The sequence below is a fragment of the Bidens hawaiensis genome, unplaced genomic scaffold (genome assembly GCF_021521415.1).
Source record: "Bidens hawaiensis isolate Kalapana, Puna unplaced genomic scaffold, B.hawaiensis_p1.1 tig00021362_1, whole genome shotgun sequence".
Lineage (NCBI taxonomy): Eukaryota > Viridiplantae > Streptophyta > Magnoliopsida > Asterales > Asteraceae > Bidens > Bidens hawaiensis.
Window position 1 is genome coordinate 368,451 of NW_027493313.1, and position 66,847 is coordinate 435,297.

The 66,847-nt window shown below is 38.6% G+C and overlaps 3 protein-coding genes and 1 pseudogene across 4 annotated transcripts; all 4 read right to left on the reverse strand.

Moving 5' to 3' along the window:
• Positions 1–31,693: 31,693 nt before the first annotated feature.
• On the reverse strand, positions 31,694–35,024 carry LOC143563333 (putative amino acid permease 7). Its single transcript, XM_077050898.1, has 6 exons — positions 34,786–35,024; positions 33,850–33,943; positions 33,548–33,762; positions 32,540–32,673; positions 32,231–32,458; positions 31,694–32,092 (listed from the first exon to the last, which is right to left on the reverse strand). The coding sequence occupies exons 1-6, from the start codon at positions 34,961–34,963 to the stop codon at positions 31,700–31,702; spliced, it is 1,242 nt and encodes a 413-aa protein (XP_076907013.1). The 5' UTR covers positions 34,964–35,024; the 3' UTR covers positions 31,694–31,699.
• A 4,188-nt stretch (positions 35,025–39,212) lies between these two features.
• On the reverse strand, positions 39,213–41,170 carry LOC143563335 (putative amino acid permease 7). Its single transcript, XM_077050899.1, has 7 exons — positions 41,053–41,170; positions 40,716–40,955; positions 40,538–40,631; positions 40,229–40,443; positions 40,020–40,153; positions 39,701–39,928; positions 39,213–39,629 (listed from the first exon to the last, which is right to left on the reverse strand). Exons 1-7 carry the CDS (start codon positions 41,123–41,125, stop codon positions 39,222–39,224), a joined length of 1,392 nt encoding a protein of 463 aa, XP_076907014.1. The 5' UTR covers positions 41,126–41,170; the 3' UTR covers positions 39,213–39,221.
• A 2,697-nt stretch (positions 41,171–43,867) lies between these two features.
• LOC143563340 (putative amino acid permease 7) lies at positions 43,868–56,947 on the reverse strand (annotated as a pseudogene). Its single transcript, XR_013140650.1, has 7 exons — positions 56,908–56,947; positions 56,588–56,848; positions 46,418–46,511; positions 46,129–46,343; positions 44,657–44,790; positions 44,339–44,566; positions 43,868–44,267 (listed from the first exon to the last, which is right to left on the reverse strand). The product of XR_013140650.1 is annotated as a putative amino acid permease 7 (transcript).
• A 929-nt stretch (positions 56,948–57,876) lies between these two features.
• Positions 57,877–60,731, reverse strand: LOC143563332 (putative amino acid permease 7). Its single transcript, XM_077050897.1, has 7 exons — positions 60,626–60,731; positions 59,798–60,037; positions 59,633–59,726; positions 59,343–59,557; positions 59,135–59,268; positions 58,820–59,047; positions 57,877–58,404 (listed from the first exon to the last, which is right to left on the reverse strand). Exons 1-7 carry the CDS (start codon positions 60,711–60,713, stop codon positions 58,003–58,005), a joined length of 1,401 nt encoding a protein of 466 aa, XP_076907012.1. The 5' UTR covers positions 60,714–60,731; the 3' UTR covers positions 57,877–58,002.
• Between the last annotated feature and the right edge of the window lie 6,116 nt (positions 60,732–66,847).

Below are 66,847 nucleotides of genomic sequence, written 5' to 3' on the forward strand. Positions count from 1 at the left end.
CGAGATACCTGAGGGAAGCCACAAGTTATCCAGATTTTCTCCACCTATCTATGATCCTAAAATCCCAAAGCAATTCCAAACCCCCAACATGAAGACTTATGTTGGAACCACTGATCCTGAAGAACATGTGGCACAATACAGAGAAAGGATGGAGATCAACCCCATTCCTGAGAGACTCAAGGAAGCCTGCTTTTGTAAAGGCTTTGGACACACTGACAGGATCAGCATTAAAATGGCTGCTAAGTCTTCCTCCCTTTTCAATTACTTCTTTTTCACATTTAGTTAACTTGTTCAACAGTCAATTTTTCTGTAGCATGAAATTTTAGAAGTTAACTAGTGATTTATACCGAGTTGTCCAACCAAGTGATGAATCCCTTAGGGATTTCGTTACGAGGTTCGGCAGGAAAGCTCTGGAAATCCCTAATCTTGACATGGCTACTGCTGTTGAAGCCTTCAAGATGGGACTTCAGAGGGGATCCCCCTTTTATGATGATCTTGTGATGACACCTTGCTGGTCTCTAGATGAAGTAAGGAACAGAGCACTAAGATTTATAGGGCTGGAAGATGACAAAAGGATCCAAGAAAGATTGGGGGCTCAAACAAAACAGGAATCCCCTGACAAGAATAAAGGATCCTCACACAGGAACAACAACTCAAAGCCGTACACCAAGTTCAACAATCAAAACGTACGAGCAGTCGAAGAAGGAGATGATGATGAAGACTATCCCTGCATCTCTGAGTATTGTTTCTCCGTAGATACCCATGGCTTGATCTGTGCCATGAAGGATCTAGGGGAGAAAACAAGGTGGCCCCGTAAGAATGAGAAGACGACCACTCAAAGCCATACACCAAGTTCAACAATCAAAACGTACGAGCAGTCGAAGAAGGAGATGATGATGAAGACTATCCCTGCATCTCCGAGTATTGTTTCTCCGTAGATACCCATGGCTTGATCTGTGCCATGAAGGATCTAGGGGAGAAAGCAAGGTGGCCTCGTAAGAATGAGAAGACGACCACCTTCAAAGACAAGTCCAGGTGGTGTGCCTTCCACGAAGATTTTGGCCACATGACAGACGAATGCATTGGCTTAAGGAGGGAAATTGGATACCTCCTGAGCAAGGGCCACTTCAAAGAGCTCTTGGGTAGGAAGAAATCCAAGATCCATGATCCTGAAGATCTTCCGCAAAAAGCAACACCACCACCACCAGATGCTCACATGATCAACTTCGTCTCCAGAGAATACGACATATTTCAAACTTCTTGTCCCGCAGAAGAATTCGAGTTGGACGATGAAAGAATACCACTCATCCCCACAACTCGAGTGACTAATGAAAGAATCTTCTTCGACTCGAGTATCCAAGTACCTCACCAGGATGAGCTAAATGTGCGGACGGTCAATTTCATCTCTGGAGGTTCAGACATATGTGGAACTTCTTTCTCTGCAGCAAAAAGATTTGCCAAAGAGATCAAAGTGGAAAACGAAGACTGACCAATAGTATCCACCACTTTAACAACAGACAAAAGGATCTTCTTCGATGAGGAAGACAAACTAAACATCCAGGATCCTCATCATGACGGTTTGATTATTACTTTATTTATCGCTAACCATTATGTACGCAAGATCCTAGTTGACGGTGGGAGTTCGGTCAACATCATCCAACACGATGTACTTAAGAAGATGAACATACCAGATTTAGAGATCATCCCTAGAACATTAGTGCTAGTCGGTTTCAGTGGAGAAACCAAAAAGACATTGGGGGATATCAACCTACCAATTTATATTGAAGGGTTAAAGTCATATAAAAAATTTTGCGTTATTGATAACCTTTCTTGTTGTAATGTTATTTTAGGTAGGCCCTGGTTGCATGGAATGAAGGTGGTGGCCTCGACTTACCGCCAATGTATCAAAATACCTACCCCATGGGGAGTTGTGAAGATATTTGGTGATCAAGAGGAGGCCAAGAACTATTATTCTTCATCAATGAAGCCAACAGCCAAACAAACTATAGCATAGCAACCACAGCAACATCGGACCACGAGGATCCAGAGTTAAAGGTGTTCCTAGGATCTAGTATCCCCGGCAAGATTGAGGAGGATTTGGTATCCTTCTTAAGGCGAAGAAAATCTACCTTTGGCTTCAAGCACTCAGACATGACATGTATTTCAAAGGAGGTAATCACTCATAAATTAGGCCTTGATTTATCTATTTGTAGGTTCCCAGCCGGATCTACACGAGATATCTCGTTCTACGTAGGTACGGAATCCCTACGTAAGACGTTACGAGCGTAGAAGACAAAACGATTAAACATGTTACAATAAACACAAACACGTTATATTGCAACCGTAAACACGTGATACAAAGATCACCAAATACAGACTCTCTCTAACTCGTTCTCTGAATAATGAACTCGTTGAATTAACAAAACTTAAGCCGTAACCTAAGTTTATATAATCACGACAACTTCTCCTGGCATGTTCAGGCGAAGTTGTCACTAACTTCGCTTGTCTAACAAGTTCTCCTATATCAGCGAACTTGTTAGCAACTTCGCTTACATACAAACTCAAATCCAAACGACTCGATTACAGACACCAGACACTGAACTACTGACATCATGTACCAACAGACTCCCCCTTGGCAGTAGCTTCAACTCTTTATCTTCATACACGTGTCTTGTAATCTTCAACGACCTTGCATATTCATCTTCAAGCATGAACTCCTTCGCGTACACAAACTGATACAATTCTTTGATATTTCTTCGCTTCGTCTTTCCAAGCAGGAATATAAAAGATTTTCTTCTCATTCAACACCTGCAGATCAGCTTGCGACAAGTTCACTAGATGCATCGGATCATAAACTCTTAGCAGCTCTTGTTCATCTTCGTCTTCCATCACTGCTTCAGCTGTTTCACAATCAACATACCACCACTTTAGATCTTTGAGCACATCCTTGGGCATCTGTTTCATCGGCACTTCTTTAAGGCACCGGATCGGCTTATACTTCATAATCATCCAAGGTTTACCATCTGCTCTCAATCCACGATCTTTGTCTTCGATAAGTTTTCCCTTTTGTGGTTTCAACAGCTCAAACTTCTTCTCTTTTATACTTTCCTTCCAAACAACCTTCCCAATAACTCTAGCCATATTATCATCACTTCGGTTTATCAATCCCAATCTGGCTAAGTCTTTCACCTCACATTCTGGCAATGTATTCAATGATCTCAACAATCTTTTGAAGTACTGAACGCCATCATATCTCTTAATCACGAAGAGCCTCAACTGCTCATTGTATATCCAGCAAATAATCCCTTTTCTCGCTTCAGCATAGCCTCTAATGTTGTAACTCTTCTTGAACATTGTAGGGACCGCCGGTTTCTTCGTTTTTACAAACCATTGAGCATAGCCTTCTTTCCATCTAGGCTGCTCTTCCCATTCCGTCTCATCACTTCCAATCTGTTGACTCATATCTGCCTTATCTACTTCTGGTATCTCATGCTCCACATTCTCTTATACTATCTCTCCCTCTTCTATATCATTATCAATCACTATCTCTGCACCAATCTACTCTATCTCATCCACCGGTAATACATCATCATCACCTATATAGTCATCATCCATCTCCTCAACCTCCACAACCACTACATCATCACCACCAGCTGAACTTGTCGACTCCCCCTGAGTTGTGGAAGTTCCAAGAGCTTGATCAGTTCTTGGCAACTCACCACCTGCATCTTTCGACGCATTGGGATCATCGTCTCTATCATTTCGTCTCTTGGTCCTCAACTCATCACCTTTACAGCTCGTCTCCCCCTGAGATGCCAAGAACTCCTTCAAAGCATCTATGATTTTGCCATGTTCTACCAGCAGGGACGACTGCATCTGATTCTCTGCAACTAGGCGTTGAATAGCCTGGGTCTGGATAATATTTATCCTTGATTGTTCTGCCACGACCCGTTCAAGTGCTGCTATTCGTTCTGGGTCTGATAAGGTTGCATCGAAATCAAAACTCAGATGTGATATATCTTGAGTGTACTGAGGAGGGATTTCCGATGTCACCGGGACCTCAGAAGTAGACGTAACCGCAGGTGGTATCGTCACCGATAACCCTGCAGTGGCCACAACAGTCGACTCAATAAAACGTGCCACGACCTCCGTTGGAGTAAGAGTTGGAGGCGGCAACGGGACAATCTAAGGAGCCGATAGTTGAAAAGTAGTGGGTGGGAGGCCAAATGTAGATGAGGTAGCCACCACGGGAACATCCGTAGCGCTTGGCCTTGTAACCTGTAATGTTGAGGGAACCATTGTCATACTGGATAGTGCGGGTGGGGTGAAACGTACCACCGTCGAGCTCTCACCAGCTCCAGAACCTGCACCTGTCCGTTCCCTTCTTGATCTCCGAATCAACTATTGTACCTCTTCCTCGTAATCTGACTCGCTATCATCATCAGTTCTCTTTCTTTTCCCATGAGTCCGTTCATGTGTTACCAAAATCCTTCTTGCCTCATCAGAACCAGCCACCGTAGCAGCTGTCCTAGTAACATTCACAGTCGACACCCTCTCAACCGAGACTTGCACATACTCTCCAGGGTCCACCCGTTCCATATCAAAGTAACCTTGACCTCCAAACTCAGCATCAAGGTCCACGTTTTCCTCCGGTGACACAACAGGTGCAGCATGTATAACTTGAGGTGCTCCTGCCTGTTGTGGTGCCGGGTCCCGAAACTCGTCCCCACGAGCAGGCACATACCCTGGGTTGATTAAGTACCCAAACAGTGGAGTATGGCGAGGACGGAGCTCAGGTTTGCTCCTCGCACTCGAAGATCTACATTGGGCGAAGATCCGTTTATTCACACTTTCAACGTATCTTATCGGACGGCGCTGAGGTAGCGTTGGAGCAACATGATTCAAGATCATTTGTAGGAATCTTGGATACATGATGAATCTCTCACGCGCCATCGCCCTTCTCTGACGATCAATCTCATAGAAGACCGCCTGACTAAAGCTGTATCGCTTGTTGTAAGTCAGAGCAGTCATCGCCGACTGCATGGTCGCGCCCATGCCATCAGTTCCAGCCTTTCTTCCTGACATGCATGAGAAAGCGCCACTGGTCAAGCAAAAACCCTTTCCTTCTCTGCATATCCCCCAAGGGACCAGAGTATCCCATCCTCAAAAACGCTCCATCACGGAAAGGAGCCACAAAATCTGTCGGGTCATCCCTCGTCTCATCTCCAAATCGTAAAGCCGCCCGGATCTGTTCAGAAGAGAACTGAACAATCTGATTGTTGACTGTTGCGCGCATCACCGGGGGCTCGACTCTACAGTCATATTCCACGGTCTGCCAAAAATCCTCAATGTTGGGCAAGGATATCGGCAGTGTTGTAGTGATCGCGTGGAATATACGCGAGCGTAGTAAGAATGTGATGATTTCGCGGAAATCATCAACTCCGCTCGCCTCCGGGTCTAATGTTATATACATGTTGTGACCCGGGAAGAACTGTCTCTGGTTATCACCACCGTCATCTCCGCCTGCACCACCTACAGCAGCCATATCTGCATCAAACAGACTAAGTTAGATACACGTCAACGCAAATCACAAGTTCGCCTGTTACCATGAGCGAAGTTGTGATTTATTCTGTATAGGCGAAGTTAGAGGTGGGGCGAAGTTGGGAACAACTTCGCCTCAACTTGAACTTCGTCTGTTAACTGTTAAGTAAAAAGGTCCAGGCGAAGTTAATGATAACTTCGCCTAACCACAACATCGCCTCATATACTGTAACCTAATTAATTGTCAGGCGAAGTTAAACCTCAGGCGAAGTTATGGATAACTTCGCCTAAACTGTAAGTTCGCCTGAATATGAATCGGCAACAGATAGACGAATCAATCGACGTGTAGTTGGTGAAATTGGAGATTAAGGCCGCCGTAAAACATGTTTTTATGAAGTTCTAGATGACCAAATTGATTACGACCACGTAATAACAAGTTTGAAATCGGGTGTTTAATGTTTCGAAAGACGAGGTTGAGAATCGGGTCAATACGACCTATGATTAACACCCTATGACAAAGATTATACGATATATAGAACCCTACACACCTTTAATCGGATTAGAATCGAAAAAGAATGAACACAGATGATTGAGATCGATAATACGATAAGTTCGCTTAGGTTTCGGAGATAAGTTCGCTGGTTTTGAAATAATGAACATGTCTGACCTTAAAACTTCTTTATATAGGGTCAAAATTTGACAGGCGAAGTTATGGATAACTTCGCCTATTGCAGGCGAAGTTATGGATAAGTTCGCCTATATATGAAAATTTTCAAAACAAACCCCTACAATTTGCAATTAAGTTTTAAAACAACCTTTAAAGAATTAAATGATACGATTAAGACCAAGTAACCAGGTATAAAATCAAACAACTACATAAGCAGAAAAATTTTAAAAATAAAATACACGGGATCAAATTTCAGTCTCGATAGGGACTACCATGTTTTAGAAAAGATCCGAACAGGAATCATACTAACTACGTGACTGTCACAAAGATCCGTGTTTAGCTGTATTATGACATAAAGAAACAGGTTGTAAGCAGGTAAATAACTTAGAATGGTTTTCATCGTTTCTGTGATACGGGTTAGGTTCAATTAAGCTCAAAATATTTAAATGGGCAACAACTCAGAGATTATGATGCCTCCTATCTATTCTCAAAGCGTATTTGGCTTTCCCCAAGTCACCCCGAGTTGACCTCGACCCGTAGTGTCTGATTAAATAGTAAGTACTCTTCGATCTTTAGATTTTGCTTCCCGTTCTCTTTCCTACACCTTGATTGAGAAGTATAAATATTATGAACTCTAGAATGTCTCAAATTTTTCTTTCTTTTTTTTTTTTTTTAAGTATTTACACAACTTCAGATAAACTACTGCATGTCCCGAATCTGGATCACTGCAGTTTCTTGACACGCTATCTTCACGAGAATCAGAACACTCACGGGCTCGTGTATGACTGGGTAATCGCTTTTCTGCCTATCATTCGGAAAGATATATATGGAGACATGCACAACTCATAAGAAGTTTCCACATAAAATCGAGTAGATTTAGTTAGTATCACTTCTACTTTTACGCACCATAAAAAGCTATCATGACATACAATGACTGTTCTAAAGTCTTTTAGGCCTTATAACTTCACTAGTTAAGCACACAGAATCAGTATATCTATCACTTTCCAAGGTTGGATCAATTTCTTGTTAAACATAGTAAAGGTACTTCTTACGAAGTAGTAGACTTGAAAAATAATTTCATCTCCCAGAAAGAAAAAAAATTTTAACTTCAATCGCCCCGATCAAATTGAAGTTTTCAGGTAAACGGCTGTCCCAAAGATCCAATGGATCAGCTGGACCAACCACATACAAGTATGTGTCCTTCTAACTAAGTATGATCGACTAATTTTCAGCGAAAGAATGAAAACACATCATAAACCGCCCCGGTCACTTTCAGTCATCTGGTTAATGGCTATCCTCATATTCTACAAGTAGAAATGAGGACCAAACATATCCGAAGACATGTCCTTCAAACTGAGGCAACCGACATACTTCTAAGCGATAGTTACGTTTTTTTTTTTTTTTTTAAAAAAAAAAAAAACGAAAACATAAAGCATGGTTACTCGGAATTGATCATCTCATTCAGCTCAACAAGGTTTTGAAATCTAGTTTTGTCAAACGCTTTCGTAAACAAGTCAGCGAAATTATCTAGCGTATCAACCTTTTCGAGCTCAATCAGTTTCTTCTCAGCACAATCCCGTATAAAATGATGACGTATGTCAATGTGTTTAGTTTTACTGTGCTTAACAGGATTGTTAGTTACTGAGATAGCAGCAGTGTTATCAATGCAAATAGGAGTAAGAGTAAAATTCAGACCATAATCGCGCAACTGTTGTTGAATCCAAAGAACCTGGGAGCAGCACTTAGATGCTGCCATGTATTCTGCTTCACAGGTTGAAATGGCGACTGAGGTCTGCTTCTTGCATTGCCATGACACTAATCTACCACCAAGAAACTGACATCCACCTGTTGTTGACTTCCGACTCTGATTGCACCCTCCATAATCAGAATCTGTGTAGGCGACCAACTCCAAGTCTCCTCCTCTCGTGTACCACAACCCCAGCTTAGGCTTGCTTTTGAGATACCTCAATATTCTCTTCGCACCCTTCAAGTGAGATTCCTTTGGGTTTGCCTGAAATCGAGCACAAAGACAAACAGCAAACATTATATCAGGCCTAGAAGCAGTTAAGTACATTAAAGAACCTATTATAGCCCGATATTGGGTTGGGTCCACGTCTGCATCGTTGTCTGACTCAGCACCCAATTTGTGGTTGACGCAGACTGGAGTATCGTATGGAGTGCTGTCCTCCATCTTGAAACGTTTGAGAACATCATGGACATACTTCGTCTGATGAATGAACATACCATCTTTCTTCTGATCAACCTGCAGTCCTAAAAAGAAAGTTAGTTCACCCATAGCACTCATTTCAAATCTCTTCATGACGGCCTCAAACTCCTGACACATGGCGACCTTTGATGCAGCAAAGATAATGTCGTCCACGTAGACTTGAACCAGTAGAAAGTCGCTCCCTTTTCTCTTGAAGAACAATGTGCTATCAATCTTACCTCTTTCAAACTCATTCTCAAGCAAGTAGTCGGATAACGTTGAGTACCATGCACGAGGTGCCTGATGTAGTCCATACAGTGCTTTACTTAGCTTGTACACGTGATCGGGAAAGTCAGGGTCAGGAAAACCGGAGGTTGCTCAACGTACACAACCTCATCGACTTTACCATTTAGGAACGCACTCTTCACATCTAACTGAAAAACCTTCATCTCCTTATGAGCAGCAAATGCCAAAAACAAACGAATGGCCTCCAATCTTGCCACAGGAGCAAACAACTCATTGTAATCAATCCCCTCTTGCTGATTAAAGCCTTTAACAACCAGCCTCGCCTTGTTCCCGATAACAATCCCTTTCTCATCTCTCTTGCATTTGAAGACCCATTTTGTGCCAATCGCATGCACATTCCTTGGTTTTGCAACCAAGTTCCATACCTCCATCTTCTTAAACTGGGCTAATTCTTCTTGCATGGCTTCGACCCACGAGCTGTCCTTGAGAGCCATTTGATAGTTCTTTGGTTCAATCTGGCTGATAAAGCAGGTGTACAAGCATTCGTTGATTATGCCTGATTCTTTAATGCTTGTGTAAAAACAGGTGTGCTCATTCAAGCTTTGTCTTGTTTGTACACCATCGGACAGATCACCTATCACATTTTCCAGAGGATGATTTTTGTGAATTCTCGTAGTCGGAACCGAACTGACATTCAGATTATCTTCCAAGTTCGAAGATAGCTCATCAATGGGTGATTGATGTTGAGAGTGAAACGGATTGATGAATTCCTCTTCAGTAGAGGCAGCAGGGGTATTGACAGCATTTGACGAGGAAGGCTGACATTCATCATACTGTGCTCGTTGCACCAAAGTGTCTTCCTCATCGCATATCATCTTCGTAGCAATTCTTTCCTCAACTTCTGCAAAATCCAAATAAGGCATGTTAAAAGATTTAAAAAGTCTATCATAGTCGAAAACCGCGGCGGGTCCCGTGCTTGGTTTTGGTGATTTGTAACTTGTGATATCAGTGTTACACACCACCTCAACCTTGCTGGTCGATGTATTAAAGACCCGTCTGTTGGGAGTCCCAACAACGTATCCGACTAAGATTCCTTCATCGGCTACTTCACCAAATTTAGAATTGGTCTTTAATATCGAACACGGTGACCCGAATGGTTCAAGACCACTCAAGTTGGGCTTTCTCCCATGCATAAGTTCATAACAGGTTTTATTTAATCTTTTAACAGTTAACACTCTATTAAGGATATAACAGGCTGTTGCAACAGCTTCAGCCCAGAACACCACAGGAAGTTTCAAATCAGCCAGCATGGTTCTGGCTCCTTCAATTAAAGTTCTGTTCTTCCTCTCAGCCACTCCATTTTGTTGCGGTGTATACGGAGCGTTGTACTGGTGTTCAATCCCCTTCTGTAAGCAGAAGATCTCCATCTCATAGTTCTTGAACTCAGTCCCATTGTCACTTCTGATGTACTTAACCCTTTTTCCCATGATATTCTCAACCTTGGTAATCAAATTCTTTACCATCTGAACAGTTTCATCCTTTGACTTCAGGAAATATACCCAGGAATATCGAGAGAAATCATCAGTGATCACCAAGCAGTAAGATGTTCCTCCTAGACTTTTTACATTCACTGGACCGAAGAGATCCATGTGAAGTAGTTCTAGGGAACTGACTATAGAATTAATCTTCTTGGTGTGATGGGATTTCTTGTGTTGCTTTCCCTTCTTGCATGATAAGCATTGGTCTTCGAAGTTGAAATTCATCAAGGGAACACCCAACACCAACCCATTCTTGACAATGTAGTTCATCTTCCGAAGATGAATATGCCCCATTCTCCTATGCCATAATTCGGACTCCGATTCAGTCGCTTTCGACAAAAGACACAATTTTTCTGTGGCCATTTCAGTCGACCTCATGTCCATGATATACGTATTCTTCTCTCTTGGAGCCCTCATAACAATCCAATCCTCGGGTATCTTAAAACCAGGATGCAATACAATCGCCTCATTCTTGGTAAAATGCATGGTGTAATCCTTGTCACAGATCTGCGAAACACTCAGCAGATTGTGCTTCAATTCTTCAACAAAGTTCACTTTCTCTAAAGTCATCTTTCCATTCGTCACAGTCCCAATTCCTGTGATCCTTCCACCGCTCTCTCCAGTGAAACTCACTCTTCCTCCTTGAACAGGTTTCCATTCGTGTAACAAATTCTTGTTACCCGTCATGTGCCGGGAACAGCCGCTATCCACAACCCATAGATTGTTTGCAGCCCTGTTCAACTGTTCCTGCACGATTAAAGCAGAGGGTTAAAATCTGGGTACCCAAGGCCTCTTGGTCTTGGGTCGATACATCCCGTACCTTGGCTGTCCAAAGTTATCATCAGAATAATTTCTGTAAGTCCTGAGCGGATACCTTCTTGGAGATTGACTATGAGGCCATCCAAACCGTCGTGAATTAAATGAATTATTACTTATGGTTTGGTTGTTAGCAGTGAAAAACTGAGATCTATTTCTTTGAAAACCTGAATTAGACCAATTTTTGAACTTTGATGAGTTTTCAGTTTTACCACTATTGTAATTACAGTTAGTTCTGTTTTCAGTTTTTGAAGGCCTCACACCTCTGAATTTCTGCTTCAGAGGGCAATCAGCAATTAGGTGTCCTAATTGATTACATCTGAAACAACTCCTGTGTTCAATTTTCTTTTCCATAGTTGTTTTAGATGTTGAGGCTGTATTACTGCCCGTTTGTCTCACATAAGGTGGGACATACGGGTTTAGTGGAGATTTCTTTTCAGTTGTTTTATGTTTCTCCCCACTTTTTGGTAACACTGCCTCTTGTTTTGTCTCACTCGACTTGGAAGACTTGTCCGAGTTAGATGAGACAGGACTAGGCACAGAAATTTTCACACTAGACACAGGCTTACTCGTTTCGCCTTTACTAACTTCTGGTTCTTTACTAGTTACCTTAACCGGAACTGTCTGACTATAATCAACATCAACAGATTTCTGATTACTAGGATCATAAGTGTAATTATGATTGTAAGGTGGTGGAACTTCATGATAACCAATTCCTCCCCTTTTAACTGGGGAACCTTGATCACTAACGAGGTGATCAAGTATAGCGGTGGAATTTCTGAATTTCTCAAGTTTCCTGTTTAGTTCCACCACTCTCACCCGGTGATCAGCTATCTGTTTATCCCTTTCAGCTATTAGTTTGGTTTTTTCTTCTAACACTTCATAGCTCAGATCAATTACTTTAATTTTTTCAGCTAGATTTGCTTTTAGACTTCTAATATCTTTTTCACTAGCTTTTATTTTTACTTTATAACTATTTTCTCTAGCTTTAGTGAAATGATGTTCTTCTTTTAAGGTTTTAAATTGAGCATCCAAACTAACATACTAATCAGTTATAGTTGTCAATTGTTCAGACATATTTTCACACTTAGTGCAAGGGAGTTTAGTACTTACCTCGGTGAGCTGATCTTTCACATCTGCCATACAAGCTTCATTTTGATCCTCTGCCATGTAAGCTTCACTTTCACCGGTCACTTCCTCAGTATCTGCAGTTTCGATGTTCGCCATATTGGCCTGTTCAAACACTTCTTCAACATGCAGATTCCAGTTATATTCCCCATTCTGTCTGGAAATCATGGCTCTATTATCATTACCACCCCCATTCTGGTGTGTCAACCTGTTCTGACTACGTTCAACTCTCTCATTCGTGCACTCCTTCGCAAAGTGGCCATTCTGTTGACAGTTGTAACAGCGCACCTTTGACTTGTCAAAACCCGGTCTCTCACCAACAAACTTCCTTCCTGTCTTCTTCATGAACCTCTTAACCCTTCTCACAATCATCGCCATCTGCCACTGCAGATCCATCTCTTCCAGATCATCAGCATCGATCTGATCATAATCTTCATCCAAAGTTGCTGGATCAACAATTTTACCCTTGATGTAATTTTCATACGAAGCAATGAAAGATGCGTAGAGAGCAAACTGCTGTTCAGCAGATTTAACACTCATGGGCATCTTCGAGTAGTTGTTGTTTGAAACACCTGGGGAAAAACTACTCTTGGTTGCTTGAGGGCTAGAAGCATTAGATCCACCAGCTACAAAGCACACATCACCATTCATGTTGAGAGATACATGACCGTCATGTGTTGAGTTAGCGCCCGACTCTCCCTTTGAGTAGTAAGCAGACGAATCAGACTTCGAACTTGAACTTGAGTTAACCTTTGCACCATACATTCCTGGATCTTGAACCTGATTAGTATGTGTCTCTTTTCGAACCATATTTAGTTCAAAAGTTCGTAGCTTGTTAACTGCTGTTTCCAGGTCATAGTCAGCAAAGTCTTTGTCTTCTCTCATCAACACGGTGTACATCTCCCATTTCGGTGGGAGAGCATCAAGAAGCTTTTCAACGATCTCATCTTCTTTGTATGTAATGGAATAGTTATTGAGTTCGGTCATCAGATGATAATATCTAGTGATGATATCATCAAGTGATTCATTCTTCAAATACTTGAAGACCGAGAACTGGGTTTTAAGTAGTTTAATCTTTGAAGCACGGATTCCCACATTACCCTCAAAACGGTTTTCAAGCGCTTCCCAAAGCTCTCTGGCAGTTTTGTATTTTCTGAAAGTGTGCAGAATCTCTTGTGGAAGAGCCATTGTAATTGCTGCATGAGCTTTGCTTTCGGCCTCATACATTTTCTTCTCTTCTTCTTCCATCTCTTTGTATTTCTTTATCTTATCACGACCCTCATACTCAGCAGTAGGTGGAATGTAACCATCTTGTATGCATACCCACATCTTAGCATCTTGGTACTTGACATATTGTTCAAAACGATCTTTCCACGCTACATAATCGGTTTTCTTAAGCATCTTCGGTGCCTTTGTAGCCGAACCCGCTTCCACTTCCATCTTAACTAGTTCTGTAATGTTGATTGAAGACATCTTTCACGAAACACACAGAAACCCGAAAAATAAAAATTTTATTTTTAATAGTACTGTAGGCGAAGTTGTGGATAACTTCGCTTAAGTCTGAACTTCGCTGATTCTGAACTTCGCTTCCTTTTTAAATTCGCCTGATTCGGCGAAGTTGTAGATAACTTCGCTTAAGGTAAGCGAACTTGTGAAGTAGGCGAAGTTGTGGGTAACTTCGCTGGTAAAGGCGAACTTGAGAAGGTAGGCGAAGTTGTGGCTAACTTCGCTTAACCTTATATCTTCTCTGAAACCCTACGAACAGTGACGGCAACTTCGCCTGATGAACACGATGAATATGCAGGTTTGATTTCTGGATTTTACGAGGTTTGTGAAGTTGTTATGGGTTGTTTATGATTGTAGGAGGTGATTAGGACACAGAAACTCAGAAAACTCATCCCGCGAATAGTCGAACGGAACGATTTCTACACCCGCGTGATAATCCCGAACCACACAATCGAGCAAAAGCTCTGATACCAATTGTAGGTTCCCAGTCGGATCTACACGAGATATCTCGTTCTACGTAGGTGCGGAATCCCTACGTAAGACGTTACGAGCGTAGAAGACAAAACGATTAAACACGTTACAATAAACACAAACACGTTATATTGCAACCGTAAACACGTGATACAAAGATCACCAAATACAGACTCTCTCTAACTCGTTCTCTGAATAATGAACTCGTTGAATTAACAAAACTTAAGCCGTAACCTAAGTTTATATAATCACGACAACTTCGCCTGGCATGTTCAGGCGAAGTTGTCACTAACTTCGCTTGTCTAACAAGTTCGCCTATATCAGCGAACTTGTTAGCAACTTCGCTTACATACAAACTCAAATCCAAACGACTCGATTACAGACACTAGACACTGAACTACTGACATCATGTACCAACACTATTAAACCCGTCCATCATAAGCGAAGAAAATTCGCTTCTGAGAGGAACAAGATCATACAAGAAGAAGTTGAAAAACTTCTTAAGGCCGGTATGATCAGAGAGGTTCAATATCCTCGATGGCTAGCTAATGTGGTCGTTGTTTCAAAAAAGAATGAAAAATGGAGGGTGTGTGTCGATTTTACCGATTTAAACAAGGCATGCCCCAAGTATCCTTTCCCATTACCACATATAGACTCCATGGTGGATGAAACGGCAGGACATGAAATGCTTACCTTTATGGATGCTTCCTCTGGATTTCAACAAATTCAGATGGAACCATCTGATCAAGAGGATACAGCCTTTATGACTCCTACCGGCATATATTGTTATATTGCTATGCCGTTTGGACTAAGAAATGCAGGGGCAACATACCAAAGACTAGTCAACATGATGTTCAAGGATCAGTTGGGCAAGACTATGGAGGTATACATAGACGATATGGTGGTAAAGTCGAAGAAAGCTGAGGATCACCTTAGAGACCTCGAGGAAGCATTCAATATCCTTGACCAATATAACATGAAATTGAATCCGTCAAAATGCCACTATGGCGTTAAGGCTGGTAAATTTCTGGGATATATGGTAACTAAAAGAGGAATTGTAGCAAGCCCCGAGCAGATTGAAGCCATCCTCAATTTGAAGTCTCTTGCAAATGCCAAGGATGTCCAAAGGCTCACGGGAAGAATAGCCGCTCTCAACAGGTTCATCTCAAGATCCTCCGAGAAGTGCAAAGACTTCTATGACATTCTGAGAAAGAATAAGAAGTTTGAGTGGACGGAAAAGCATGAAGCTACGCTTACAGCCTTGAAGGATTACTTATCCTCAGCTCCAGCTCTAATGAACCCTGTGGATGGAGAATCCTTATATCTTTACTTAGCTGTCTCAGGAAATGCAGTAAGTGTCGTCTTGGTAAAGGATCATGAAGGTGAACAACACCCAGTATACTATGTAAGTAAGAGTCTTTTAGACGCAGAAGCCAGGTATTCTCATTTAGAAAATTTAATCCTTTCTTTAATTATGGCTTCTACTAAATTAAGGCATTATTTTGAGACTCATACTATTATTTTGAGAACTAATTATCCTGTTAAGAATGTTCTTAGAAAGCCATAATTATCAGGTAGGATGGCTAAGTGGGCTGTAAAGCTGAGTGCGTACGACATTCAGTATGAGCCTAGAACAACTATCAAATCGCAGGCACTCGCAGACTTTGTGGCTGATTTCAGTAGTGACATGCAGAAAGAAGCCGACTTGGAGGTTCAGCAACTAGATGCAACCAAGGATCCTTGGATCCTCTTCACAGATGGAGCATCCAACGTAAGAGGAACGGGATTAGGCATACTACTAAAATCGTCACAGGGGGACATAATACCCCAGTTCATTGCATGTACGTTTCAAGCTACCAACAATGAGGCAGAGTATGAAGCACTCGTCGCAGGTTTACTTTTAGCCATAAGCATGAGGATTAGGTATCTTCAAGTTTATATAGATTCTTTACTTATAACTAACCACTTTAACAGTTCTTATACCGTAAAAAGGTGAGAATATGATCAAGTATTTAGAAATTGTGAAGGAATTGGCAAGATCCTTCGAAATGTTTAGTATAGTACAGGTACCAAGAGAGGAAAATGCTGGGGCAGACGCCTTAGAGAATTTAGCCTCATCCTTGAAAATTCCAGAAGATACGAAGATCCCAATTATCCACATACTCTCGCCAGCAATAGGAGAGCAAGAAGTTGGGGAAATAACAAGTGATAAACATATTGTACTTTGGGATCCATTATCCTCAGACAGCCAAGGATCCTGGATCCTCCCAATCAAGAATTACATTCAGACTGGAGAGATCCCAGCTACGGAGAATCCGAAATCCTTCAATCTCAAGGTATCACAATATATTTTATTAAATGATATGCTATATAGGAAATCGCTTGCAAGTCCATACTTAAGGTGCATAGAGGATCCTGAAATCCAAGAAGTACTTAAAGATTTTCACGAAGGAGATTGTGGCAACCACACAGGGGGGAGAGCATTATTCTCCAGGATACTTAGGACTGGGTACTTCTGGCCAACAATGAAGAAGGATGCAATAGAGTATTCGAAGAAGTGTGATGCCTACCAAAGGCATGCAAATATCCTTCATCAACCAGCAGAACCAATGTATCCTATATCCTCTTCATGGCCTTTCATGAAATGGGGAATGGACATTGTTGGTAAGCTACCAAAGGCACCAGGTGGAAAGGTCTTTATGCTTGCCATGAAGGACTACTTCTCTAAATGGATTGAAGCAGAAGCATTTGTACAAGTCCGAGAAAGGGAAGTTATATCTTTTATTAAAAGGAATATTATAACTAGATTTGGTATTCCTTCTGAGATTATATGTGATAATGGTTCTCGATTTATTAGGAAAAGAACAACTAACTTTTGTGACAGCTGGGGCATAAAGATGATTACTTCAACTCCAGTGCATCCTCAAGCTAATGGTCAAGCGGAGTCTAGCAGCAAAATCATCATCAACAATTTAAAGAAGAAGCTAGGATCCAAGAAGGGAAAGTGGGCCGAGGAACTACCATATGTTCTTTGGGCCAATAGGACAACACCCAAGAATGCAACAGGCCAAACACCCTTTTCGTTGGTATTTGGATCAGAAGCAGTAATCCCAACAGAGATGGTGGTTCCTACAGCAAGAACGAGCATCCGTGATCCTGAAGCCAACAAAGAAATCCTTCTCGAAGACTTGGATACTGTTGAAGAACTCAGAGACCTGGCCAAGATCAGAATGGCAGCTTATCAACAAAGGGCAGCTGGGGCATACAACAAGAATATAAGGATCAGAAGATTTCAAGAATGAGATTTAGTTTTGAGGAAACCCTTCCAAAATACTACCAATCCGGCTGATGGAAAGTTAGCACCCAAATGGGAAGGACCTTATCAGATCGAGTCGGAGGCAGGAAAGGGGGCATATCATTTGCTCAGAATGGAAGGCAACATGTTACCAAGAGCATGGAATGCTATACACCTTGAGGATCCATTATCCTTAGAGGATCCAGGATCCCGAAGTCGGTAATATCTATCTGATTACTTATTCTTTACAATTTCCTATTATTAATTCCAGGATAACATATTCTTAATAGTTATTTCTTCCAAGTTTTAAGTATCAATGCAAGATGTTAATAAGATGTGTAATAACCAAGAGGTTGGCCACCTCAATACTATTTCCCTTAACCTAGCCCACGTTTGGGTATGACCCCCGATGGTCATATCCTCTAAGGTTTAAAGGTTTTCACATTTCATATAAATAGAGTTTCTACACTCTCGCCTGGAGCGCACGCTATCCAACGTATAGTGCGGGGCAGCAGGACCAGTACGCTTAGTGGCTGACAATTTCGTTGTCTTCGGCTATATGGAGGATCCTACGATTTATGGTAGACATACCATACCACCGGTTTATAACGTTTTCACATTATCTTCGTTTGGGCTAAATCCCGGGTTGGGCGAGTCCCCAGTTAACATTCGTATTTGGGCTTGACCCTAGTTTTGGGCTTGTCCCCAGTTCACGGGCTTGTCCCCAGTTGCATGGGCTTGTCCCCAGTTTAATGGGTTTGATCCCAGTTAATATTATAAGTTGTTTGCAACAGATTTTCTAAGTTCATCATGAAGACAAAGTCCTATTGATTCAATATCCTAAGGTTATTTCATCAAGGATCATTGACGGTTCAATACTTATGGTAACTTAAGGTCTACCTAGACCTTCTGGTATAATCTCTATTAATAAATTTATACTGTCTTAGTTGCGATAATTTTAAATGTTTTGATTTAAAGGATTATTCCTTTAAGGATATTCCATTATAAAAACTTTTGTCAATTTTTAAGGATACTTTATCTTACTACTTGTTCTTTAAGGATATTCTATCCTAAATATTTTTCATAAGGATCTTATATCCTTTTACTCAAAATTATTATTCCCAAACTTTCAATAAAGCTAAAGCTATAATTAAACGAACTTTCAAAATAACAATAACAAGCAAACAGTTAAAAGTTTTATATTATTTAATATAAGCCACGTGGACTTATCCAAAATTCTTAACCCGGATTTCACAATACCAAAGATGGACCATCCACCCGGGTTAAGTAAAAGTTATTAACTGTTATTAAGATGCAGGAAAATAAAAGTCAGAGGCACTAAAGGTTTCATCCCCATAAACAGAGGATCCATCCACCTTCAGTACCCTGAGAATTGTCTTGAGGATCAGTGATCCTTAATCCTACCTACGATTGTTCATTACAGACCAGAATATCCTTAAAAACATCAACATAAATAAAAAAAGTGGGCTCGGGCCTTGTCTTCTGTATCCTTCATCGCCCACCTAAGCTGCGTCATCACCCTCTGCAGCACCTTCTCCTTCACCAGTTTCGGCCACCTCCTTAACACCACTAGTCCTAGCCTCATTTTCTTCAACCATCTCCCCATCCTCTTCGCCACCAAGAGCTTCCAAGGCAGACTTCCATTTGTTCACGTCCCAAGTTGCCTTATCGAAAGCAGAGTCGCTGGCCTCCTTCGCCATCTTGATCCGTGCTTGGAAGACAGACCTAGCGGCCCACATCTTGGCCTCCTCTGTAGCCTGCTTCACCGCTTCTTGGTGTTGGGTCTCCGTTAAGGATAGCTGATCCTCCAATTGTTTTTTGTCTTTGGAAAGTTGGATCATGGCCTTATACTTGGAAACCACGGCCTTCCTTAGTCCTGATAGCTTCTCACTCATCTGACTGATAATCTTTTCGTAATGCTCTTTGAAAGCATTCATAGCCTACAATCAGTAGGAAGTATAAGTTATAAGGATATTGGATCCTTGAAAGCGATGTTATAGGATACAGGATACTTACATTCAGGACCGTGTCATAGTAAGTTTCAGGATCAGAGGACCTCTTCCTATTAGATGCGGCAGACTTGGCTCTGGTCGTTGCAGTCCTAGGCTCGGAACTGGTTGCTTCTTTCAAGGCTTCTTTCTTGATGTCCGGAGAGGTGACCATACAATCAATGTCTTCCAAGGAAAACCTGCTGGCTAACTTCTGAGATTTCTTAGCGCCTACAAAGGATAAGTAAACATATAAGTATTTCTTCTAATTCTATTTACTTTAAAATTATTATAGTAAACTTACTTGACATGCTGGAACCCGAGGAGATTTCACAGAAAGCTTCAACAAAATGAGCTTGAAAGGTTCAACCTCGGTATCTAGTTCTAGGAACCGTTTTGTTTTTTCTTCTGTACCAGGAAACTTGCCCAAAGAAACAAAATTCTCAACTACAGACAAAAAGAAAGAATCAGAATTAAAGTTAAAGCATTAAGGATCCTACTATTTCTTAAGGATCCAAGATCCTACCCTTTCTAACCAACTTTGAAGGAAGATTGATTCCCCCAGGTATGGAGTCACGTTTTACTAAGAAAAACTGATTCCTCCATAAGGAATCATTTAAAGTAACTTTTAAGATCGGGTGAGGTTGTCGAGGCTTGGATTTGAAGATGAATCGGGCAGGACCGTGGGTAGTAAGGGTGTACAAGTGTGATAGCTCCGGAAGACCAAAGTCGATCTTTTGCTCCTCCATAATCCTTTCGATAGTGCAAAGGACTCGCCACACCATAGGCATAGCCTGGATGTAAGATATGCCCGTGGAGTCGAAGAAGCTCTGGGAAAAGCTAGAAAAGGATAACGATAGCCGATCAAAAACGGGAAAGTCGGCATACAAACCCAGATCCAAGAATAGACGTCGCATCGGATTCCGGCGTCATATTGATGGAACTCCGTTCCCGATGGAAATATCGGACGAAATTCATCTACCTCAGGATCTGTTAACTTGCAGATTTCGATAGAGGGATTGACAATAAGATTTTGCGGTTGCATCTCAGACAACCCAGACCCATCGGATGCCTGGTCAGAATGTTGTGAAGAAGAAGACAAGACAGTGGACATCGTTAAAGAGAATAAGAAAAGAAAGAGAAGGATACCTGATACGTCGCTTGAATATGTGATTATAAGATAGATATAGGACGGCATATATAGACGGTTATCATTAACACAAGGGCCAAATGGTAAATATTTCTGGAAAAACCGTCCCATCATCCAGTTTTCGCAGAAGTTCAAAATTCAAAATGACAGTTGTGTTCCACTATCACCCGCCATTTTGGGGGCAATTGTTAGGACTGATATTTTCTCTGCTGAGGATCTGTTATCCTTGAAGATTTGTCTGGATCCATTATCCTCTCAAAGAGTTCCAGAACCATGTAGACGATCAAGGATCCTCACAGGTTAGTATTGTTAACAATTGTTTCGTATGTGTAGGGTAATGTTCAATAGAAGCAACGGCTATGTGACATAGTCCACCTTAAATATCGCGACTTGGAAGCTATCTGCACGTGGTCAATGGACGTTGGAAGACTAGTGGGATAGTGGCGAATAGATAGGACATGTTGTTGTATTTATTTTTGATATATACCGAGATAAGATCGATTAGAAAAACACATTGTATGACACACACTCAGAGCAGAACTCATTATTCTCTCTATACATGTTAGCAATCATTGTAACATCGATCTAGTCTCCAGAACACTTGTAACCCATTTTTTGATATTAATAAACCGGTGATCGACGAGTTGTCATCACCCGGGGTTTTTTTCTTTTGATCTGAACAAGGTCAAAAGGTTTTTCCTCGCAACAGATCACCGTGTTCACTTCATTTTCATTCATATAATCGTTATTATTAGCATAGCACTATACCTCACTTTAACAGATTTGGATACATTATCCTTAGCAGATTTTTGTCCAAAACAATTAGTATCCTGCATTGTTATTTAAAACTTGGAAAAGACAAACGTCAAGAATATGTTATCCTGAAATTAATAAGAATTTGAAATGAATAAGCGGTCAGATAGATATTACCAGTTTTAGGATCCTTGATCATTTAAGGATACTTAATCCTCTAAGGATACTAGATCCTGATCAGAAAAAATACTTCTTGAGATGGATAGCATTCCATGCTCTTGGTAACCGGTTGCCTTCCATAGTAAGAAAATGATATGCTCCCTTTCCTGCCTCTGATTCGATCAGATAGGGGCCTTCCCACTTGGGTGCTAACTTTCCATCTGCCGGATTAGTTGTATTTTGGAAGGCTTTCCTCAAGACTAGATCTCCTTCTTGGAATCTTCTAATCCTTATACTCTTGTTGTATGCCCGGGCTACCCTTTGTTGATACTCAGCCATTCTGATCTTGGCTAGGTCTCTAAGTTCTTCAACAGTATCTAGGTCTTCAAGAAGGATTTCATTATTGGCCTCAGGATCATGGATGCTTGTTCTAGTAGTAGAAACCACTATTTCTGTAGGGATTACAGCTTCTGATCCAAACACCAATGAGAAGGGTGTTTGACCTATTGCATTCTTTGGTGTTGTTCTATCAGCCCAAAGAACATAAGGAAGTTCCTCAGCCCACTTGCCTTTCTTGGATCCTAGTTTCTTCTTCAAGTTGTTGATGATAATCTTGTTACTTGATTCTGCTTGGCCATTGGCTTGAGGGTGAACTGGTGTAGAAGTAATCATCTTGATGCCCCAACTGTCACAAAAGTTAGTGGTTCTTTTCCTGATAAACTGGGAACCCCTGTCATAAATAATTTCTGAAGGGATACCAAATCTAGTAATAATATTTCTTTTAATTAAAGATATCACCTCTTTTTCGCGGACTTGAACAAAAGCTTCTGCTTCTATCCACTTTGAAAAGTAATAAGTCATTGCAAGCATTAATACTTTTCCTCCTGGCGCTTTAGGTAGTTTACCCATGATATCCATGCCCCACTTCATGAAAGGCCATGATGAGGATATAGGATACATAGGTTCCGATGGCTGATGTAGTATGTTGCCATGTCTTTTATAAGCATCACACTTCTTTGATTATTCCATAGCATCTCTCTTCATGGTTGGCCAGAAGTACCCTGTTCTTAGAATCCTAGAGAATAGGGCTTTGCCTCCAGTGTGATTACCACAATCTCCTTCGTGAAAGTCTTTAAGCACCTCTTGAATTTCATGATCTTCAATACACCTCAAGTATGGACCTGCAAGAGATTTCCTGAATAGAACATCATGTAATAAGATGTATTGTGATACCTTAAGTTTGACGGATTTAGGATTCTCTGTCGTGGGAATCTCTCCATCTTGAATGAACTTTTTGATTGGGAGGATCCTTGATTATTTGAGGATAATGGATCCTAAAGCACAATCTCTTTGTTATTTGTTATCTCCCCAACTTCTTGTTCTCCTATTAATGGCGAGAGTATATGGATAATTGGAATCTTTGTGGCTTCCGGAACCTTCAAGGATGAAGCTAGATTTGCCAAAGCATCTGCCCCAGCATTTTCTTTCCCTTGGTACCTGTATAATACTAAAAGAATCGATGAACTTTGACAGTTCTTTCACAATATCTAGATATTTGATTAGTTTTTCACCTATAACAGCATATGAGCCATTAAAGTGGTTAGCTATTAATAACGAATCTATATACACCTGAAGATACTTTATCCTCATGTGTTTAGCTAGTTGCACACCTGCAATTAGAGCCTCATATTCTGCTTCATTATTAGTAGCTTGAAACTCACAGGCTATAGACTGGGGTATTATGTCCCCCTGTGGAGATTTTAGTACGATACCTAATCTTGTTCCTCTTACATTGGATGCTCCATCTGTGAACAAGATCCAAGGATCCTTGGTTTCTTCCAACTGTTGGACCTCCAAGTCGGCTTCCTTTTGTAAATCACAACTGAAATCAGCCACAAAGTCAGCTAATGCTTGAGACTTTATAGCAATCCTTGGCTCGTACTGGATATCATATGCACTTAGCTTCATAGCCCATTTAGCCATTCTACCTGACATCTCTGGCATTCTAAGAACATTCTTAATAGGATAGTTAGTTTTCACAATTATAGTATGAGTTTCAAAGTAATACCTTAATTTAGTAGAAGCCATAATAAGTGCAAGAATTAACTTTTCTAAATAAGAATACCTGGCTTCAGCATCTAGAAGACTTTTACTTACATAATAAACAGGATGTTGTTCACCTTCATGATCCTTTACCATGACAGCACTTACAGCATTACCCGAGACAACTAGGTACAAGGATAAGGGTTCCCCATCTACTGGCTTCATTAATGATGGTGCTGAGGATAAGTAATCCTTCAAGTCTTTGAGTGCAGTCTCATGCTTCTCCGTCCACTCGAACTTCTTTTTCTTTCTAAGGATATCATAGAAATCCTTACATTTTTCCGAAGACCGGGAGATGAATCTATTCAAGGCTGCAATTCTTCCAGTCAACCTTTGTACATCCTTTGCATTCACAGGTGATTCAGGTTGATGATGGCTTGTATTTGCTCCGGGCTAGCCTCTATACCCCTTTTAGATGGATTTATTCAAGGAACTTTCCCGCCTTAACACCAAAGTGGCATTTAGATGGATTAAGTTTCATGTTATACTGATCAAGGATATTGAAGGCTTTTTCCAAGTCTCTAAGATGATCCTCAGCCTTCTTGGTTTTGACCACCATTTCGTCTATATAGACTTCCATGGCCTTCCCTAGTTGGTCTTTAAACATCATGTTGACTAAGCGTTGATAAGTTGCACCTGCATTTCTTAGTCCAAAAGGCATGGAAATATAGCAATATATTCCGGTATGAGTCATGAATGTTGCGTCTTCCTGATCAGATGGTTCCATATGAATTTGTTGAAATCCAGAGGAAGCATCCATAAAGGTAAGCATCTCATGTCGTGCTGTTGCATCCACCATTGAGTCTATATGTGGTAATGGGAAAGGATTCTTGGGGCATGCCTTGTTTAAAGCTGTGAAATCGCACACACCCTCCACTTTCCATCCTTTTTTGAAACACCAACCACATTAGCCAACAATCGAGGATACTTAACTTCTCTGATCATACCGGCCTTAAGAAGTTTTTCAACTTCTTCTTGTATGATCGTGTTCCTCTCAAGAGCTAATTTCCTTCGCTTATGATGGACGGGTTTAATGGAATTATCAAGGCCTGACTTATGAGTAATTACCTCTTTTGAAATACCTGTCATGTCTTAGTGCTTGAAGACAAATGTGGATTTTCGTCGCTTGAGGAAGGATACTATATCCTCTTCAATCTCATTAGGGATACTGGATCCTAGGAAAACTTTTACGTCTGGTTCCTCGGGATTCAAGGATACTTCTTTTAGGTCCTACTCTCGAGCTTCCAGCACATTCCTAGGATGTTGTTGTAGTTGCTATGCTATCGTTGGCTTAGCTGTCGGCTTCATGGACGAAAAATAATAATTTTTAGCTTCCACTTGGTCACCATCTATCCTTACTACTCCCCCAAGGAGTTGGTAGTTTGATGCACTGATGATAAGTAGAGGCTACAACCTTCATTTCATGTAGCCATGGCCTGCCAAGAATAACATTGCAACAAGACAAATTATCAATAACACAAAATTTTTGGTAGGAGTTTAACCCTTCAATGTATATTGGGAGTTTGATGTCCCCTATTGTTTTCTTTGTTTCGCCACTGAAGCCAACTAGCATGGATGTTCGCGGGATGATCTCCGAGTCAGGGATATTCATCTTCTGGAGTACATCGTGTTGAATGATGTTGACTAAACTTCCACCATCTACTAGGATCCTGCGCACATAATGGTTAGCAATAAATAAAGTTGCAATAAAACCGTCGTGATGAGGATCTTGGATGCTTGTTTTATCCTCTTCATCAAAGAACATTCTTTTATCAGTCATCAAGGTAGTGGATATGACAGATTTCTCCCCGTTCTTCAGCTTCATCTCTTTATCATGTCTCTTGGCCGAAGAGAAGGAAGTTCCACATATATTCGAGCCACTAGAGATGAAATTGATGACTTGAGCATCTGGTGGGGATGGAGTTGCTTTCTGTGGGACATCTTCAGGATCCTGGATCCCAATAGCTACTTGAAATGACCCTTGCGTAGGAGGTATCCGATTCCCTCCTTAAACCAATACAATCATCGATCTGATGGCCAAAATCCTCATGGAATGCATACCATTTGGATTTTTCTTTGAAGGGTGTTGTTTTCTCGTTTTTCCGAGGCCACCTTGCTTTCTCTCCAAGATCCTTCATGGCACAAACCAAACCATGAGTATCTACAGAGAAGCAATACTCAGCAATACTTGGATAATCTTCATTGTCATCATCGCCTTCTTCGACTGCTCGGACATTTTGATTGTTGAATTTGGAACAATGCTTCGAGTTGTTGTTCCTGAATGAGGATCCTTGTTTCTTGTCAGGAGATTCTTGCTTTTTTGGAGCCCCGAACCGTTCTTGGATCCTCTTGTCATCCTCTAGCCTTACAAATGTGAGTGCCATTTCCTGACTTCATCTAAAGTCCTGCAAGGATTCATCGAGCCCCTATGTAGCCCCATCTTGAAAGCTTCCACAGCCGTAGCCATATCAATATTAGGGATCTCTAGGGCCTCCCTGCCAAACCTTGTAACAAAATCCCTTATGGATTCATTATAAGGCTGGACAACTCTGTATAAGTCACTAGTTAACTTTTCAAATTTCCTACTACAAGAAAACTGGTTGTTGAACAAGTTAACTAAATGTGAAAAAGAAGTAACATAAAATGGAGGAAGACATAGTAGCCATTTAAGTGCAGATCATGTTAGTGTGGATCCAAAACCCTTGCATAGACAAGTTTCCTTGAGTTTTTCAGGGATTGGATTGATCTCCATCCATTCCCTATGCTGAGCCAGATGCTCTTCCGGATCAGTTGTTCCATCATACACCTTCATGTTGGGGGTCTGAAATCATTTTGGGATTTCAGCATCACAAATAGGTGGAGCAAATCTGGATAACTTATGGCTCCCTTCTGGTATTTTAGGGATCGGTCAGACCACCCCTGGTAGACTGGATATCATATCCTTAAGCTTCTGCAGTTCCTTAGCCATAGCCTGGTTGATACCTGCATCCTGCATGGAACCAAGATTAGCATATAAGGATATAGAATTATATATGTTACCTCTCTGTTGAGTGAATGTTGGCATCCTAGAAGAATAGCTGAGGTAAGAAGCGTCTGCCACGGTAGTTGGTCCACGGGAGGAAATAGTCTGCATGGGGATAATGTCTCCTTCATGGACTTCTGAGGATCTTTGATGCTGAAGTCCTGAGGATCCTTGATTCTGGAGGAAGGATCCTTGAGGCTGGGAGTTGTAGGATCCTTGATTATACAACCCGGAGGATCCTGGATGAAGAATTGAGGATCCTTGAGCTTATAGACCCATGAACCCCGGATTAAGGATAGATGGTCCTTGTTGGAAAACTGAGGATCCCTGAGCTTCTTGACCCATGGACCCCAGGTGAAGGATAGATGATTCTTAAGTAAGTTGAGCCAAGGATCCTGGACTGGTAAAATCCAACATCCTAGGCATCAGAGGAGTCTGATCCTCTGTTGGTCTCTTAGTCCTCTTGAGGTCTTCTATCTCACGAAGGATCCTCTGGTTAGTCTTGTTTTGTTGCTCCATATATGCTTTAACCTGCGAAAACATAGCTGAAACATCATTGTTAGAATTAACCACCGAAGTGGTAGTGGTGGTTTTCGAGATCTGGAAGACTGGTAGTTGTGTCTTGTTTCCAGCAGCAGTAGTCCTAGGTGCTCCTGTTAATGGAAGAGGCATCGATGGTAAAATTCTTGATGGGTGAGAAACTGATGAAGGTACGGTTGATGAAGCAGAATATTGTTGAGAGGCCATTGATGGTGGTATTGATTGAAAATGTTGATTATTGATAGGGTATTTTCTGGATTATAATACCAATTGCCCCACGGTGGGCGCCAAATTGTTTTGGTCAAAAATCAACTAAGGATAATATAACCAAATTCGTTAGGTGAGGTTTAGTGCTAAGTTGATTATAACGATTATGATTTGGTTGCTAACACAAACACAAGGATTTATACGAGGAAAAGCCCTTGATCTTTAGAGGATCGCCGACATAAAAACCTTGGGTGATGACAATTGTCTATCACCACTATATTAATATCAAAAAATGAGAATACAAGGTTTGGAGAATATGATCAGTATTACAACGAAAGCTATGTGTGTGTTGCTTAGAGAGAGATCTCAATGTATCGGTATGTGCGAAGTGATAAGAATATGCCCTAGCTAATCATAAACTCGGTTATAAATTAAAAAAGATAAATAACAACTAGTCCTATTTTCTCGCCATTCTTCCACTAGCCACTCCCACTCTTTGACCACGTGTTGAAAGAGTCTTGTAGCGAAAGATTAGGCAGACCATGTCCTATAGACATTATATCTATCAATCACAACACCATTCAAACACAATCATTAGTAAACAAATAATACTGAGGATCCTTGATCCTTCGTAACCTGGAATATATCTCAAGGATAAATGATCCAGAACTCACACAAGGATAGAGGATCCTCAGCATAAAGTCTATGCCCTAACAATTATAGTGATTATAAAAAAAAGAATATCATATGAAAAAGTTACAGGCGTTTTAAACTGATGGAGAATTAACATGTGACTTGCATGTGGATTGATAAAATATGTACTATTACTTTTATACCTTTTTTTCATTTGGACCTCACTTGACACATGTCAATTAGTTATAGTTCTCACACTTCTCATTTTTGTTGGCATTTGTAGGATAGCTTAACTTTATTTAAAATAAGATAGTGATTTACATATTTAAAATCCAGATGTGTAATTCTTAAGAAAGTGATACCCGATAAGAGATTATCTAAGGGTCATGCTAGGGACACCCAAGCAAAATTAAAAACACCCAACTTATCCGTCGGGGATAGGTCTATCCGCCAGGATATGCCTCAAAAGTCGTTCTTATTTGTCTTATTTTTTTTTGTCTTTTTGTTGTCTTTTGTGTTTTTATTTTGTTTGTTTTGCTTTTGTATTAGTAATTTTAAAAAAAAATGCATTTTTTTAATATTTTTCGTTTTCAACAATTGGTTATACTTAATTGGCTCGATTTTAAAATTGCAACGAAACAACATAAATAAAATGATATTTATATATACCAATTATTAAATCTGCAGAAAATGATGATGAAATTACTCACTTAGAAGAAGTGACGTTGATGATGAAAGACTTAGAGTAATCCTCAAATAAGCGAGCCCGGCGATTCGGTTTGACGTGCGTATCATAGATTGAAAGATATTGAGTTAATATTGAGTCTTGTAGATGGAATATAAATGGTATAATAGTTCATAAGTTAAGACTAGGTTTTCGGGATTTTAAGTTAGATTTTACATAAAGTGGTTAAATAAAGTAAGTATAAAATGATACGAGATTTACATGAAACCGAGTCTTTGGTGTTTAGTTTTACCCAACCTTTGTTAAATTTTACATAGGGGAGTTGGTTTAGTGTAAGTGTGCGCGATTCCTCTAACGTAAGCATCAAGATTTGACTTTTAAAGATTTGTTCATTTTAGGTGGTTCGAACTTGATAAAGTACTAAATTCAAACCCAACTTACCATAATATTTAAATATATGAATTACTTCAACAAAATCAATAGCTTAAACAAGTTTGAGAATTTTTATTAATTAAAGTCCCAAACTCGGGTTTAAGCGAGTGTAAATCGGCCCGATCTTGGTATTAAACCAAGTTTGGTTCCAGTACACCATAAACTTAGAAATATAAATAATATAAAATGATACATAAGTTAATAAGGTTAGAAAATATTTTTGATGATTTGAACAGTGACTAGCTCGTTAAAACGAGAAGTTCGACTTTTACTCGGTTTTTACCCAAACTTGGTTTAAAGTTGAAAAATATTTAAAAGTGTATTAAAAAAAATACTAATACAAAAGCAAAACAAACAAAATAAAAAAAATAAAAAAGAAAAGACAACAAAAAGACAAAAACAAAAAAAATTAAAATAACAAATAAGACCCCGACTTTTAAGGCATATCCATGACGGAAAGACCTATCCCCAACAGATAGGTTGGGTGTTTTGAAAAAACTTCGGATGTCTCTAGCAAACCCCTTATCAAACACATGTCGGTATAAGTAACGGCGTACCTACCTTTGGATGATAAGGTGTGAGCGTGTGACTGTATCCCATAATTTTTTATTTATTTTAATTTAGCATATATGCATGTGAATCCAGATCGGACCCCTCAATAATTTTATCTCCAACCATATGAAATTTTGAAACCCATCCTATGAAATATAACCCTGACCCTCAAAAAAAAGTTTATTTTATTTTTAATATATTATATGAATATAATTTTATAAACATATTATAAACTGATTAACAAATATGTCCATTTTAAATCAAACTAATTAACCACTAAATCCAAATACCTAATAATTATTTTATACAATTAAGACCAAACACCATTTAACTCACCATTTTTAATTTTTTTTTTTTTTTTTGAAATAAAACTTGAGGTCAATTATTAAAATAAGGGATCCAATTACAATAAAGAGGCAGGTAAGCGGGCAACAAGCTGCGCCGCCACCCCCCTTTTGAATGGCAAAACCGATCCTACTGAAAACAAAGTTATCGTTCTTCGGTGTCGATGAGTTACTGTGCACGACCCGCTGAACTCATTTTAGAAACGCAGCAGCATCGGGGGCAAGAGACCCAAATGTGTCAAAAGCAAAAGGAATGAAGGCGTGTTGATTCTCTACACACGCCTTCTCGTGCTTAGCAATTTTTCCTGCTTCTGCCTTTAGCACAGCATGCCTAGCAACAAACCCGGTGTCCCTAAGCCCGACAAGAGGGGACACCCCAGTAAGGTCCACACAAGCATCCTTCCCCCCGCCCATCCAAACACAAGAATATTCGCTGGTCGGAGAGTAGACCTTCCTTCACGTGGAAATGAGAGATTAACATTTTTTACTAACAGCCACACACACATAAGTCCATTTTTCAAACAAAAAATTCGGTTACAACGGCCTGTTGTAGAGTAGGCGTGAGTGGGTTCTTGCTCAACACAAACCGAAAATCCGGTCTTTTGGGTTTTAAAAACTGTTCGGAAATATTTATTTGCAATAAAAAAACAATTGGTTCTGTCTTAATACTGATTCAATTATTTTTTATATTTATTGGTTGATTTGATTTTGTAATTTAAAAAATATGAATGTGATGGAACGATTTCTCAAAATAAAGTTGAACCGAAAAATTTGATTTAATCTTTTTATTGCATGACCCGATTTGACTATAACAATGGTATAAACTTTAGTCAATATTAATGTTTTGATAATGAATCTAATGTGGCATGAAAAAATATTAGTTCATTATTGATGTTATGTCACATACATGTGCGTTAACACTTTGATTGATCGTCATTACTCACAATTAGTATGTATGAACACTTAATAAAGACTACACACTCAAGATCTATGGTGGAATTATCAAGTTATAACCCACAAAGTGTTACATGAAGATCTTTACCTCAACATTGAAGATGAAGAAATCTTATAATTAATCCATTAAAGATTAATAAAACAACTTAATAAAAGTAAGTTGTTTTTTATAAACTCGGAGAAAATTTATAAAAAAATATATTAAACAATTTATTTTAAATATGAATTAGTTGAAAATCAAATAATACTTTTTTAAATAATATTTGAAAAAATCATTCTTCTTTGAGAAAATCTTTCACTTAAACCCTGCATTAATGACTTAACCATCATCAAAATGGCAAGTCAAAACTCTTAGAAGGAAAGGTTTGAAGCATCAAATGAACAAACCAAATAACCCATTAAATAAAATACTTGAGTTTAGCTATAAGGATAACTAGGAAATGATAGGGACACTCCCACATATGAAGAACCAACAAATGAAGATGAAAAACAAGATAAAGACTTCACATGATGTCCATAATGAAAAGAAGTTCAAGACTGAAATCAAATCACCAAAGTTTGAAATATCCATTTGAGCCACTCGATTTTTCATTCATCCTTGCATTTAATATTTCCAACATACACCTAAAATGATATGTTTTTAAATACACAATATTTATAACTATTTTTCTGCATAATAAATAATTAAGGATGGAATCAATCAATAAAATTAAGGAAAAAATTGTACAACTATGATCAAGAATTAGCCAAATCTTTTGGCAATAAGCCCTTGAAGGGAACCAACCAAGGTAAAAACTGTTACAACCAAGCAAAAAGTGCTATACAAACGAAGTACAATCCATTTGCTAGTCCAAGGTACAACCTTCTTATGCACAAAGTACATTTCAACAGGGAAGTATATGGTCAAAGGCCAAAAGAAGATTGAGCCCATGAACGCGAGGACCTCATTGAAGTAAGGGAATAACATCCCAACTGCCATTGTCAAAACCACATATGCTGTTCTAAAACATAACCGAAGCGGATTTAATCTAAACTCGGACACCTTAAAATTCGAAATGTCCCTCGTCAATATGCCTTCGGGGTGCTTTTCTGTATACCATCTTTCCACAAGTGCAAACAAAGTCTGACTGTATATCTGTATTAGAAACACAATTAAGTAATCATAATCATATACTTAGTTTAAACATAATTACTTTATAAATACATGACTTGAAAACGCAATGTCAAACACCCGTTTATATTAACTGACTAATATGCTAAGGTCATGTGATACCTGATACCCTCCAACTAAGTGGAGAACAATGCATGCATTACCAAAGTCAACGAGCCAATACGGTTCATAAAACCCGAACCCGGTCAACAGATTCCCAGGAGTCTTATCTCCAAAGGCAGCATATCCAGAAGCACCACAACACAAGTAAAAGGAAGCAGTTATAAATACTGCAATAGTGGAAGTCTTGTTCATGGTCACTTTTTGAGATGGAGGTGACTTTAAAGTACTCTACATGTTACAAAAATAACATAATTGTTTAGGGAAACTAATTTTGGAGGTGTTAGAGCAGATTAAAAGTTAACTTTGTACCTGTATTTCAAGAAGGATTAACGAAAATGAATTCGAAAACGCAACGTCTCCAATAGCTTGAGCAACCAACCATACCTTTTGAGTCGGATTTGTAGTTGAGATTCCATTGATGCTACCTTTAATCTCCCCTTGTTCTGTAATCCCATATTCAACAAGCAAACTGAAGCAAGTCGCCAATCTCACATTTATACGGTTCGGTTTTGCCAGGCTGGCGGTTTAACTGTCTGTTTGGAACTTGGAACCAGCCATATAAACCAAACCGAACCGGCCCTTTTACCCTTTTTCATATTTAGAATATGCAGTTATGACTTATGTATATGTATTGTATTCATGAAACATCTTTGTTATTTTTAGATACTGAACACCAATTAGCAATTTTGAAAAAATAAATCAGTTCAAATTGCCAAAACCAAATCGCTAAAAACTGGCTGTTTTAGTTTTTCGGTTCCCAAAACCGGTGGGCATGGTCAGGTTTGAGTCGGTTTTGGGATCAAACCAAAACTTCGATTTTTGAAAACCGTTTGTTTCAGTTTTTTCAGCTTTTCCAGCTATCGATTCACGTTCGATTTTTTTCAGTTTTACCATATGGGCTTAAGATGTTTAGGCAAAAATATGGCCCAAAATAATGAATTTGGGCCTACATCTTATAGTTAAATAATGGTTAATCAATTATTTGGGCTTAAAATATTTAGGTTATGCTATTTGTTTAAATTATTAATAATTACTTTTATTTGAAAATGAAAAATAAAAATCCATAAATTCGGTTGGGGTTTCTCGTTATTCATTACATGCAAAACCAAAACCGAACCTAAAATTTGGTTTTTACCAAAACATAAAACCAAACCACTGGTTTTTGTTTGGGTTTGGTTTTTTCAGTTTCATGCACATTCATACCGTAGTTAGCAGTTTGGTCCAGAATTTTTGCCATAACTAGTTAAACTGTGAACGCCTACTTTGTGGTACAGCAGCAAGATCAAAGATCAGTATTTTGAATATAGATATTATTACCTATTACTTGGGCTAATCCGAGTCCTATTCCGATAAAGGAATAGGTGAATGACATAATTGCAGCAATAATCGAGAGCCATTTCGTGTGAAAAATGTTGGGTATTTGAGAAGCTACTGTTTGAATGATTCCAAACATAAGCATATAATACCAATTCTCAAATTCACAAGCAGCATCATGCCCTTCTTTGTGGTAACAATTTGATTGCCTAATTGTTCTGTAATCCAGACAAATATTTCAAAGTTTTTAGAGTTGCTAACACAATATTCAGACAGAAATTATTAGAATAGGTTAGAATATATACCTCATGCAGATTGCTGATGTGATTACATATACAACAGCTGTTTTGAACAAACTGAAATACACCAAGCATCCACATACCATTCCATTTTTATATCCTGAAATCAAATCACAGAAGAAAATTTAATCCAGACGCAGAGCGAAAGCACAAAATAAACAGTACACGAATGTCCCTTTTATAGAATTTTCTATATTTGACTGACATTGCCAAATTTTCAAAATATAAACCGTACTAATTAATAAATACTAAAACTAAGGACTTAAATAAACGTGTAAATTAATGATATGAAACGAGGCGTGGATGGGAGCTACTACGAAGAAGTTCTGGGAGTTACAAAGGAAGCTTCGAGCTCATATTGGATTTACGCATTTTAGACTAAAACTGAAATAAATGGATTAGCTAAAACTTATAGGAAGTATCCAATAAACCACCTATGGGCTCTGCAACTCCACTTGTAGCCCAAATTATACTAATTTTATATTGGCCCCCTTTCTGTCCTGTCCAATTTAGAGGTGCACAAATTGGTTGTTAGGCCACATCTCTATCTCATTGGATAGAGGTACGGTGTGCCTACATCCCACTCTCCCCAGACCCTACTTATAGCTTTGCTATTGGTGGGACTCCACTGGGTATGATTGATCATTGATCTTGAAATTGGTTCTTAGGTCCAAACTGGTTCAGTTTGGAACTGGTCTGGTCTGGGTCAAAAAAAGTCAAAAACTGTTTTATGCCTAAACTGGTTCAGTTTGAAACTAGTTTATAAGGGGAAAAGGATCGGTCCATTCATAACCAGTTTCATTGAGTTGTCAAAGCGATTACAACCCCGTTCTTTTGGCCAACTCTAGTCAAACTAGGAGTCCACTAACTCTTTAATAAAGTAAAATTATGGAAGCTTATTGATTAGCATCAAGTAAGATAATAACACTGACAAAAGCTGACCTAAAAAGTTGTTCACAGCCTGCAAAAAGGAGTGGCTTATGGTGGTGGTGCCACTGCTTGGGTTTGTATGAAGCTGGATGTTGCTGATGAGAAACGCAGACACGAGCGCAAAGAACGCAATGGTTACAACACACAATGGTCCGGCAATCCATCCGAGCTGAGCGAAGCTCCAAGGCATTGATAAAACACCTGATCCGATCACTCCGGCTATAAAATGTGCTAGTGCTGTCCATACAGTTCCTTCATCAACAACACCGAGTTAAATGATTAAAAACAGTAAAACTCAGCATCAGGAATGAATTGGAAGTAAAATAAAGTCATGAACAACTTATCCTAATCAGATCAAATATTAATTTGGTTTTGATTTAGTAATGTACGTTTGATTTGTAATGATAAATAGAGAGTGAAGAAGAGCAGACCTGTAAGGTTAGGAATATGATGTGAGCTCTGCAACAATGGCTGCGGTTCTTCTTCTTCTTCATCATAGTTTGCTCCAGCCATTAGTCAACGACACCAACTTCTGCTTTATCAGCATCCACTCATCCAGGGGAAAAAAAATATTAAACGTTTAAGTTGTTAAAATACAACATCCGGGCCTCCTGCTTTTATTACATTCATTTTGTTTTCTTCGATTTATATTTGTGTTACATATAATCTCATTGGAGATATTTTAATGTTTTTTTCACGTTACCATAAAATCCTACGTGTTATTCTCATGTTGTTCCTCATTCTCTAGAGCCACAACATTGTTTGATTTTTAAATTAAGGTTTTTTATGCATTTAACCCGAATTCGTGGGTAGTCTCACCAAACTCATATATTATAACATCTCATTTATTTGTGAAACTATTTCATAATAAAACAATAATTTTCGCGTGTCATGGGTTTCACCAAACCCGGGTAACCCTTAAATGGCCTATAAAATCTCATTTATATGTTAAATAATTCCTTAATCATCAAAGAATAACATCTCATTTAATGGTAAACACTTTCATCATCAAACCCAAATTTTATTTATCTCCTTTACATGTTCCCCGTTGATGGTTTATCAACTTTATCGTCGGTGTTAACTTTCGATACTACCCACCATCATCAACCGCTCCTTTTTCATTAGACAAATATTTGTTTTATGTTTTTTCATTTAAAAAATCAACATGCCCGTGTTCGTTTATGTTTGTTCGTTAAAAATCTAAAAAACTTACACATCTCAATTAAAAAAACTCAAAACACAAAAAATATAGTGAACGTAACAAACTAATATATATTGCATTAAATTAAAACAAGACTACGTTAAAAAAATAAAATAAATCATCATAAAATAGCTAAACGAAAAAACAAAAACTTAAATAAACCCCCGTAACATGGGATGATCAAACTAGTATATAATATACATAAACGAAACCTTCTTACATTCTCTCAAGCTACCAAATTGCTTTATTTGTAAATGGAGGTTTCTTATGCATTTGACTTAAATTCACAAATATGGGTTTCACCAAACCAGATAGCCCTTTAACGGGTTATAACATCTCATTAAATTAAAAATTAATCTCACCAAATATTTGATATTAAAATCCTATAAAATAGGGATATACTAAAACTTAGTATCCGATTTTTTTTTTTAAAAAAATATTATTTATAATTAAGAGACAATTTTATAGTAACAAAATAAGCGAGTCTGTGTCTCACCAAACCCAAATAGCTTTTAAACCGGGTTATAACATCTCATTTATTTGTGAAACCCTTTCATCATCAAATCCGAAGTATATTATTAACTTCTTTACATAACAAAATTTAAAATCAATAAATATTATAAACGAATAATGTATAACAACCCATAATACGGAGGATAAAAGCTAGTAAGTAAATAAATGATAAAATTCTTCATGAAATATCTATAATATATATAAACGAAACTATAAAAATCATATGTGTCGCGATGTGGTTGCTCCCATTTTTTTGGAGTCACCAGATTTGCTTGATTTTTAAATGAAGACTTCTCATGCATTTAACCCGAATTCACATGTATGGGTCTAATCAAACCCAAATATTTCTTAAACGGGTTATAACATCTCATTAAATTAAAAACTAACATCACCAAATATTTGATATAAAAATCCTATAAAGTAGGGATATACTAAAAATTAATGTCTGATTTATTTAAAAAAGATATATACTATTTATAGTTAAAAACCAATTTTATAGTAAAAAAATAAATGGGTCTTGGGTCTCATCAAACCCATATAGATTTTAAACCGGGTTATAACATTTCATTTATTAGTAAAATAATTTATCAATAAAACAAAAGGATATTACTGACTTTCATACAATAAAAAAATAAAAATTCAAAAAATAAATAAATATTAGATACAAATAATATAAAACACCCCCATAATACGGTGGATAAACACTAATATATATATATATATATATATATATATATATATATATATAAACGAAACATTTAAAAGCTCTCTGGTTGTTCCCAACTGTTTTCTCAAGCCACCAGATTGCTTTATTTGTAAATAAATGTTTCCCATGCATTTGACTCGAATTCCCGGTTTGGGTCTCACCAAACGCAGATAGCCTTAAATGGGTTATAACGTCTGATTAAATTAAAAGTTAATCTCACCAAATATTTGATATAAAAATTTTATAAAGTAGAGACATACTAAAATTAATATATGTTTTTTTTAAAATATTATTTATAAGTAAAACAATTTTATAGTAAAAAAAAGTGGGTTATGGGTCTCACCAAATCTAGATAGCTTTTAAACCGTCATCAAATCTTAAGAATATTATTAATTTTTTTACATTAAATAAAATTAAAATCCTAAAAAATATATAAATATTGGAAACAAATAATGTAAAACAACTCGATTTTTTTTTAAAAAAAGATATTATTCATACTTAAGAAACTATTTTATAGTAAAAAAATTAAAAAAAAAAAACGGTCCATGAGTATCATCAAACCCTAATAACTTTTAAACAGGTTATAATATCTCATTTATTTGTGAAATTCTTTTATTATTAAACCTTAAGTATATTATTAATAATCTTACACTAAGTGGAATTAAAATCTATAAAATATATAATTATTAAAACAAATAATATAAAATAAGCCTCCGTAATACGGAGGATAAAAACTATATTATATATACATAATTACAAATTTAAAAGTTATAAATAAAAAAAAATAAAAAGAATGCTAATATGTCATGTTCAACACTTTAATTCATAAACTAACCGATTGTTTATGCATTAGCATGACATATTTGAAAGTTATGAAAAAATAAAATAAAAAATGCTAATATGTCATTATCATAAACTAACGTCACAATATCTTTCCTTTTCTTATTATTTTTATTTTTATATGCATATTTTCTAGAAGAAAAAAAATCTAATCACGCAACTGATTGTTTAGGCAATAAACCCTATTGATATATTTGGACTACTAACTTACCTTGTAATGGTCGTTAGAGCCTAGAACAGATTACAAATTTACCTTTTTTATATGTTTTAAACAGCCAATTATTCTTTAAACAGAAACAAAGACATAGTTAGCTAAATGCCATTACCAAAAGGAAGAGTGAGTACTGCTGGTATTAAAAAATGTGGCAAAAAGTTTTAAAAAATCTTCTTGATTTAGACAATACATTTTAACCTTTTGTATTGCCAAAGCAAATTTTAAATTTAGGGCCCTTTTTGCAAAAAAAAAAAAAAAAAAAAAAAGCCTTATATAATCATGAAAACCAACATCCATCACAAGCTATCATGATTATATAGCATGACCTATCCTTTAGACAAAACAAGAAGAGAACATGGATCAATCTAACATTCATATTTTATGATTTTGAGTAGTGAAAACATGTAGAACATGAATACCATCCCAGACTACGTTTATAGGAACTCGATGTTGATCATACAAGCATACGATCTAGAGCCGATAAGTTAAGTTGCCTTAACCCATAACTTAGTAATTTCTTTTTTAAATTATAATTTATCCATATAATTCGTATATTGAACAAAATTATTCAATTACAATAGAGAGGTGGGTAAGCGGGCAACAAGCTGCGCCGCCACCCCCTTTTGAACGACAAACCCGATCCTACTGAAAACAAAGTTATAGTTCTTTGGCGTCGATAAGCTACTATGCACGACCTGCTGAACTCTTTTCAGAAACGTAATAGCTTCGGGGGCAAGGAACCCAAATGTATCAAAAGCAAAAGGAATGAAGACATGTTGATTCTCGACTTAAAAATTACAAACAAGCTAACTTTGTGATATAAGAAACAACATGCAGGTTAACAGTAAGAGTAAATGTGAATCCAACAATATGTAGCTAAATAACATGCTAAAATGGACTCAGCTCAAATAACATTACTCACTAACATTCTAAAATTGATATAACCCTGTTACTAGCTTTATAGAGAATACTATTTACTTACCAAATCTTTTGGCAATGAGTCCTTCAATTGAACCAACCAAAGTAAAAATGGTTACAAGTAGGCAAATAATAGTATAGATACGAAGTATAATCCATTTTCCAGACCAAGGTACGACTTTCCTCTGCACAAAGTGCATCTCAACAGGGAAATATATGGTCAAAGGCCAAAAGATGATGGAGCCTGCGAACGCGAGGACCTCATTGAAGTAAGGGAATAACATCCCAACTGACATTGTCAAAATCACATATGTTGTTCTAAAACATAATCGAAGTGGATTTAATCTAAACTCAGGCAATAACGACGACGCCTTCATGCTTCGAGTGTCTTTCGCGAATGCACTTTCTGGGAATTTTTCCGCGTACCATCTTTCCACTATTGCGAACAGTGTCTGACTGTATACCTGATAACACACAACATAAGTCAAACATATTAATGTAAGGAAACACAAATTATTCCAAAGTCATGTGATACCTGATACCCTCCAACTAAATGGAGAACAATGCACGCATTACCAAAGTCCACGAGCCAATACGGTTCATAAAACCCAAACCCAGTCAACAGATTCCCGGGAGTCAGATCTCCAAATGCAGCATAACCGGAAGCACCACAACATAGGTAGAATATAGTACTTGTAAAGATTGCAATAGTGGAAGCCTTCTTCATGGTAACCTTTTGTGATGGAGGTGACTTCAAAGTGCTCTACATGTTATAAACATCACATAATTGTTTAGAGAAATTGATTCAATATCAAATAGAAGATTTATTACGACGGACTAGATGTTATATATACCTGTATTTCAAGAAGGATTAACGAGAAGTTAAACGAAAATGCAATGTCTCCAATAGCTTGACCAACCAACCATACTTTTTGTGTGGGATTAGTAGTTGAGATACCATAGATGTTACCTTCAATTTTCCCATTTCCTATAATTTCATTTTCAAATAAGCAAAAATGATTAATAGTTAGATTATGATTCGTTTGAAGATACAGATTTTTACCTATTACTTGGGCTAATCCAAGTCCAATTCCGATAAAAGAATAGGTGAATGACATGATTGCAGCAATAATCGAGAGCCATTTGGTATGAAAAATGTTGGGTATTTGAGAAGCTACTGTTTGAATGATTCCAAACATAAGCATATAATATTTATTTTCGAATTCACAAGCAGCATCATGCCCTTCTTTGTGGTAACAATTTGATCGCCTAATTGCTCTGTCGCCGAGCCAAAAAGATTCAAACCAAACTTATGTTATTAAACTTATTATTTTACAATCAAAATTTCACCAAATATGTAGTGTACTTATACCTCATGCTGATGGCAGATGTGATTGTATACACAACTCCAGTTTTAAATATACTGAAATAAAACAAGCATCCGCACGCCAAACCCCTCTTATACCCTGAAGTTCAATGTACATAATTAGCTGTAAGCAAAGTGCAAGTAAATGGTTACGAGTCTTTAAGTTTAGATCAAACAAACTCGCCTAAAACGGTGTGAACGGCCTGCAAGTAGGACTGGTTCATGATGGTGTTGCCATTTTTAGGGTCAAAATAAAGATGAATGTCACAAATAAAGTATGCGGAAACAAGAGTAAAGAATCCAAAGAGTAGCAAAGACACTGGGCCTGCAATCCATCCGACTTGAGCTATGCTCCAAGCGAGCGATAAGACCCCTGATCCTATGACTGCTGTTATAATATGTGCTACTGCTGTCCATACAGTTCCTTCAATCAACAACACAAAGCCAATCCATAAACAAAAGTTTTAATTATCATCATCAAATTCGAATAACAGGAACGAATTAATGGAAGTAAAGCAGACCAGTGAGGTTATGATGTGACAATGATGGATGTTGTTGTTGTTCTTCTTCTTCATCATAGTCTCCTCTTGCCATTCTTTGTGGGATCCTTAATGCTCAACACCTATCAACCACCTAGGCAAAGTTGTAGTAGTATAGTTGGTGTATTTAAACCATCCTCGTATGTATACTATTTTATTATTTTAAGTAAATGACACACATCACCCCTAAACTATTAAATGATGCTTAATATATATATATATATATATATATATATATATTAAAAGACATTGCAGTTGTTTTAGTATAAGCTACTTTTCGTGGATTTTACAAACAAAGACGCGTATAGTACAACATATATACAGATAAGATAATATATTTTAACAGATGTTAGTTATTACTGTGTACCTTCTCCGATGATGAAAACCATGCTTCTGAACCACCAACCAACCGACACCACCACCTCACGTTAGATCCCCCCCCCCCCCACCCCCACCAATATGTAAAATGATTTAAGTACTACTAGACTTAACGAAAAAACTAATATAGTTAGTGCCAGGGGGTAAAATGATAACAAAATTCAAACGTATGAGATTGAAATGTTACAAGATTTTATTTTTACTTTTTTAGTCAAAATAGTGGTTTATTGGAATAAAATTCACTTTTCGTCTTATATTGTATAGTGTTTCACAAGACCCACCCAAAATCTTGTATGATTCAAAAATCTTCAACCACCACTAAAATGATTATATAGCTCCCACTAATCATAGAACCAACGGGATGATGACATATAACAATATCAATATGCAATAAGCATGTTGCATTAAGCGAAGCCTAGGCTGAATTATGGCAGATAAGTAAAGTAAAACATGATTTGAGAGAATGTGTGAGTGGTTATAAAATACTTAGGTAAAATCCCAACAATACCTACTTTTCAAATTATTACAAAATTGACACTTATCTAATGTACACCCATTTCCCAACTTTAATGAACACTCAACACTGATAAGGGCATCACGAAAAGAAAGGAGCTTTATCCATGTGAAAAAAGAAAAAAAACGAATTTAGTTACTTATTTATGTGTCCCTACCAAAATACCAATTTGGATAATTATGGATTTGATTTAAAATTAGGTGAATGTACTTGCTTGTTTTTTTTCTTAAAACAATAAATGTTACTCCATTACCCATGTTGTTTGAACATAGGATCTTCTTATCACATCTTTCATTTCCCCTCATTCGTCACGTCTACTCATTAATCGTATTTAATAATAAAAAATAATAATAAAAAAAACTCTGATCGGTTGAAACCCCCCCCCCCCCACAACCCAACCATTTCAACTATTCGCGTGATCACCCTCATTTGGGTCCAGTCACACGTGAATGATTTAGAGGAGGGGTGGTGTTCCAGTAAAACCATTGCATGAGGATTAGTCCATGTATGACCATTCCTTAAGCTTGAGGGGAGCATACCAGATAGCCTAAAAGACAAGTATTTTTATCAAGTGAGCTAACCTCATATGGAAATTTTGATAGCCCAAGAGTACGGAGATGTGCCCAAGATGGGTTTGAAATTTGAACCTTAATATTCACTTTAGAGTTTATAACAAGTTTCTTTTCTAAGTAACACTTTCAAACTGTAAAATTATTCTTTGATTTGATTTCGAAAGAATGGGAACAAATACTCGTCACCTTGACCGTTGGGTTATGATCGAATTTTATTTTGTATAGCAATTCTGAACTTATCTATCACCCAATAAAAGACTTAGCAAACTTTCTTTAGAAATTGATATAAATAAATTAAAACAAATTGTTCCAAGTATGTAAGTTTGTTAGGTGTTGCTAAACGTACCCTCTACACCATTTTTACTAAATATACACCTCCCCCATGAACTTATTAGATCAATTACCATTACCCCTTAACATTATTTATATACATATTAGTCCCTACAACGCTTTTTTAACTTAATAATCTCCACTACATATATCAAATTAAAAATTATCAAGTATTACTATTAATTTATTTTTTAGTATTAATATTGTAAATATTTATAATATCTTTTTTTAACTTTTAATAGTATATATATTTATGATATCCTTATTTTACCTCTTTATCTTTTACAAAATAAGCCCTAAACATGAAACCCTAAACCTTAAACCCCAAACCCGAAAACCTAAACCCTAAACCTGAAACTCTAAATCCTAAACGCGAAACCCGAAATCCCGAACCCTAAACCCGAAATAAAAAAAAACGCAACTTGTAAAAAAAATATGAAATTCTTAATTTTATGCTAATTTGGTAATTATATGATTTCAAAGGGTAATATGAAAGTTAGTTTTTCCAGATGAGGGGGGGGGGGGGGGGGGTTATGACAACAACAAGGGGGTTACGTTTAGCCTAACCCATATTTGTTTTGATCATTTTTGATTTGTGAAGAAAAAAAAAACTCTATACCATAATTTAAGATCATATGATTTTGATAAGTGGAAAGACGTAGAACATGCATAAGGTCTTAGTGCGTATAGGTTTATGTGCATGATATCGATCTTGACCATACGTACAAACATAAGATCTCAAGCCGACGAAATCTTTAGTAGCCTTAGCATAGTATAGAATAAAAAGATAATAAAAATCTTCTATACATAGTGATTAAAGATTAAAAACAAGCTAACTAAGTGGCTCAAAAGAGTAAACTAAAGAAGTATTCGACTTCAAAAGTAATTAAATAACATGTGTCAAGGGGTTATATAACATATACTATTCTCTATTGTTCCAATACATTAACATTATAAAATTGATATAACCATCTTACTAGTTTCAAAGAGGAGTTACTATATACTAGCCAAATCTTTTGGCAATGAGTCCTTCAATCGAACCAACCAAAGTAAAAATGGTTGCGAGCAGGCAAAACATGGTATATATATACGAAGTACGATCCATTTGCCGGACCAAGGCACAACCTTTTTCTGCATAAAGTACATCTCAACATGGAAATATATGGTCAAAGGCCAAAAGATTATGGAGCCTGCGAACGCGAGGACCTCATTGAAGTAAGGGAATAACATCCCGACTGCCATTGTCAAAACCACATATGCTGTTCTAAAACATAACCGAAGCGGATTTAATCTAAACTCGGCAACGACACCTTCACAGTTCGAATGTCTTTCACGAACGTGCTTTCTGGGAATTTTTTTGCATACCATCTTTCTACTATTGCAAATAGTGTCTGACTGTATATCTAACAACACACAACATAGGTCATAAAGATTATTAGTAAGAATCACAAATTATGCCAAGGTCATGTGATACCTGGTACCCTCCAACTAAGTGGAGAACAATGCATGCATTACCAAAGTCAACGAGCCAATACGGTTCATAAAACCCGAACCCGGTCAACAGATTCCCGGGGGTCAAATCTCCAAATGCAGCATAACCAGAAGCACCATAAGTTAGGTAAAAGAAAGCAATTATAAACACTGCAATAGTGGAAGTTTTCTTCATGGTCACTTTTTGAGATGGAGGTGACTTTAAAGTGCTCTGCATGACACACAATTAACATAATTGTTTGGAGCAACTAATTTTGGATTAACTAGAACGTGTTAGAACGATTAAACTTTAAGTTTGTACCTGTATTTCAAGAATGATTAACGAAAATGAATTCGAAAATGCAACATCTCCAATGGCTTGAGCAACCAACCATACTTTTTGAGTCGGATTAGTAGCTAAGATACCAGTGATGCTACCTTTAATCTCTCCTTGTTCTGCAATCTCATATTCAACAAGTAACTTGATTTGATAATAAATATATTTGAACTGTTAGTGTTAGGGATGTTCATTATCAGTGGCGGACACAGAAAATTTTTTCATGGCGGGGCGGGAAATTTTTAAGAATCGTCTGACTAATACTATATAATAGTTTTATTTCGCTTCATATCGGGTCGGGTCAATCCAAGGAGATGGTAAAAAGTTAAGACTAAACTACATTTCACATGCATAACAAAAGCGTGTCAATCGTCTTAAGATAAAAAGGCACAAATGCTTTTTAATTATATCATTAAACTTAATTATTTTTATAAGATATTTTATGTTTATATCAGTCGTGAAATCAAAAGATTTTAACTGAAACATCGTAGTAATGTTTGTATTAAGACATGGGCATGCCTACTATCTTAACTCCACAAATTTTATGTAGTTCTTATATATATTTATAAATAAAATAAGATGTTAGTAAATATCAAATCAAACATTGAAATAAAGTAATGCAAAAATAAAATAAGATAACATGATAATAAAACTAAATTAGTAAATTCAGAATGTAGCTTTTTTTATTGAATTAATATTTAATAAAATATTATAACTTATGCCTACCTATAATTGATGTCGGCCAACATAGTGTTAACTGTTAAATATAAACTTTGTACTTTCAAGTTTTATTTGGGCTTTTTTTAAAAAGCCCATTATATTAGTTAAACTACCTAATAACCTTAACAAATAACAGGTAAAATTAATCATCTTTCTCTACATCCTTTACATTGTTTGCCGGAAAAACTCATATGAGTTGGTGCTAGAGTTTAGAGGATCGGGGCAGTAGGAGGGTTTAACGGGGGGCAATCGAGGTTTTTGCTTAGAAGTTACACTAAAGGTAAAATTTTAAGGGGGGCGGCTGCCCACCTTACTTACTATGTGGGTCCGCCCCTGTTCATTATTTGTTTGAACCGACCGAACCACGCAAACCGAAGCAAGTCAGCTGGTTTGACGTTTATATGGTTTGGTATTAACGGGTAATTAGTGGTTTAGCGGTCCAGCCAACTGGCCCTGTAAAACGGTCCCGGTCCTTTTAATCTTTTTTTTAAGAGTATGTAGTTATGTATGTGTATTATACTCATGAACATCTTTATTATTTAAAAATTTTGAATACAAACTAATTAGTTTACCGAGAAAAAGATAATTAATCGGTTTAAAACCAAACATCTAAATCATCAAACCGTTAAAACCGACTGGTCCTGCCAACCCATGCAGCCCGGCCGGTTTGGTTTTCATTTCCCAAAACCATAGTTGGCGGTTCGGTCTAGAATATTTTTGAATATAGAGATTAGTACCTATTACTTGGGCTAATGCGAGTCCAATTCCGATAAATGAGTAAGTGAAGGACATAATTGCAGCAATGATGGAGAGCCACTTGGTATGAAAAATGTTGGGTATTTGAGAAGCTACTATTTGAATGGATCCAAACATAAGCATGTAATACTTATTCTCGAACTCACAAGCAGCATCATGGCCTTCTTTGTGGTAACAATTTGATCGCCTGATTTCGCTGTAATTCAGAGAAATAGTTAGGTAGTTGCTAACATGATATTCAGATACAAGTGATGGAAAAGGTTAGAATACCTCATGCAGATTGCTGATGTGATTACATAGACAACAGCTGTTTTGAATAAACTGAAATAAACCAAGCAACCACATACCATTCCATTCTTATATCCTGCAATCAATATCACAAAACAAGGATTAATCAAGTTGAAAGTATGATTGAAGAGGTAGGTCCCATCAGAGCCCAGTTGGACCCGCAAGAGTCACCTGGAAGAGGGACGTCTGCGCAGAAACCAACTGGATCCGCAGGACCAACCATGCTCAGAGACGTGACGTCCTTACGCGCAGTACGCAAGCTGTTCCCGCAGGAAATGCCTCCCAATGGTGAAGGACTCCGCCTGTCCCCGCAGCCTCGGATACAAGCCATCAGGGAAGGCCACCCGCGCAGCAAGGCTACACGCACAAGGTACTTAGCTCTCAATCATTCAGTGTCACCTGAAGGAATGAGCGAAGCCTGGAACAATCCCGCACAAGGGCGGGAGGGGGAATACTCCCGCCCAAATAAGCCAGTCCGTACGATACGGGAAGATCTTCTGTACTGTACCTGACGAGGTATGGGAAAAAGATCTGACTAAAGATACGACAGCTTATTGACAACAGTATGGCGAGCAGCATGCTCCTGCACTGTATGTCACTATTAGCCACTGCCTACTCACCAACTCTTGTCATACCACGTGCGTAGCCGGCAGTTGGTGGAAAAGGAATAGTATACAGCAGGCCTGGTCACTATCAGCCACTGCCTACCCACCAACTACCAGCAGGGCACGTGCGTAGGCCACTGTTGGTGGAACAGGAATACTGTTGCAGCCGGCCACACCTCCTTAGAAACCTACCTTCGGCTATAAATACCACAAATGGTATGACCATCTCATCTTATCTATTATCATCATATTATACCTGATATCTGCTCTAGCAATCTCTTAATATACATTTTATATTTAAAGAGCAATCTAGTCTGATTCTCACGCCGGAGGGTGGTCACAAGGAGGAACCCCCCCCCCCCTTCTCAGTGACAAGCTCACGGTGTCTGTTTTGCAGGTTATCAGAAGAACCATCTTCTCTGGGTCTAACCCCTCGTGGGAAACATCTATCTAACCCCCAGGTTACTCGTAATCTGCCCGGGGTCCGGTTAGTGTTTCTTCATTGGCGCCATCCGTGGGACAAAGCTAGAACTTTATTTTTCTCCAGTATTTTCAAACTTCTAAGATGGTTAAAGAAATTCCGGTAACCACAACCCCAGCTACTGGGGGGAATACCGGCTACACAGTCTTTACAAACACTACCCCGGTTACCCAAGCCGGGGCAAGTGAAGTAAATTTTACGAACACTACCCCAGTTACCCAAGCTGGGGCAAGTGCAGTAAATGATCGCCCACTGGGATTCACTGATACCCAGTTAGAGAAACGAAGACTCCCCCGCCAAACACTCGATGAAGTTAAGGCATGGGCGGAGGCACGACAAAAGGAATTCCAAGCTGAGTTGGACGAACGCTTGCGTTCCGTCCAACAGGCCGACGAATTCGAAGAATACTTGGACGATGACTCGGAGGAATCCGACTCCGACGTGAACCCTCGCCATAGGGCAAAAGGGAAGCGTAAGGAAACGGACTCCCAACCGAGAAGGCATTTTGGACAAGCCTTCAAACCAAAAAATGCTGGTGGAAGTCCACGTGACTTCTCCAAAACATTCAGACCAAACGTTGCAAATGCGGGAATGTCCAAATTTGCAAGGGACATTGCGGAAGCAATCGCCCCAAAAAGTGCCAAACAAATGTCAAGCATAGGCACATATGATGGTATATCTGACCCCGATGATCATTTGAACAGATTCATAGCGGGGGCAACCGTCAGTAGTTGGACGGAACCTACGTGGTGTTACATGTTCCAAATGACACTTGTGGGGGCTGCTAGAGCGTGGTTCGATCGTCTACCGGTCAACCACATCTATGACTGGGCAGACTTCCAACAGAAGTTTCGCCAACACTTCAGCCAGCAAAGAAAGTATACCGAGGAGCAATGGACAATCCTCAAATGCATTCGAGAGAAAGATGAATCTTTGCTGGACTTCATCACTCGCTTCAACTCGAAGAAGCTAAGTCTGGGTAACATTAGCGAAGATCTTGTTCGCGCTGCTTTCATCCAGGGCGCGAACGACCCAGAGCTCATCCGCACCTTAACGGGTAAAGATGGCATGCCATCCACATGGGATGCCATCATGACAGCAGCAAAACGCTTTGCGGAAACTGAGAAGCAACTAGGTAGAGATCTCCCACAGAGCACAAACCTCTACACCCAGAAGACAAGGGAAGACAACGTCCTTACCGCCCGATTAAACAAAAAACGAAAGCTAGGCATTTGCCAGTCAGGGGTAAACTTTGACACCTCATCCGGCTTGCAACATCGGTTAGGCGGAAGGGATAACGTACGATCGACCCAGAACTCCAGATGGACGCCGCTCACCAAAAGCGTCACCGAGATATTCGCCACCGAGGAGCTCCCATGGCCAAAGCCTCAAATAATCCGACATCGTCACAATGCTGATCGGAGTAAATACTGCGACTTTCACAGGACAAAAGGCCACAACACCGAAGAATGCATAGATGTAAAGGACATGGTCGAAGCATTTGTCAGAGATGGGACGCTCGCGCACCTCGTGGCGCAATGAACGCTGAGAAGCCTGATGCGTGTAGAACCCTAGCTGGGGAAAACACGAATAAAATTCCAGCTTCGATATGGAGACTACATGCTGCGTAAAGAACGAGATCCCGAACCAGGTGCGTATCGGCTCGATGGCACTCCCATCCCAACAGCATGGAAGGGAGCTCATTTACACAGTTTGCATGTAAATCAATTCCAAATTTGTAAAGAAAAGGCCAAGAGCCACTTCTAATGGAAATGATTCTCCTTAAAACATCGATGCTGATGATTTTACATTTATACTTTATGAACTACCAACACGGATATGCCGGTTTTCACCGCATAATTACGTGGAAAGTCGTTGCATGGGGAAGGCGGCAAAACCCGCATAAACCCAAAAACGACAAACCTTCACGCAGGTCAGTTGAAGGGGAAAAGTTCAGTCATCCCACTATATGAAAGTGCCGGTCTATCCGCATGAATCATGAGAGGAAACTGAATAACCTATCAACAACCGCGCGTCGAACGGTTAATTTATTAAACACTAATATGCCGGTTTTCACCGCATAATTACGTGGAAAGTCGTTGCATGGGGAAGGCGGCAAAACCCGCATAAACCCAAAAAACGACAAACCTTCACGCAGGTCAGTTGAAGGGGAAAAGTTCAGTTATCCCATTAAATGAAAGTGCCGGTCTATCCGCATGAATCATGAAAGGAAACTGAACACTAACCTATTGACAACCGCGCGTCGAACGGTTCAAAACAAAATTCCTAAAAAAGGATGAGGAAAACCTACACGCAGGTCAGATATGGGTAAAGTTTAGCCATCCTACTAAGTGCAAGTGACGGTCCTACCCGCACAATCACGAAAGAGGAAGCAAAACTTCACACCTATTATCTACCACGTTCAAAGGTTAACTTATCCTCAAAAAAGGATGAGGAAAACCTACACGCAGGTCAGATATGGGTAAAGTTTAGCCATCCTACTAAGTGCAAGTGACGGTCCTACCCGCACAATCACGAAAGAGGAAGCAAAACTTCACACCTATTATCTACCACGTTCAAAGGTTAACTTATCCTCAAAAAAGGATGAGGAAAACCTACACGCAGGTCAGATATGGGTAAAGTTTAGCCATCCTACTAAGTGCAAGTGACGGTCCTACCCGCACAATCACGAAAGAGGAAGCAAAACTTCACACCTATTATCTACCACGTTCAAAGGTTAACTTATTCTAAACACTTGGAAAATTGCTAATTTAAACTAAAGTATGCAAGTCATATAACGTTTATAAAGCAAGGAATCCAAAGAAAATAGCGGTCTTACCCGCACAAAGATTTATATTTCACAATGAATCATTACAAGAATGGCCGGGTAACTACCCGCCTACAAGAAAATAAATCTGTACAAGCTAAATCTAACCTAGCAGTGGGAAGGGATCTTCAGGATCAGGCTTCAGGGCCACTTCCACTTAGACCAGCCCCATCAGTAGAGCGTGGCAGTTCAAGGAAAGCTTTGAGGATAGCTAGCCCATCATCAGCAGCAGCGACTTCGTTCACCTTCTCCACCACCGGATGCGGGAAGGCAGCATACTGGTTCACTGCTTGGTCGTAAATAGCTTCAGTATCCACATTATACAAAGGGAAGTTGGAAGGCGGGACGCCTTTCTCAACGAACCCTAGACCAAGCAGGAAGCCGACCTTTTCCCCATCCTCGTGAGAAGCGTTGAGGGCTGCGCTCATAGCATCGTCGTAAGATGTCTCTGAGAAGACCCGATGCACAACCTACAAAAGAAAATATACAAGTGTCAAAACCTTTTCTATTTACAAGAAAAGCGTAAAGACATGAAAACATACCTGAGACAACGCTTCTCGAAGAAGCCATTCCTTGGCAACCAGAGCTTCTTGGAGGGCAGCTTGAGCTTCGTTACGGGCGCGTTCGGCTTCACTCTTGTTAAGGTTGGCAAGCAACACTTCTTTAGCCGCAGCCTCTTCGACGCCCTTTAGCTTCCGCTCAGTATGGTCAAGCACCCCCCTCTGGTCCAAGATCTCCTGGAGCTTTTTGGCGTCTTCCATCGCCAAGGCATCATGAGCCTGCTGGAGAGCCTCTAATTTGGCTTTAAGCTCTTCATTCTCCACGCGTAGAGGCTCAGCAACAGCTTCAGCCTTGGTGGCCCTCTCGGTTGCGTTCCTCGCAGTCTCCTTAGCCAGCCGAAGCTGTTCATTAACAGCTTGGGCAGCCTTGGAACGGGCCTCGAGTCGAGCCTGAACTTCAACCTCGAGAGCCTTGAAGGCCTTCTCCTTCTCCGCAGCCACTGCGGTAAGTTTTTGGTTCTCCTCCCGGACAGCCCGCGCCTGAGCTACTTCTTTAAGGCGAGCTGCTTTTAACTTGTCGTTTTCACGACAAAGCAGCTCGACACGCGGCTGCATCCGGGCCAGGAGAACCCGAAGCTCATTGGTTAGCCTACCCTCCTGGTAGCTAGCCATGGCTTCCCCCAACGCACCACTGGGAGCAGCGTGACGAGCCCATTCCACGCACTCCACAGGGGTACGAAGGGTTGTTCCTCGGCGAATGTTCCATCGTGGAACATACACTTCATTGGAATCCGACACTGCAAAAAACAAAAAGCAGTTAGGAAAAGATGATAAAAAATATATATAAAAAAGGGCCAAAGGAACCCTACGCACCTGTAGGGTCAATAACAGGCCGATAGCCGCCGAACCCATCACCTGAACCCAAAGGAAATCCATCCAAGAGGTCAGGCAGATGGGAAGGTGGCAAAGATTGGCGAGAAGCCCCATGCGTACCTGATGGACCGGCCGTCGTTGCCGATGGCGGGGGCATAATAGCAGCCGCCGCGGTCGCCGCCGCGGAATCTGCAGCAATAGTAACCGCCGGCTCGGTGAAGGATGCTGTAAAAATCGCACTCACAGCCGGCGGTGACGTCATCTCAGCTGGAACAGTCGGCTCAAAGGAGTGAGCAACTGAACCAGCGGAAGCAGGCGCAGGCGCCTGAGTCGACGCCTCAGGTAGGCTGACCAAGCCTACCGTCATTGGCGGAGAGGTACTCCTTTGCGCTCCACCCTGGAATGCGTCAACATCCACGACTGCATAAAGAAGATAAGTGTTAACGATATTAAACTATGAAGATAAAAGCTAAAGGAAGTTGTACTTACGGGTTTTCTTGAGCCTGAAAGTACGGACGGGCGGGGATGAACTCGATGGAGCCGGCCTCTTCACGCCGGTCACCGTCGTCATCCTGGGCTCTTCGGTGACAGTTGTCACAGCCTCTGGAATGGTGAGCTTATCACCACCGGGATTCCCCGCCACCTCTTCGCTCTCGGTCTCCGAGTCAGACCGAGGCACCGGATCGGCAGTGGAGGCCACCTTCTCCTTTCCCTTCCCGCCGGCAGCCTTCTTCTTCCGCACCAACGGAGGACCATCTGCGGATTCCTCATCAGAACATACGATTAGAGGAATTCCAGCAGAGGTTTCAACATTGAGGGGTCGAGGGTTGAAGAGCGCCTTACCTGGCCGCCTGGCGCTCAGGATCTCATGGCCTTGCGGATACACCTCCACGAACCGATCCGCAGTTTGTTCTAGGATGGGCAACTCGTTCTCGTCCAGAGCGCGAGTACCCATCCGTGCGGGACCGTCAGCCTCCCGCGGGTTTAGGAGTGACTGCAAGTCGTTCCCCTCTGAAATAAACAGGAAAAAAGTTAGAAGAAATTCAGAATCAACAAAAAGAAACAAAGCATACCGTAAGGAACAGAGTTCGAACCGTATTCGAGGACGATTGGGACCTTTTGCGCATCCGCCGCCTTCCACACCCGGCTCATCCCCAACATCACCATCCCGGACTCCGCAAACCGGTAAACCGGAGATTGGACCCGGGAAATCCTCGAAAACCATTCCGCCTCCTCGTAGTTGGAGGCGTGAAGGCTGGGAAGAGCTTGCCCGTTCTTAAACTTCATGGCAAGGGGGATGGCGCGGGCGGATATGAAGAAGAACTCCCTCTTCCACGCGCGAAGACTGCGCTCGGTCGCGCAAATCTTCAAACCCTTAACCCGGGTTATCAACGTATACCACCCCTGGATGCACCTCCAAGTATAGAAGGTCATCAGGCGGTCAACATAGGGCTCAATGCCCAAAATCCGGCACACCCACTCGAAGTGGCGAATCTTGGCGATCGCCATGGGGTGCAACTCGGTCAAATGAACACCGTGCCTCTCAAGGACACGGTAAACAAACTTTGTCAATGGGAACCTAAGATTCCCATAAACAAAGAATGCAGCATAAACCCCGATCTTGCCTCTGGGGGCATCGTACACAGTCTGATGGGGTTCAGGAAACTCAGGCTCGAGAGACTCGAGCATGAACTTCCTGACAACATACCGGTACAGATCGCCAGGCAGAGCACACTGGCACTCGCCAGCAGTACTCTTGTCATCGGCTGTGGATTCAACATCACGAGACGACATCTTGTGAAGGAAAGAAGAAAGCGATTTCGAGGGAATGCTTGCCTGAAAAGGGGAGTATTCGCCGGAAATCGCTTAAAAGATTAAGAGAAGAGTGAAAGTGTGGATTACAAAGAACCCTCTCCCCCTTTATATACTAATCGCAATTAATGCGATGAAATTAATGCGAAAGAGAGAGAAAACGAAGGTGCAATGAAACTATGACACGTGGCAAAAAGCAAGCTGGCAACAGCTGTTGACAGGACGCATACCATTAATTTCGAGGCCACGCGCCCGAAAAATCGCGCCCACGCGCCTGAAAAAGCGTCTGGAATGACCATGTACTGTCACGTCACCATAACTTCCTGCACGTCCTGACACAGTCAGAAGAAACCGTCACACGACGTTTCAGAGGTTTGGACTGTTCTTATCCTTCCACCAACTCTTCGAATTTCAAAATTCAAAATTCAAAAAGATTCAAAAGTAAGCGGGAAAATACCCCTTACCTTGGCAAACAAGTAACCGTAAGACGGATGCGGGTACAGTGTTAAGGCAAAACCCTTCACATACCTAGCACCCGCAGGGAATTGAAGCCAATAATAACTTGGCAACCAAGTAACCGTAAGACGGATGCGGGTACAATGTTAAGGCAAAACCCTTCACATACCTAGCACCCGCAGGGAATTGAAGCCAAGTAAACCTTGGCAAACAAGTAACCGTAAGACGGATGCGGGTACAGTGTTAAGGCAAAACCCTTCACATACCTAGCACCCGCAGGGAATTGAAGCCAAGTAAACCTTGGCAAACAAGTAACCGTAAGACGGATGCGGGTACAGTGTTAAGGCAAAACCCTTCACATACCTAGCACCCGCAGGGAATTGAAGCCAAGTATACCTCGGCAACCAAGTAACTATAAGACGGGTGCGGGTACAGTGTAAAGGCAAAACCCTTCACATACCTAGCACCCGCAGGGAATTGACGCCAGGAATACCTTGGAAGTAAAGTAACCATAAGACGAGCGCGGGTACAGTGTTAAGGCAAAACCCTTCACATACCTAGCGCTCCGCTGGGAATTGAAACCAAGAAGGATCTTCTGGGCAATGCTTGCGGAAACGGAAATAACATCCCCGCATAGCGGGAACGTCGAGAACTACGTTGTTTGAAGCTCCAGGATGGAATTGGTGGTTTTAACATAATTGATCACTATGTTCAAAACTACCAAAACCTCATGGAGAATCCACACAAGTGGGACTCAACGCTCCTGACTTGCGAGGAGGTTACAGACCTACCCGCATCATACCCAAAGATCAAGCAGGAAACTCGGGAATTTCTGCAAGTGACAAGGACTTCCGCGGGGAGAATCCCCATGGAAAACCTTAAAAACCCCTTTTCAAAAACCCTTTGCTTAAGTCCAAAAGTTCACCTCACTTTATTAAACACTCATGAGAAGAACATTGGACTGGGGGGACTTGAAGAGGTAGGTCCCAGCAGAGCCCAGTTGGACCCGCAAGACTCACCTGGAAGAGGGACGTCTGCGCAGAAACCAACTGGATCCGCAGGACCAACCATGCTCAGAGACGTGACGTCCTTACGCGCAGTACGCAAGCTGTTCCCGCAGGAAATGCCTCCCAATGGTGAAGGACTCCGCCTGTCCCCGCAGCCTCGGATACAAGCCATCAGGGAAGGCCACCCGCGCAGCAAGGCTACACGCACAAGGTACTTAGCTCTCAATCATTCAGTGTCACCTGAAGGAATGAGCGAAGCCGGGAACAATCCCGCACAAGGGCGGGAGGGGGAATACTCCCGCCCAAATAAGCCAGTCCGTACGATACGGGAAGATCTTCTGTACTGTACCTGACGAGGTATGGGAAAAAGATCTGACTAAAGATACGACAGCTTATTGACAACAGTATGGCGAGCAGCATGCTCCTGCACTGTATGTCACTATTAGCCGCTGCCTACTCACCAACTCTTGTCATACCACGTGCGTAGCCGGCAGTTGGTGGAAAAGGAATAGTATACAGCAGGCCTGGTCACTATCAGCCGCTGCCTACCCACCAACTACCAGCAGGGCACGTGCGTAGGCCACTGTTGGTGGAACAGGAATACTGTTGCAGCCGGCCACACCTCCTTGGAAACCTACCTTCGGCTATAAATACCACAAATGGTATGACCATCTCATCTTATCTATTATCATCATATTATACCTGATATCTGCTCTAGCAATCTCTTAATATACATTTTATATTTAAAGAGCAATCTAGTCTGATTCTCACGCCGGAGGGTGGTCACAAGGAGGAACCCCCCCCCCCCCCTTCTCAGTGACAAGCTCACGGTGTCTGTTTTGCAGGTTATCAGAAGAACCATCTTCTCTGGGTCTAACCCCTCGTGGGAAACATCTATCTAACCCCCAGGTTACTCGTAATCTGCCCGGGGTCCGGTTAGTGTTTCTTCAATGATGGAGAGCGGAAGCACAAAATAACATGTAAAGTGATAATTATTCAATACTTAAGGGTCGCATTCCACTTCTAAATCTACGCATTTTGTCCACCGCGGAGGTGAACTCTCATCATTTAGGGAGGGAGAGGCCAAAGACCATTATGGTGAATCCTCTAGTTACTTATGATTATTGGTAAACAAACTTTTATATGTTGTATGATTATTATTACTACATTGATTTATAAAAATAAGGGTGTTACAAAAACCGAAAAATTGGTTTTAGAGTTCTTGAAAACAGTCCGCTTTCGTTTAGTTTCGGTTTTACCATTTGGGCTAGAGATCTTTAGGCCGAAAAAAGAACTAGCACAAAATAATGAATGTCAACCTAAATCCTTTTTTCGAGTTAAAAATTTAGTTACACTATTTATTTATTAATTCCTTGTGAATTATTTAATTTTCATAATTTAAAATGAAAATCCATAGATTCGTTTCTGTTTGGTTTTAGACTTTTAGTTGCATGCAAAACCTAAACCAACCCGAAAATTCGGTTTTTACAAAAATATAAACCTCACAGTTGGTTATGTTTGGGTTCAGTTATTTGGGTTTATCAAAGTAGAAGTAGAATTATAGAAGCTTATTAGCAAAAACAATCCTGACCTAAAAAGTTGTGGACAGCCTGCAAAAAGGAGTGGTTTATGGTGGTGGTGCCACTGCTTGGGTTTGTATAAAACTGGATGTTGCTGATAAGAAACGCAGACACGAGCGCGAAGAACGCAATGCTTATAACACACAAGGGTCCAGCAATCCACCCGAGCTGTGCGAAGCTCCAAGCCATTGATAAAACACCTGATCCGATCACCCCGGCTATAAAATGTGCTAGTGCTGTCCATACAGTTCCTTCAATCAACAACACCGAGTTAAATGATTAAAAACCGTAAAACTCAGCATCAGGTAAAGATGGAGTAAGTAGAGCAGACCAAACATTTCTTCTTCATCGTCGTAGTTTCCTTCGGCCATTGATCCTGGATTCTTCCCTCACCAACTTCTGCTTGCAGTTCGTTTTAAGGCAAACTGAGTTTAAATGACAAAATAATAATAATAAAACAAAAAACGAGAAAAGCTAAATTTATTATACTCTTTATTACTGAACGTTATAAACTGTTACACTGATGCCACTGCCTCCTCTGCACTTAAATTTTTTGTTTCAGACACACTTAATGCACTTAAATTTTTTGTTTATAAACAGCATATACTCTCTACTTTTATGTTTTAATCAACCTTAACACATATAGAAACTACTTGAAGTTGATAGATGTCAATTACTTTCAAATGAAAATACACATACCAATATTCGTATCATATATACAAACATTATATATTATCATAAAACCGTATCTTTTTTCTTTTTTACGTTTTCAATTTGAATTTTATACATGGATATTGGTTTGCGCTTTATACCATTTTCAAAAAGAAAAAAAAAATCCAATCTCGCAAGTGATATTATTGTTTAGTAAAGACCACTACAGATATGTTTTGATCCTTAGGACGACCAACTTAACCTTTTTTGAATCTTTAGATGAGCCTAAAATGAAATGACAAATTGAATAAGTAAATTCCCAGCAAATTTGAATATCTTATGATTTCAATTAGTGAAAGCATGTGGAACATGCATATGAATATATAATCCTAGTGCATATAGGATCTTGATCTTGACCATTAGTCCATACAAGCATACGCCGTGGTCTAGCTAATGCAATCTTAGTTCCGTTAACTTAGTGATTATAAATGAGCTAATTGTTGAACAAAAAAAAAACAACAAACAGGATAACAAGCTAAGTGGCTGAAAAGAGTAAATTTAAAGAAGTATTCGACTTCAACAGTTTATAGTTGAATATCATGCCACAGCAGGCTCGGGTCAAATGACATTATTGTCTAAACGTGCCATCAGTTCACTCAGTAACATTCAAAAATTTGTACAACTGTATTATACAAGAGATGGACTATTACACACAATACAATTTCCTATCACCCAAATCTTTTGCACCAAATCTTCAAAGAGAATCAACTATTTACTACCCAAATCGTTTGGTAATGAGTCCTTCAATAGAACCAACCAATGTAAAAATGGTGACAAGCAGACAAAAAATGGTATATATGCGAAGTATAATCCATTTGCCGGACCAAGGTACAACCTTCTTCTGCACAAAGTACATCTCCACAGGGAAATATATGGTCGAAGGCCAAAAGATGATGGAGCCTGCAAACGCGAGGACCTCATTGAAGTAAGGGAATAACATCCCAACCGCCATTGTCAAAACCACATATGCTGTTCTAAAACATAACCGAAGTGGATTCAGTCTAAACTCGGGAATTAACGACACCTTTACGCTTCGAATGTCTTTTGCGAACACGCTTTCTGGAAACTTTTCTGCATACCATCTTTCCACTATAGCAAACAATGTCTGAGTGTATACCTGACAACAAACAAGATGATAATGTAAAGAAACACAAATCGAATCGGTCATAGATTGGTACTGGAGATGTAGCAAAGTGTGTACGAGTCATGAAATGGTTTCGGGTCAAAATGGTGATGTTTAGGTGTGGGTCAAACTGGTCAGGTTGGCATCACCTGACTTGTGTGACAAAGTGTGACAAACCGACAGAACCGACGGAACCCGTTAGGTTCAGCTTCGGACCAGCTTGTGTAGGGAGTGCGCATGGCAATATACATTGACTCCTAAGAATTGGTTAGGATCGTTGGTTGGTTTGGTTAACCTGCGTTTTTTGCCCATCTCTGATTGTAATTAATGAAGTATTTGAACTATATTTTTTATCATTTTGATATAAATATTTAATGGTTCCAGTCAAAATGCTAAGGTCATGTGATACCTGGTAACCACCAACCAAGTGGAGAACAATGCATGCATTTCCAAAGTCAACGAGCCAATACGGTTCATAAAACCCAAACCCGGTCAACAGATTCCCAGGAGTCAAATCTCCAAACGCAGCATAGCCAGAAGCACCACAACATAGGTAGAATATAGTACTAGTAAATATTGCAATTGTTGAAGCTTTCTTCATGGTCACTTTTTGTGATGGAGGTGACTTCAAAGTGCTCTACATGTTACAAACATCACATAACTGCTTAGACAAATTGATTTAGTATCAAATAGAAGACCTATTACAACGGGTTAGATTCTATACCTGTACTTCAAGAAGAATTACTGAGAAATTAAATGCAAATGCAATGTCTCCAATAGCTTGAGCAACCAACCATACTTTTTGTGTGGGACTTGTAGTTGAAATTCCATAGATGCTACCTTCAATTTTTCCTTTGTCTGCAATTTCATTTATATTATTCATGGCCCATCCACAAGATTGCGTATCAGGATGTTGAAGATAAGATTTTTACCAATTATTTGTGCTAATCCAAGTCCAATTCCAATAAAAGAATATGTGAATGACATAATTGCAGCAATAATCGAGAGCCATTTTGTATGAAAAATGTTGGGTATTTGAGAAGCTAGTATTTGAACTATTCCAAACATGAGCATATAATACCAATCTTCAAATTCACAAGGAGCATCGTGCCCTTGTTCGTGGTAACAATTTGACTGCATGATTGCTCTGTCATCGCAACAAAAGATTTAGACCGGACAGTATTAATTTGTTACAACATTTCACCAAATCAAAGTAGCATACCTCATGCTGGTGGCAGATGTGATTGTGTACACAACTCCTGTTTTGAATATACTGAAGTAAAACACGCATGCACATGCCAGACCATTCTTATACCCTAAAATTCAATGTACAGAAATAGAATGAACAAAATGCAAGTGAAAGCTAATGAGCATGAAACAAACTGACCTAAAACTGTGTGAACGGCCTGCAAGTAGGACTGGTTCATTGTAGTGTTGCCATTTTTAGGGTCGAAATAGAGATGAATGTCACAGATAAAGTATGCGGAAACAAGAGTGAAGAAGCCAAAGAGTAGCAGAGACAATGGGCCAACAATCCATCCGACCTGAGCTATGCTCCAAGCGAGTGACAAAACACCTGATCCTATGACTGCTGTTATAATATGTGCTACTGCTGTCCATACAGTTCCTTCAATCAACAACACAATGAAAATTTATAAACAAAACTTGTAACTGTCATCAAGAAATTCAAGGAAGTTGATTAATATATAACTGACATTAGGTTATAAACTTATAACTTTGAATTTGATTGACTTGCAATCAGAAATCTCAACCGATCCTATAGTTCCAGCTATAAACTCTGCTTCTTGTGTTCATATAGTTTCTTAAATCAACAACACAGCCAAAGCAAATTGATAAAAAACTAAAAGCGTGATAATCAAATTAGGTGTAAATTTGAATCTGGAGTGTTAATTTCAAGTGATAAAAGTCACATAACAGATAGAACTAACTAACTAACTAACCAACCCTAGGTATGATCATCATCACATTCTAACAACTGGAATGAAATGGAAGTGATATAATCTGTAGTTAATGGATTTGAAATCTCGAGTTCGATGCAGCAGATAATTAACTTTGATTTTGAGTTTCGGAAAGTGAACTTAATAATACCTAATCTGCAGGTCAAACATTGATTGATTGATTGATTGATATAAACTAGTTTGAAATTGGGAGTAACATGAAGCAAGTAACAAGGGAAAGAGAAATGAAGGCAGACCAGTGAGGTTGAGGTTATGATTATGAGGTGAAGTCTGCAACAATGGCGGATGATGTTCTTCTTCTTCTTCATAGTCTCCTCTCGCCATTGTTATTTGGTTGTTTCAGTTCTAAACGCAACTAACTTCCAGTTGGAGATCGTTTTATCAACAACTCAAGACAAAACAGATAAAGAAAAAACGTTATCACGTATATATATAACCAAGATTTATTTATTACAGTTACAAAATCTATAAAATAGATATACAAATTAACTATGCGTAGCTTGGGTTTTGAAAGAGTAGCTCAATGAAAAAAAAAACTGAGATGTTTCTGATATTCGATCCTCATTATATCCGGGTTCTACCACTGGTGGGTTTTTAAGTTGGTAAGTTTTTTCTAGAACTGAAGACAACTTGGATGCATTTAAAGACTATGTACGACTTGGTTGGGCCAGCTGACAGTGTCCTTTTATCATTGGGCTACCTTGTACCCAGACAATTCTCTGTTTGTTGGTCGTTAAAAACATATAGTGAGCTGTGGTTTTATCCCTGTGGTTTGTCTAAATCTGCGGCTTTAGTTCAATAGTTTTAAATTTGTGATTTTCGTCCCTGTGGTTTCATTTCACTTGCAATTAAACCCGACCTCACTAACCTAGTTAAGCCCGATCGTTAAATCTATCGTGCCCCTCACGTTAGGGGCTGCTTTGTCATTTTTTCCCTGAATACAACCCAACCTTAATTCGCAAGCCCCCTCACGAGAGGGGGTGGGTGTATTCGGGAAAAAATAACAAAACTGCCCCTCACGTGAGGAACACACTAACACACTAGTGAGTTTAACGATCAAACTTAACGGTGTAAGTGTGTTCAGGTTTAATTGCAAGTGAAATGAAACCACACAAACGAAAATCATAAATTTAAAACTATTGAACTAAAACCGCGGATTTGGACAAACCATAAGAACGAAAACCGCAGTTTACTCAAATATATATATATATATATACACGAATTAATTTCCGGTATTTTCATGATTATAATGAGATAATTTACACAATGAATTGGTTTTGTACTTTTGTTTATAAATTGAAACGGTCATTTGTTAAACTTTATTTTTTGAACATGGATTGATTTAAATTAATGGCAAATTGGAAATAAACCAACTTTTTGTGTATTATGTTATGATCTTAATTTTGAAGATAAGATTATTATCGGCCTGAAATGAATTTATAAGAACTCAAGTAATAACCAGTTGGATTTGTTATTGAATTATCTAAAGAAATAATAACACATAGAAGGAGATGGGAAATCAGGAACACAGAGGAAGTATGGGAATAAGGATGGAAAAGAAGACGTTACACATACTCATTCATCATTTTCGTTATCCTTTTCTCCCCTCTTCCGTCTTTTTTATTGCATACATTCTTTCACCGAGCCACAATTCCATTACTTGTTAAGTGTTTTTTTCCGAATTTCAAACCACTTTTTTTAGGGATTTTGATCGAACGAAAGATACAACAATTTAAGACGGTTGTCAATGTCATATATAAGCGCATTAAAATGGTTTACTAAAACCGTTATAAAAAGATGCCGTATTAGAGCCTAATAAGACAGTTTATGATTTTTAAAATAATAATTAGGCGTCATATTAATGCCTAAGCCTAATAAGGTGGTGTTTGTGTGTGAGCTAATAAGGCGTTCAATGGGGTTTTCATTCAATCTTTTTAATATAGATTTTCGCATACATCATGATCACCATTCAATCCTTTAATCCATTAATATCAAAATCATATAGACATAAAATATAGTAAAATATATACCAAACAAAGAACAATTTTATAAATAGCTTAAACAGTTAAAAGCATCCATATTGACTCATTGTTCAAAAGCATTCAATTTAGCATACTAAACTTATATGAACATTCACTTTAACCCAAATATAACAACTATTCAAAAGTCTCCTTTGACTTCGTGCAACCTCCTTTATCCATCATAATACACACAGAAAAATTGTCTATTAGTTACCGTTAAACATTTATTTATTCAAATAAAGCAAAAGCCATCTTTAGCATCATGGAGGAAATTTAAACTAGAATCAACATTAATACAAAGTCCTTTCCAACTCCTAGACACACCTAAAATTATATGTGATCTATGTTGTCAAAAACTCTTTAGTGCGCCTATGCCTTAGAGTCAAATGGATGATAGGTCAAAGTACGCAAACGAGCCTAGGTGACTTAACCGTCTGTGCAATGAACGAGACTCACTCAATTGTCCTAAACAATTATTAAAAAAACGAAAACTATAAAAGAGATAGCATACTAATATACTGACTTTCATTCATCCTCATCCTCACGGTCAACAAATAATGTTGTAAACACCTTTAAAGTATGCTCTACACATTTATTTATTTCATCTTGACAAATCATTCTTGTATTATTTACCGGCTAAAACATAAAGATAGATACAAATTAGATTACATCTTAATATCCTTAATATGCATTATAGTTAAACATATATAATGGAAGTGTATAAAATATGCTTACCTGGTTAATATCAACAATAATTAAAAATAAATAAACATGTGAGTTGCCGGGTAAAAGTAGTGCTAGTCTCTTAATTTTTGTAGTAAGTAAATACATTAGTTGTTGGACAGCTAAACACACTCATAAGTGATTTTGTTCATGAAGGACATGCATGTATAACAAAGAGAGTACAAATTGAAAAGCATAACTTTTGTGCACTCAGTTTTTTCACCATAATGTAGTGAATATAAAATGCTTTTAATCTTTGATCAAGATACATTTATTATTTATCCTATATCAATTGTGAGAATATCTTGGTCTTGTGCTACATCATGACATAAACCTTAACATAGTACAGAATCAAAATCATCAAGATAAGAATGATCAACAGCCTACAATGTGATTCATGCCATGAATAGCCGGGACTAATGGATGATCTTACAACTGAATTTTCAAGTTTTTATACATTAAGCACATTTTTGGGTCCTTAAAACACACTAACATATAAGTAGAAATATGTTCTAAGCAATGTGGTAAAAGTAGGTCTACAAGGTCAAGTACTCTTCGGGTACTCGCTACAAGGTATGGTGCCGAGGGGAGTTTATTTACCTCCGCCTAGTTACTAAAAATTGTTCAAAGGTGGTCAACATTAGCCAGAATCACATCAAATCGGTTAACTTGAGTCTATTTTGACTTAAAAAATACAACATAATTCGTATTTTTATAATATTAAAGAACGAATATCATTTTTTTAATTAATGATTAACATTTTTTAGAATAATTTAGTGTTTAAAAATGTTTTTATCTTATTTATATTGATATTCACTTATTTTGTTATAAGTATTAGTAAACTTATGATATTTGAAATATATATATTACCCAAAAACTAATTTTCTTTATATTTATCATGTCCGAGTACTCCCCGAGTACTCCGAGTACTCCCTCCAAGGGGGTCGGCCGCCTAGGGACTAAGACATTCACGATGTTACATTACCATGCTAATTCCCAACAGTAGTGCATACCAGCAAAAAATAGATAGTCCTTTGAAATGTAATTATATAATGATACTCATATATACTGGTTTTTATTCCCCGTATTACGGGGGCTGTTTTACGTTACTCGTTTTTAATATTTATATACTTTTTTGGGTTTAATTTTATTTATTGTAATGAAATTTGTAATATACTTAGAGTTTGATGATAAAAAGATTTCACAAATAACTAAGATGTTTATAACCCGATTTAAAAGTTATCTGGGTTTGGTAAGACCCAAGACCCGCTTATTTTTCTTTACTATAAAATTGTTTCCTAATTATAAATAATATTTTTAAAAAATCACATAATAATTTTTTAGTATATCCTATTTTATAGGATTTTCACATCAATAATTTGGTGAGAATAATTTTTAATTTAATGAGATGTTATAACCCGTTTTAGGAATATCTGGGTTTGGTAAGACCCATACCCGTGAATTCGAATCAAATAAATGAGAAACCTCCATTTAAAAATCAAGCAAATCTGATGACTCCAAAAAATTGGGGAGCAGCCACATCACGGACACGTAGGATTTTGATGTATTCGTTTATATTATATATATACTAGCTTTTAGCCCGCGTGTCACACAGGTTACTTATAAGTGTTTGTTAACTATTGATTTAACATGATTTAATTAAATCCTACTAATTCCATAAATCATTGTTGTTGTACATCATGAATTTATAAAATTGTACTAAATCTAGAAATCATAATATTTGTCATTTTCCCGCAACAAAGATGTATGGAAGAATTGGGATTTTTGTTCAATTGATCAATGGTGATGTATGTATGGAAGGCTCGTTGCAAATTTTTGTGGCACTTACTTAAAGCACGATTCTAACTCGACTTTAAAAAAAACACATCGACCACAAATTTTAAAAGTGGTTTAACTATTTCTACACACCACCTAGCTAATTTAGTATGCGTGTAAGATAAATATGGTTAAAACCCGGTTCCAATCCGGTTCCGGGTTTTAAAAATACCCGATTTTAATACAAATTTCATTGCAAAACAATAATAGTGACAAAAACTTCCAATAATCTTACATGTTGGACATCAATCAATAACATCCAAAAACTTATCAAATGTTTGAACCCACGCATGGTTGTTCCACACGAGAGGAACATCAATAGAAATCACTCGACCTTATTGACGTTTTCCATCCAAAAAGTGATTTAGTCAAAAATTTGACTTTATACACCGAATTGTGATCTGCACATTCAAACATGTTAAACAAAGAATTTTTTTTTTCAACATGCATTCGACCTATATTCATCGTAATAATTACCGAAGCTAAACTAACCCGTATCAAAATTGACTAAACTACACTTGCAATATTCGGGCATCTGGTGTGGCTATGACATCTACATTGGGACATTTGGAGGAGTCGATGGTGCCTGAGCTTTGTTACCTACAATAAATAAATAAAAATTAAAAAAAAAAAAAAAACTTTATTAGAAACCTTGTGTATGGTCGGTCATGTAGGTAATAATAATCCAACCCCAAAATTCATATGAGAGATTAAATTTAGATTGTTTAAAAGTTGGGTGATCAAAACATTTTGTTTAGTTCAATATGGGACTGATGTTGTTTTCTTCCCTTCAATTCTAGAAGGATCTATAAGAGAATCAACTTTCTTGCATTGGCTTGTATAACTATAAAAGTCAAAGCAGCCAAATCGTGTTATAAAAGAAGAGGAACTGATGATGTATCATTAAATCATCATGAATCATGATACCCTTGTTTTCTCTTATTGCATGAATTGTCTTCTTTGATTATATAAGTCAAAATATGTTTTCTTCTATTAGTTATTTTTATGATCAGTATAAGTAAAACCTTAAAGGTTTGGGAAGCCAAAAACTTTGTTGTTGTTTCTTTTAAAGTTGATATATAGTTAATATATCAAAACACTATTATATTAAGTATCAAGTTCTCTTTTGAAAAGCCGTTTATAAGACTGTAAACAAAAAAGCTCAGTAAATGAATATATAGCCATTTTCACATAAAAAGAAAAAATATAATAGGTTGTTAGTGTACTTAAAAGAAGCAAGACTTGAAATGACCCGTTAACAAAAGTCAGTAAACGAATTTGCAGAAAAACTCGAAATTCACATTATAGTTGACTGAATGTTATATGTTCTTATAAAATAAAGATGATAACGCAACCGAATCTTTTATCAACACTTTTTGAGAACCGCTGTTTCGAATGAGATTGAAAATTTATTTCGGCTCCACCCAAATTTAAGTGTCACAAAAACATAATTATTTTCCTTTACACTTTAATAACTAATCATTATTAGCTAATAATTTGTACAGAATCAATAACTCATGATTATATCACATACTAAAATTATTTAAATTATCTATAAACAATTTTTTTAGTTAAAACCGACAATTTTAATATTCAAATTTAAATTTCAAACTTTAACCGAAACTGACACAATTAATGTTCAATTGGTCAATACTTACTCTCATCATCACCTAATTAGATTATCGTCACAAACTCTGAGATGCATACAACCACACACCAAATCAAAAAGCCCCGGTCAATTAGTGGTTTTAAACCATGTACTACCTTAAATCGAGCTGCAAAACACATATAATGCATCCAAGTTATCAAACTAAAACATTATACATGTTCTATACAATAAATAAAAAAAACCCGCCTCATCGCATCTACAACCCAACG

Coding starts and splice junctions, on each gene's coding strand:
- LOC143563333 (XM_077050898.1), bottom strand. CDS start 34,963: ATGCCTTGGAGCTTCGCTCAGCTCGGATGGATTGCCGGACCATTGTGT. Junction 33,763..33,849: donor ACATCAGCAATCTGCATGAG/GTATATATTCTA, acceptor TCTGGATTACAG/AACAATTAGGCAATCAAATT. Junction 32,459..32,539: donor TAATCCTTCTTGAAATACAG/GTACAAAGTTAA, acceptor TGTAACATGTAG/AGTACTTTAAAGTCACCTCC.
- LOC143563335 (XM_077050899.1), bottom strand. CDS start 41,125: ATGGCAAGAGGAGACTATGATGAAGAAGAAGAACAACAACAACATCCA. Junction 40,632..40,715: donor GGCCGTTCACACCGTTTTAG/GCGAGTTTGTTT, acceptor ATTGAACTTCAG/GGTATAAGAGGGGTTTGGCG. Junction 39,630..39,700: donor ATTTAGTTGGAGGGTATCAG/GTATCACATGAC, acceptor GTGTGTTATCAG/GTATACAGTCAGACACTGTT.
- LOC143563332 (XM_077050897.1), bottom strand. CDS start 60,713: ATGGCGAGAGGAGACTATGAAGAAGAAGAAGAACATCATCCGCCATTG. Junction 59,727..59,797: donor GGCCGTTCACACAGTTTTAG/GTCAGTTTGTTT, acceptor ATTGAATTTTAG/GGTATAAGAATGGTCTGGCA. Junction 59,048..59,134: donor TAATTCTTCTTGAAGTACAG/GTATAGAATCTA, acceptor TGTAACATGTAG/AGCACTTTGAAGTCACCTCC.